We start from the raw sequence: 60,948 nt of genomic DNA, 5'->3' as shown, positions 1-60,948 counted from the left end.
ACAAGGGTTATCTTAGGGCCAACCCTTCTATTTTGGTTTGTTGCACCTGATCGTAGCTAATGACTCACATTTTATGCCTTGCATATGGTATTTTGACAGCATGAGCTAACATTTAATTATGTATTTATTATTTTTATTTTTTTGGCTGCTTATTTATTTGTCTATTATTAGCAAAGATGAAATGCTAATGTAGCTACAAAAACAATCTTTTAAGGAATTTAAATCAAAATTGTCCAAAAAAGGCCTCACTATGTTCATGTTGAATGCTAAATCAGTATACATGATCGCATATCCTTGGCAGAACTTATAATATCTAATATACCTAGCTATACTATAATTCGATTTTTTTTACTTTAGTGTACAAATATCTAAATGGTAAATATACAATACAAATTGGAAACACTTAGAGGAATCTCTATTATGTGCAATGGGTACTTGACCGTTCCATTACAGGGGCGTATACAGAGTTTGGAAAGGGGGAAAAAAGTCACAACAATACTGACTGTCCTTTACCAAATGTATATGCTATAAAGTATATAAAGATCCTTATTCATAGCTTCATAAGACCTTATTCATAGCTTCATAGTTAAGCTACACTGCCTCATGAACACTGTGATTGCTTTATTAGTGTGATTGACTGCTCTATTAGAGTATGTCGATCTTGCATGCAATTTTTTTGAAAGGGAGGGCATGTGCCCCCTGTACATTAGAGTATTTTGATCTGTAATATGCCTATGTTTTTCTTCAGTTTGACGATGGGGAGTGGGCACCTCCTACTTAGGGTCCACCACTGAGTTGCTTTAGTTGAAAATCATTTAACCAATATATATTTAATGTGTTAAAGTATATTATAAATGACTCTAATGTGTATTGTAGGGCCAGGGTGGGAAAGGAATGCATTTGCTCCCTGTGGACCTGAATCCACATGGGTTATGTATGTAGCTTCCTTGATGGTTGCAATTTTTCATTGCAGGGTATGCCATTTCAACCAGAGTTACATTATGTACAGGACAGCCTCCATGTTAGGATACAGGCGGAGATCACAACAGTTTACATACAGATGTGGCTGGTTGAATTGGTCAAGATGCAGGGGTACAAGGTATACATACTGTATTATACTATTATAGGTTAATGTACAATATGGTAGTACTGTATATTAGGGATCATGGAGATTTGGGTTTTTCTGGCCAAAACATCACCCAAAAACCAGCTTCACAATACCATCCTGGTGCCTTGGCAGTATTGGTTAGGTATAACCAAGCCCAAAATTCCCTTCAGTACAACCATAAATGCTTCAAAATTAAACTGAAAATAATTATTTCTACTAACTGACTAATTGCCTGATGTGTCTACACCATCAGTTTCTAATTGTTTCGTGTGTATTGTGTGTACCTCAAGTTTATGGTTCTCTATACTAGTTAAAGCACTTCCTAGGCTTATGCTATATGCTATACATCAAATATAGCATTCAAAGAGTGGTCCAAAGATGAAATATAGCACTCTGCTTTGCCCCGTGCTATATTTGTCTTTGTCTCTCACCCATCCTTTTACTTGCTATATTTGACATATAATACTCGCGGCAGTGCTTTAACTCTTACATATGAGGCGTAGTGCACTTATATACACCCCTCTCAATGATAAACTATTCGGCTTCACCTCTGGAATTGAATTCAGATTCGGGGGCAATATACTGGAGTGAGCCATATACATATTATGACTCTTAATTAACATGCCCTCTAGCAACCCATATACTCATATATGCACACAAATGAAGGAACTTGCATTTAATTTGTATAGTTTTGCATGGTAGACATGTTCCTTTTACAATTCACCTTGCTCATGATGGACAATCAATTGTGGGACTTAGTAAACATATCTCCATATATCTCCAGGAATATCCGTTCATATCAACAAACATAGGAGCAGCATTATCTGCTGCAACCATTATCAAAGTCATAAGGTTTGTCTGTAAAATAAATCCAGTGTATGGGTGGACTCTTACTGACTAGCATGATTGATCATCTAGTGTGGAGAGGGCTATTAGCCTACACTGATTAGTCGTGCTAGTGTGGGCAGGGCCGCCCAGAGAAATTAAGGGGCCCAGGGCATAAAGTTAAAGTGGGGCCCCCAGGGGCAAGGAGGTTTCCATTCTGAATCACAACTTCAACCAAGCTGTTGTAAGTTGAAGACCAAAAATAAATAAATAAATCTCGTTACATGCTGACAATGACAATAGCTGCCCCTCACCAACCACATCTCCTTATTTATAAGCTTGCTAAACTACTCTGAAGAATACTGTGACTGCTCTATTAGAGTATCTAGATCTGACTGCTCTATTAGAGTATATCGATCTTTTAAACAGGTATTCAAGGGGCCCTTCATGGGGCCTCCTGGGGCCCCTTTCAGGCTGGGGCCGGGGCAAAATACTCCAGTTCCCCCCCTGTGGGCGGCCCTGAGTGTGGGTGATTGTTTGCTGTCTGTGGGCTATTAGCCTGCAATGATCATGACACATTAATATGTCATGTGATCTCCCAGGCGTGCAATATTCCCTGTATACAACCAATGATTCCTTTGAAGTTTCAAGTGATTATGCAAGAAAATTAGGGGATCAAAACGTAGTGAAACAAGGGCATAGCTAAAATGTAGTGAAACAAGAGGGGTTGCCTATACCTGCGGATATACTAATGGACATTTAATTCCTCTACTTTAGTCTATAGCTGTGACCTGAATTGGAGATTAAATGTACATGTCCACTAGTATATATGCAGGTATAGGCAATCTCTCTTGTTTTGCAACTCTTTTTGATCCCTAATTCAACTTTAAATTCCTACTTTTTGTTATACTTGTTTGCTTACTTTTTCTGTAGCATAATTATGGCTAATAAACTAGCGCATATCACATCAACAGAAAGAATGGTATAAGATATGCCATAAAATTAATTGTGTGTCTGAATGTGTGCCCCAGCAATTGATTGCCGCAAAAAAAGGTGAAGTTTGGTTTCAGCTATGTTTCACCACAAGTTCATAATATTATGAACTCTTGGTTTCACCCATTTCACAGCTTTACACAAAAAGAAGAGTGAGAGAAGCACCTGCAACTAATCCAGCCATTCATTCCCATTACAAATGTATATAGGTAACCCATCACTCAAACTACCACAACTGACTCAGCTCAAAGAAATGGGACACAATGAAGGACAAAAGTAAGTAAGTCTTTGATGCATACGTACATTGTACGTACTGTGGTATGTACCAAAAGAAACTAGTTGGGCTAAAGTGAAATTTAGCAATGACTGAGTGAAAGGATCAAGCCCATCATAGCCTTACCCATTATTCAGTTATGCTTGACTGAAGACATCATCAGTTAATCAGTGAAAATTATACTGAATATAAAAAATTAAAAATTTCATAAAAATAGCAATGTACTGGAAGTCAGGTCATACTGAAGGAACTTTGAGCTTGATGGACAGTTTTGGGGTGATATTTTGTCCAGAATCTTTGTGATCCCTAATATACAGTACTATTTTACTGTATGATTAATATTGATGTGTGTATTATATAGCACTTTGGACTTTCTCATAGATATCAAACTGTTCACTGTACAGTACATGCAAGTGTAAGGAATTTAACTACATAGGCTTCTGTGTTGCTAACTTGAATCAGAATCCATATTAGTAGCATAGTTATTTTAATTACAGCCCTATATGCACCAGACACATCCCAATTGTATTAATTATTGGTCAAGCTCCACATGTGGCTGTACTGTGGGGATTGAATGTGTGCTTAAGCAGAGATGGGGGTAATACAGTTGTAATGTGTTATGTAGTAATATTACTTGTGCAGTAATGAGTAATATAATACGTTACATGCATGGCAAAGTAGCGAGCAATACAAAATGCATATCTATATCTGGAATTGCAACATGTTACTTCCTTTCACTGCGCATTGTATATATCCACCACATGATTGGTTGTATTTTGGGCCCTGACAGCATTGGAGATGGCCTTACAGGTGAGTGATAGTGTATGGAAAGTGCACTTGAGGCCAAGATACTTATGTTTTTGAGGCTAAATTACAGCAGAAAAATACATGTTTTACTCATGTCACTTGTAGTAGTAGGCTGGGAGCCTGTATTTAGAAGGTTGGACTTAGTTTAATGAAAGCTTGTAATGATTATATAAATGTAATACACAATAATATTACTAGTTGCAACCCTCAGGTATCATGTAATATGTAACTTGTTTCTTATTTTCTGGGGTTAATATGTAACTGTAATGCATTACATTGCATAGAAGTAATAAGTAATATGTAACAATATACATTTTTAGAGTAATGACTACTGGCCAATTCTAGCCTTAAACCACATATTTGACATATACAGTACACACTGTTTCAATACCCCTCATTGATTGTCTTACCACATGTAATTTTTATCTCATTGCATGCACTTTATCCAATAAGATGAGGGAGTACTTTTAAACAGAGGTGTAGCTAGCTTTTAGGATTTCCCATGTACTAGGTCTGACTGTCCCCATGCAAGCTCCTTAGCAAGAAATGCAAGCACATCTCTGTGGGCTCTTTGTTACACATTTGCTTTTAACTGTTGAAAAGTGCATATGTGTACCTAGCTAGCTACTATACTGCTGTTTGTGCAGCTTATTAGACTAAGCTATTAGTGTAATGTTACTGCGTGAACAATATAGAAACTAAAACTAAACAATGCATGACAAACATATCACAGCTCCAGCCCTGTGCAGTATCTACTCTTTTCTACAGCTCTTTAGGCATACTCTTCATCAGTAATCATGAGATAACTTCAATAAAAACAATGATCCTCCTGAGCTTCCTGCGCAACTGGTAGAACAACCACCACATTAGCTTCTCCCACACTATCTGTGCCTTGGAAATGGCTTTTGTTCTTTTTCATCTGTCCACGTTAGACGTCTAATAAAACAATCCAGTATGCTGTTATCCACTCAACAGTTTCACCAAATTGTAGGACACAATTGACCCTTGACTGCTCAAATTTCAAAATATGATCATGTGATGCTGGGAATTATATAGAAGTTTACTAATTGATGAAGTAAACTCAAGTATAGTTGCAGCTACTCTTTGAAAGTACCACAAGACTCTATAAAGAGAGAAAGTATGTAGTTTGGTGGGGTGGGTGCCGCATTAGTTACCAGACTCACTGCCTGGGCACCAGCAATGATTGCTCAGGCCTGTGCCCTGGTGTAACCACACCCCTGACCTTAAAATTTTAATTGGAATACACATTTGACTCAGCTAACCTTTGTGCAGAACACATACTTGATTTCTCGTAATTGCTTCAGACAAAGTTCACATTGCATTCATGCATGGTTGTCTGTCCACAAGTATGCAAGAAAATAAGGTTGCTTATACTGTAACTACTGGATATGTAAATTTATTCTCCATTCTTTGTCTAATTGCTGGAGTAAATTTTCAAAAATGCCTCTGGAGACTTTATAACTACTTCTTGTCATTTGTACTTCTATTGTTATTGGTACATGTTTACTGACAACAACATGAAGCACTGTTTGAAAAATTCTAGCACCTCTAGATTATACATAGGTTCCATAATGTTTGGGCAATCATCGCATTTCATTTGTAATCTGTAATATTTTCAAATTTCTTTGCTAATTTAAATGATTCTTTGAACAGATACAGGAGAGTTTCCGTTTATCAGTCTACAATCATTTCAGAAATTCAATATATGCAGATATCAGCTTGCTGCAGTGGATATGTCGGATCTCCTCCAAACTGCATAGGTCAGTATATGTCATGTCTAGTTGAATTACCAATTCATTGTAATTCCTGTACAGCCTACTGCCCTGATGGATTAACTACAGAACAATGTAGTAATGGTAAGAACGCACAAAGAGCACACACACTGACACTGTAGTAATATGCTCACCAAGCACATTAGAGGACTATTCCATATCAATCAATAGATCAAACAAATGACCAACTACTAAATTAAATGACTGACTGACTGACTGACTGACTGACTGACTGACTGACTGACTGACTGACTGACTGACTGACTGACTGACTGACTGACTGACTGATGTTTTGTTTTATAATTATATATACAGTAATTTTGATGGAAGGACTTTAATCACACAACAAGCAATCACACCATATGAAACAATAACATTACAACACATGCATAATTACTCATGTGCCCTACTACACATAGAAAGTAATAAAATTATTTTCAACATCAACTTACTATAATTGATACACACGTGTATATGTGACCCGATTTTGGAAAATCAGTCTTAATGTCACATTTGACAACCCAAATATTTATGACCAAATTAAATATTCCAAGCAATTAATCAGATTTACAATGGTTACAATTGTTAGTCAGTACCTTGAATTACTATGAATTCTGAGAAATAACGTAACAGGTGCCAAACTGTCTTTACAGTAACACAGTGAATTGTTAATTTCTAATTATTTCATGTGTGACATTAAGACTGATTTTCCAAACTTGGGTCACATATTCAGATTATGTAGATGTACAGTATGACTTAGTGTATTTGTGTCTGTAGTCACGTGCGATGGCATGAACAAACAAACTGCTTTACATACAAATAAATCAATATGTGATGTATTATGCAGCCCTACTTAACTGTAATAATGACTTTTTTCCAACAGCCACTTGTGTGTTTCTTACTGATCCTAATAATGGAACAATCAATTGTTCACTGGGAGATGACGAAGTTCCTTCCTATGAAGACACTTGTAGTTTCACATGTAACACTGGTTATGAGTTAAGAACTGGTAATGGCAATAGAACCTGTCAAAATAATGGAAGCTGGAGTGGTGATAAAACAGAATGTGTGAGAGGTATGATACATATTATTGAGCTAAGTGTGTATCATTGACTATATTATTTTGTGTGACTAGTTCGTTGTCCACCACTTGCTCTTAACAATGGAACAATCACTTGTTCACTGGGAGATGATGGGGTTCCTTCCTATGAAGACACTTGTAGTTTCACATGTTTTACTGGTTTTGAGCTAACTGGTAGTGACAGTAGTACCTGTCAGAGTGATGGAAGTTGGAGTGGTACTGAGACAATGTGTCAAAGAGGTAAATTGTGCTCAACTGTGCATGTATATGCATCTAGATTATCTACAAATAATACAAGCTTAGAACTAATTTTTAGCAACTGATATAAAACAAACTCATACCAGTAATTCAATATTGTCCTTTCCAAATTATGATTGGTGTGATTGCAATTCTCTTTGTGAAAATTAATTAGCAGAGTTTAAGGTATAGCGCACATGGTATAATTGATTAAATATACTTTCAACTATTGTATCATTATATGTATGTAAGGTAAGTGTGGGTAATTCCGGACAGTGGCAAATTCCGGACACTTGGATCATGTTCAACAATGGTAGAATCCCTAGGCCTATAATTTGGTATGCTTTTGCAGTGTCCTATGGCCTATCCACAAACCAAAATTGAGGCGAATCTGTTATTCCATTGTGAAGTTTGACACGAATTTGTAGCGTAATCACGGGTAGTTTTGTTTTAAAGCTTTGGAAATGTTAGGCAGCTCAAGCGAGGGTGTCTATTTTACGGACTGGACCGGACCGTCGGACAGGAAGTTCCTGCTTAGCAAGCTAGGTGTTTAGCTAGCAGGTCTATTTTACGGACCAGACCGGAAGAGGTGTATAATTTAGGTATGCATTTACATAGATTGATGCTTTCAGATCGTGCGTGCTTTTTGAATTCCGTGTGCAAGGCTCTAAAGGCTGAAGCTTGTGAGAGCTGATGTTTTCATGGGTTTTCAGGCCCCATCATAGCTATAGTGGTGTTCAGTAGCTATCTCAGCATAATGTAGTGTGCCATTGTTTCGAAGTGGACAAGAATGGTTGATTGGTTGCAGGGTTGTTCAGTGGAGGAGGATCAGGATGAGGATTTGCCCAAAGATGTTGCTGAGGGAGATGACAGTCAGCCTTGTGCTGATATGAGTGAACAAAGTTGGACAGAAGTATCATCTGGCTTCTGCAGGGACAACACAGTGTCTGATGATAACTTTCCTTCTGCAGTTCCTGTCACCAATAATAGGTTTTCATCGCTCTCTGTTGAATATGCTTCCTTGAACCCTGAAGATGCGGTTCCTCAAGATGTTGGTATTAAAGATTCACACATTCAGTTCACTTTTGCATCATCTCAAGGAGCTGTTACGACAGAGAACATTGGGCCAACTGATATTGAGTTGCTTGAGGAGGCCATTGCTGCTGTTGCAGAGCAGAAGTTTTCACATTTGGTAACTTCGGCACCCCCAGATACTGTGAACTCTCCTTTAGTTGTTGCTGATGTGATTACTTCTGAAACTCTGTGTGATGGGCAACCACATGATTTGAGACACTCTAGTTATCGAGCTCATTACCTGTTAGAATAGCCCCTTTATCATCCGCCTACAGTTAGTAGTAGACCTTTAACACTTTCCAGACCAGATCTATCTGTTTACGAACTGACTTCTGACTTTAATACTACACACTATTCCAATGATTACCATCCATTCATCTCTTCATTCAATCCACTGGTACCTACCAGTTCCCACTTTTCCCATATTCATTCTTCCCCACTATGCCCAGTGTCCCCCTTCCAACTTGACTGTATGTTTAGTATAATTATTGTTATAGCTCACAAGTGTATGTTTTAAGTGGACAAAAGTGAAGATTTAGCTGTACACGAAGTCGTATAAGATGGTTAATTTAAAGCTTCAGTGCAAGTGATTCAGAGACAAAGATTGCAGATTAGCCATGTGTGTGACTTCCCTGGGGAGGCATATTTTTTTAGCCTATAAGAGTGTAGTCCACAAAAGTAAACTTCCACTGTAGCTATTTGTTGCTAGTTGTTGCCTAGTTATAGCTAGGTGTCACTGAGCTGCTGAGCAGTCTGAACAAGAAATTTTTTGGAAGGATAGTTAGCTATTGCTGCATGCTGGAGCCAAAACATTGTTTCAGTGTAACCAACAGCAGACTGATTCAGCATTGATCAAATTAATTAACACTTTTTCTTCTGATATAGATCAAGGAAAATTGGCCAGTCAAAATAGCAATGGCCTTTTTTATAATACTCGCAATTGTGTTTTACGTACGTATAGTTATATACAGCATGCTGCACTATAGAAACCTGCTGTAATTTTTTCATAGTTTACACTGCATAGCTAGCTATACTGTAACATTTTCATGTGATATTGAATATGTTGGTTTGTATAATTATACACAGAGGACTGGAAATCTGACCGTGTGGCATTGCATACTGGTATCAAAATGGAACAAAAGAGCTTTCTGGCAGAGGTTCACAATGCGTGCGTGTGACACCAGATGGAAAGGACATGTGTGCAAGTCTTTTAAATGCTTGACTTGTTAAATAGTACCTAAGTCTGATTCATGCACAATACCACAGTGTAAATATAGCAGTCCAGTTTCCACATGAAACTTATAGATCAGGGTGTTATAATCACTCAAAAAGTTCAAATCACACAATGGTTACAAAAAACACAAAAGTACATCCCCACTTTGAACGAGACACAACAGCATGAAACTACAGCAATTCTTACAAAACTGAAACTAAGTTCTATTAAGTACATCAAGGTGCATGTGATTTGGTGTAATTACAATTAATATCAATTGTGATGTTCTTACAGTCAATTATAATCAACCCAACACAACGCATCTACAACAAGCTGTACAGCAATCAAGCATGAAAAGATTAAGGTGTACAAGCAAGTGCTAGCACGTGATACAAGAACTAATAGTGTGATGTAATACATAATGGTGTATGCATCAATTACTACAATAATAATGTGCGTGCATTATTACAAGTCATTAGCTACATCTCCTCCTCCTTTAATTGATGGAGCAATTATAATTAAATAGTAAATAATTCTGATACCTTTTATAGGTTTGGTACAATTATGTCTTGGGTTACGACGTGGCAGAAGGGAGGGAACAGTCTCTGTTATTGGGTCTTCCCCAGATGATCCAAATGGCTCAATGACAGTGGCTTCTCGATGGCATCTTAAATGGTTTTGATGTCTCCTCCATATCATGTCCCCATCTAACAAGCAAACTTTAAATGACAATGGGCCACTCATGATTGGGTGTAATTACAATTAATAATAATAATGTATGTGCATTATTATACAAGTCATAATACTCAGCTGGGTTTCTGATTAAGCACGCAGTATTATCAATGCCAGCCAGTTTACCCTGTGCAATCAGCCAAGATGTTTTTAATGGACTCACAATGAACTATACATACTCAGCAGTCAGTGCTACAGTTATATCCAAAAATTTAATGCTACATGATGGTGACAGACATCACTGGCTAACTGTCAGTAACCTGACCAGGAATTACATACGCTTATGTTATATAGCATGTAGCTAGCTCTCATGTTTGAGCTCAAATGGCTTGTTTGTAACAGACAGAGTCCATGCATATATCCTAATTTTTTTAGGCGTGCATGCATACACAAGAATCTTGATGACTGTGGCACATAAATTATTAGCATTACTTATTCTGTTGCTTTGTGCCTTGGTTGACAACCTGGATCTTTACTTTATGACTAGATGTGGGAATTTATTGAAATGTCTTCAAAATCAGCACTATATAGTTTTCAGTGCTTCCTATAGTAAAGGAAAACTTCTATAAGAAGAGGGAATTTAAAGTCTGACAGCAAAATAGCGTGATTCTACATTCCAAGGCAACCAGATATCAGTGATCTGATGAAAAGTGTTACCCTCGGGCCTCGGTGGTAGCTACTATGGCAACAAAGATGCTTGGAACAGATATGTTCCTTGGTCAGTATTGCTTACAAACTCAGGCTGTGCTTCAATTCATTATCTAAAGAGTCTACATATGGTTGATTGTTTGGTTGTATGAAAAGCTTTCAAGCTGTATACATGTACAGACTGATTTTTTTTTTTAATTTATTGATTAAGGCTTTACAGCACAGGTGCTGAAGGTCTGTAGGACATAATTTGTTGAATAGCCACTATTTACAATCAGTTCTATCACCTGAACAGCATGCTCGACACTATATTAGCTAAACTTTTGCTGCTGCCAGGTAGCTAGCCAAGGGAATTAGCTAGCAAGATTGCCAAGATAATCGTCGTCTCTGATATATGAACGAGCAAGCTTCACCCGTGAACAGTTGCTATCGAGGTTGCTATTTACTGTAAGCTAAGTTACTGTAGTTAAAATGGCTTTTGTAGGGCGTACGCCCAGCACGAGAGTGACCAGACCGGAAATACGAAGCTACAATCATCTGGGCACGAAAGAGCTGGCAAAATGCTCGTGGGCTGGCACACAGACTATTTCTAGTCTGGTCCGTAAAATATACCTGAACATATTAAACACTTGGCTTGCTAAACAGGAACTTCTGGTCTGTAAAATAGACACCCCATTCAAGCTCAGAATTAAAGATTCATAAGAAGATCATACCCTCAGCTAATTGCATAGCAAAATCATAAGAATCCATGCAGCACAGGCAGAGTGGCAATCGATTTTTAAGCAGCTGTTCTATTAAAATACAAAGCGGAAAATATTCACAAATTACATAAACTTTTTAAAATACTCAGTGCTGCTGCCTCCCAAAAGGTATGAACTTTCTACTTGATTTATAAGCTGCAGATGAGTGGTACTTTAGTCTCTATACTTTTAAAGAGGATTGGTAACGTGTGAAAGCCACTACTTGTTTGTTATTTGAAGTGACTGGAATTAGCCGCATGTTGCATTTTTGCATGCTGTTAAATTTCGGCTCATACCTCCTCAGCAGTTGATTGTTGCATCCAAACGAAATTAATTTGTACTGCAGATGCACCATAAGATAGGCTTTAAAATGATTCCTAGAGTTTATGCTAACTCATTGTTAGTGCAGTGTTAGAGCGATTTTATCAAATAGTGTCTGGAAATACCCTCATTTACCTTACATATTATTGTAGCTAATATGTGCAGAAAGCAATGTGCCTGTTTGTACCACTGAGTCACATTTGCATAGACTAAGTAGTTATGTGCAGCATTTCTAGTATACTTAAATTATTACAAAATGTATACCAGTATGTACAGGTGCTGCTATATTACTAGCTACACTTTTTAATAGAATAGTCACTTCTTCAGCATAATAAGTTAAAGCACTATTGTGTGGGCTTTTTGATTACTTTCATAAAATTGCATATCCACAAGTCTGTTGTGCACATATTACATGTAGTATGTGGATATTATGTCTATTATTATAATATTATTATGATAAAATTATACATTACCACATTACTTGTCATTCCTCCTTTATGCTTAACTCCAACACTAGGGATCATCCATGTAGATGATAAAATGTGATGATAATGTCAAAATTAATTAGCATAATATTATATAAATATAATTAATACAGAAGTTGGGCGCTAGACTCAGAGGTACCAAGTTGTAATAAATGGAGTCCTAGCAAGACATAAAACTTACATTACATACAGAAGCAATAACAAAAAACATACAAGACAGAGACGCAAATACAATGCAAAGATCAGTCCAACAGATGATGCCCCATGATATCGACAATCTAGCGTGGAAAATTATATAATTATTAATTATCTCACACTTCCATATAAACTTTAATTCAGAAGTCAATGGGTATAATTATATCTCCTTTGCAGCAAAGTTTTGGAGGTGAATTCTGTAGGTTACTTTTATATATGCATAGGCGGTGGAAAGGGTTGGGTGGTGGGTAGGAGTCTGTGGAGGGGGGATAAGTCGACCCTCAGAATGATATCTCATCTTGGAGTGAGGCTGAAAACCATCAAAAAGATCTAGACACCCTAACAGAGCAGCTGAAATGCTTTATAAAAAATGTGCGTGAAAACAACAACAAAAATTGTCAATAGCTGAACAGCAGGAATTGAACCACTGACCCCTTACTTGAGAGTTGGTACACTTGTCTGTGGGTACACATGTACACCATTGTATTGGCTACTGTGTATTGGCTACTGTGTATTGGCTACTGTGTAATTTAATAACAGTCACAGGTGGAGTAATGCAGTGGCGGATCTAGGAATTTTCAGAGGGGTTTCAGGTTCAGGAAGTTTTCAATACCAGAGAAGTGTATTTATATATATATAGTCCAGTTGGGGTGAATGGTAACTCAGTCTTGATAGCTCAGTGGCCTATAGCTACATAGATCTATAGTTTAACAGTAAAAATCACTGTTTCACAGTTGAATCTTACTAATTGAGGCCTTCGCAGAAAGTTTTGAAGCAAAACAGCACTTGCACTCATTAAAACAATGATTATTTTTAGAGGCGCTTACACACTTAAATCCTGTACTGGCATTTTCAGTGATTTCAAAGGCAAAAGTGTGAAGTTTAGCCAGTAGAAAAAGTCCGAATGTAATACACTATTAACTATTGGTGATTTTATCACTCATATGGATCATAACTAATTTGGGGCACGTGCGTTATTTTCAGAGGGGAAACCATTGCAACGCCCCTATATCTGCGTTACAAATAGCTGTCAACAGTGTCAAGGTATACCCCAAGTATGTAGGTTTTAAATAAGCTCTAGTTAGGGTTTAGGTAATTTGGTAAACCTGAGGCCCTGTAGGTAGGCCCTTCATTTTGGCTAACCTAAAAATTGCATTTCCTTGTCAAACTAAATCCAATTAAATCCAATGAGTGAACAATTCATAAATAAATATCTTCTGTAAAAGGTCCTGCATGTACTTTAGTGCCTGTTTTCTCATTTTTACTTAATATATATATTACTGTCTAGCATACTTATTTCATTTATACACTATAGTTCCATGTCCAACACTTACTAATCCTAATAATGGAACACTTAATTGTTCACTGGGAGATGATGAAGTTCCATCCTATGAGGATACTTGTAGTTTCACATGTGATACTGGTTATGAGCTAACTGGTGAGTTCAATGTAACATGTGAAAGTGATGGCAACTGGACAGGCAGTGTGGCTACTTGCATCCAACGAAGAGGTTTGTTGCTAAATAATATGCAGTTATTTTATGTTGATGTTAACTAGTCAACTGTACAATACTTGCTGATCTGCAAAATGGAGAAATCAACTGTACAATGAATGAAGAAGATCCTACTTGCAACTTCACATGTAACATTGGTTATGAGCTAACCGCTGGTAATGCCAAAAGGACTTGTCAGATTGACGGAAGCTGGAGCGGTACTGATGCTGTTTGTACAGTAGGTGAGTTAATAATAGGTGCATCTTCTTTGATAGTAACAATTGCATTGAAGGTGCGTGTTAGATGAAAGTATGTATTTTTGATATAGTTCAGTGTCCTCAGCTAATGAATGGAGAACTGCATTGTCCAAATGGAACTAGTACAGCAGTGTTTGAGGATACTTGTACATTTTCCTGCAGTGCAGGTTATGAATTGCAAGGATCTAATAATGGGACTTGTTTAGCTGATAAAAGTTGGAGTGAAGGAGATCCAAAATGTGTAGTATTAAACTGCTCTACATCACCACCTCTTGATAACTCACAGCTACAGTTACCATGTGACACACAGTACCAGTCAACATGTACTACTGTTTGTGTTGTTGGCTACACCGGAGGAGGAGGATCCTACACATGTGTTGTGACTGATGAGGGTACTAATAGTGTAGGATGGAATGGATCAACAACTTGTGAGAGAGGTGAGAGAATTTCTGATATTCAACCCATATTCAATCTCTTCTCAACAGTTGAATGTCCAAAATTGGTCAAGCCGATGAATGGAATGATGTTGTGCTCACCCATAAATCCTCCACAATTTTTCTATGGTTATACTTGTGATTTCACATGCGATGATGGTTACAATCTCATTGGTAGTGAAAGTAGAACTTGTCAGAGTAATGGGAATTGGAGTGGCACTGTGACCAACTGCACAGAAGGTATTGTAGTATGACATGTTAGTCATTTTCAAATTACATAGCTTCACAATCTAACAAGATGACAAGAGAATAACATTAGTGGCATAAAGAGGGTTAGAAGCACATTCTAACGAAAAATTTATTTAATGGCATGCCTAGCATCGTTCTTCCTTTTGATGCAGTATGCATTGGTTCATTAGTCATAACTATATTAATAAAACTATAATTATAAACAAACAAGTAGAAGGGAAAATGAGGAATATTCAGTCTGATTAGGGATCATAGCCATCAGTAGTGAAACAAGGGAGGTCTGTAAATTATACTAGTGGACATTAATCCCTAACTTCATGGGTATAGTTTTATGGCATGATTACTTGTAGTGCTCTTGTTGTATGATTATTCTTTGTGACTATCAAGTGACTAATAACTGACCAGTCTGTGATAACATGCTAAAGACTTAGAGAGGTATAATGGGTAGTGAATAAAATTCCCAAACAAGCTTATTTACGAACTGTATGCTATTAGATGCTGACTGCTCTATTGAAATAGTTGAAAATACTAGTTTTATCTTTTTAATTATAACTCTTCTCATGGACACCTTTATAATTTGACCAGATGTCATTCTAAAAGCTTAGATCTCCCTTATTGAACCAAAGAAGGCTACACACCCTGTCATCATGCTTCATTTTTAGCTATTTTCAGCCCGTTACGGTAGTTCAATAAGAAAATAAGATTTAGGCAAGCCTGGATTTCACAGAACCCCAGGTAACTTTCTTCATTCTCTTTTTAAGCATTTGTGCTGCTCTTTCCACCAACCCATTTGTTGATAAATGATACGGGGCAGAGTTAACATCTTTTAATACTGAAACTCTTCGCCTACTACCATTGTTAGTAACAATGGTTTCTAGTAAGCAAATAATGAAGGGAGCAGAAGTTGATGGTGTGGAAACAGATAATGCTTTTATCTACTTGGAGTGCACTTGGAGTGAGCATTGATTATGTACCGATTCTGAAATGTACCAACATAATCAATTTGGAGTCTATTCCAAGGTGTCTTGATGGACAGCACCATGCAAGGGTTAAGTGGAGCAGGAGGTGGATTGAAGTTGACACTCATCACATGATCAAACCATAATGTGACCATATCCTTCCTAAATTATGATTAGTGTAATTGCATTATAATAATAGAAATTATTGTGCCGTCATATTCTTAAAATAGCAATGTGCCTGACAGGCACGTTGTACCACTGAGTCACATTTACACAGGTGCATTTCTAGCATACTTAGATTATAACAAAATGTTTACCAGTATGTAGCTCATATGTAACTACATTGTTTAATAGAATAGTCGCTTCTTCAACATAATAAGTTTAAAGCACTGTATGATAAGCTTTTCAATTATCATTCTCTTGTGATTAACAGTGCAAAACCCCAAGTCTGTTACAGGGATGTAGGAAGATATTTAACTTATGGGTGCCCAGTGGTAAAGCCGAAGCCCAAAAAGAAAAGTCTCGAGTGTGACTGCTTTAATAGAGTCATTGACTGCTCTATTAGAATACCTCGATCTTTTCAGTAATATATAGTACAGTGTGCTGACGCCCGTTAATTACACCACTGGAAATATTTATGGGTGCTCAAGCACCCATGCTTCCTACGCCCCTGTGTTACATGCAGTATGTGGAAGTTATGCCCATTCTCATTATGAGAATATTACACATTACCACATTGCTTGTCATTCCTCCCTTTGTCTTTATATAATTACTCTAACACTATACTTGCTATTTAACCCCATTTCATCAGTGTAGATGATAAAATGAGATGACAATATCACAAGATTTTAGACAACATATATGTATAAATTATAGGAGTTAAAGAAGCCTAGACTCAGGGGTACCAAGTTGTAATAAATGGAGCCCTGGAAAAGCATAAAAGTTACAAAACGACAACAAAATATACAACACAAAAATGCAAATACAACACAAAGATTAGACTCTATTTAGGCTGTTTTTGGTGGGTAATAAATCTCATATACTCCACCTTGTTTTCTAATATACTCCACGCCTTCAGGCACAATAATAACATATGCTCAAAATCTAGGTTTGTCCAATCGCTATGCATTGTTCACGTGCAGCGATTTAACGAGCGCGATTATTTTGTCACATGAGGACACATAGTTGCCATGGCGCTAGTATTGCAAGAAAAACCAGCCGTTTTTGCTGAGCCTACAGCAGAAACAACCGTGGATGAGGTAATTTATCTGAGTGTAATGTGAAATAGAGTCTAAAGCAGTTATACGGGCACAATGTCTATGAAATTGATAAACCCGAAGGCCCGGGCTGTAGCACACAAGCAAAGCAAGGGCGCTACAGCCCGGGCCTTCGGGTTTATAAATTTCATAGACTCCACATTGTGCCCATATAACTATTATTTAGTCCCATGATATTGACATGGAAAATCATTTCACAGATCCATATTTTGATAAAATTTTAATGCAAAACTCACAGTCCAATGGGTATAGTAGATCATTTCAGAATCTGAGATTTTGTAAGTAAAAATCTCCATAAACTTCCCAATGGAGCCCTAACACAAAATATCTTTTAATTTATGGTTACTCTGTCATTTGAGCTCTTATGGAGATGAAAAACTTTACATTGTCAAAATGCTAAATATTGTACTGTGAAAATCTCATGTGCATTACTTCTAATTCTGCTGAAATCACTCTCAGATTCGACCTTAATAGTCTAATTCTCAAAACTTTCCTGGGGACATGCCCCAGACCCCCTATAGGTTGGCATGTTTTGTATGCCAATACACTAAGACATGTCGCTCCCTAGTTACACCCCAGTGAAGTCCCCCTTAAAAAGGTGTCTCCTCCACCCCTGATTCAATTGTGCCATTTTTTCTTTAAAATGTGTGGAATTCCTGGAGAAAAATGGTAGTAAAGCACTATGCATGCCTCCGTAGCTGATTCCAACTCAACAAACTTAGTGACTTGTGCATCTTAGCATTATCTTGATAATGGCATAGTGTAGAATACGGCGCTGTACTGATGTATCACTGTGACAAACTAGAAGCCATATGGTAATGGTCTACCGTATATGTACAATATTTTAAAGAAATGTAATTTTCGTGGATTGACAAATTTTGGTTTAGTATAGGACCTTGCATGATAATCGTTAATTTTTAAGGAGGAAACGTTCACGGACAGCTAAGCAAACGTGCCAAAAATTATGTCCCTCTACATATATGGTATATGGAATGTTGAGATTTACATAATGGAATTAAACTAAGTATATATATATATATATATATATTATGTATTATGAACCTATACTGCAGACGCTATACAGCTACATGAGTTGGCTTTCTTTAGTATTATTATTCTGTAACCAATCAGTGTTCATTAATTAATCTTCATTCAGTTTGCTGTCACCTTTTACTCTTTCAGATGTTACAGTTTCATTTTTCTTTTCTTCATTTGCCCCTCCTTGTTGTGTTCCATGCTACAATGAAATAAAATCCATATCTTTTAATAATTCTCAGTTAGTTACTAAAAATCTCTAATATTTTTTAAATTTGTAACAGTTCTGTGTAAATCAACAACTTATGGATGAGCTCAACCTCAGCAGACACAGCTTAACTATTGGCCTTACATATTCTTTAGTGCCAACTTTAACTGATTTAAATCCATGTATACTTCAAGTACTCTTGCAAGTGGCCAGTGTGCACAAGGACAATCGGATGAAATCATCAAAACCACATCTCAGATTTTCAAGTTGCTTCTGCCACTTTTTCTTAAATTAGGTACCCATTCCTGTAACCAATGATGCCAAAAGTGTCTAGTAAACTCTTACCCATTGCTTCTTTGGATTGTAAACTGTAGCTTCTAGTGCAAAAGTTCCCCCAATTTGACCATGAAGAAAGTGATTTGGAGTAAGTGGCACATCATCATTTGGATTGACTGACCGGTATGTAAGTGGCTTAGAGTTTATTGAAGCTTCTGCTCCCATGAAGGCAGTCATTAACTCTTCATCAGTAACACTTGCTTTACTCAGTATAGCCATTATAGCTCGCTTTGCAGTCTTTATCACTGCTTCAAATGCGTCACCAAAATGTGGAGTATAAGGAGGGTTGAAATTCCATTTTATCCCTTTGTTGATCATCTGAGATATCAACTCGTATCTTTCACCATTTTTTCTGCCATTTCTTGCAATTCTTTATTAGCAGCAACAAAGTTTTTACCATTATCTGATAATATCTCCTCTGGTAATCCTCGTCTATAAAAGGCATTCATAAATGAATTGGCATCTAGGCCATGGTAAACATGTAAATAAACATAAGTAACAATCTTCTCTCCTTCTTCCTCTACCCTGTATGGTAACAAATGGTCCACATAATCAACTGCAATTCTAGTAAAGGCTCTCATTGATGTTGTTAATCTATGTAAAGGTGAGGATGCCATGACTTGTTGAGTATTCTTTGCTTTCCTTCTTTTACATACTGTACAATCTTTCTCCCATCCAATAGTCTCTTCTCTGGCTGAAAACACCCAATATTTCAACAATGATCAGTACCTACAGTATGTTTTCCCAATTCATGATGATGATTTACTATTGATCCAATTCTTTCGTGCAGGATAACTGGGTGTCGTACATGGTAAGGTGCAGTAAAAACTCAGCATATTAAAGTCATCCATCTACCCTAATAACACAGTCTTCATCTAATTTTAGACACAAACTGAGCAACTTGCTATTACTGGGTTCCTTTAGTAAGGGCCAAGTATTCTTCAAAGTATACATCATGTTGCATTGTCCTTAGAATTAGTTTTGTTACATCTGTGATCTCTTCTATGTGTAAATCTCCATCCAGTAATCTATCATCTTTTGTCCTATTTCAGTTAGTAACAAATCTTAAAACCCAAGCATCACTCTGATATACATGTATCTTATCCAATCTGAATACTATTTTGGTGACAATCACCAAGTATCACCTTCAGCTTCCCTGGAACTGACCATAGTCACACAATTACAAGACTGTACCTTTCTGAAGCCACTCAACATCAAATGTTTCTCCTTACTTTGTCAGTAGCATACACAGGGTTCTGTTCAATTACACATTTTGGACAGAAATCTTCACTGTCATGTAGAAATCAAGGACCATCCCACCATAGATCTAATTTTGCCAACTCTAACAATTTTACTCCTCTTTTCAAATGATCTGTAGGGTTCAATTTTGTTGATACATGTTTCCATTGAATTGAACAAGTAAACATCTGGATTTTTCCAACTCTGTTGGAAACAGAAAAAACAGAAAGCAAGTCTTAGTATGGCATCATCTAAAAGAGCATCGACCTTCAATCTCTTGTTCCCATTCTTCACATAAACAGGTATTGTTCTCAAGGCAACACCTCCTATAATAGTTTCTGTAACAAAATGATGAATCCTGCTGTACAACTTTTGCTTTGATTTGTTCACTGTCCCCCTCCCTTGATGAATCAACCCTTTGTTCTGTTTTATCTTGTTTATTACTTTGTGCTACAGGTTCTTTTAGGTAATCTTTTGTTTAGGTTTAATAAACAACTTTGCTTTTCACCACTTGGTGAATAAATTTGGTCTTAATGTAACAATCTGTGGTGAAATTCCTTCCAGCCACCTAGACCACATACCCTGGTATGAGTACAATATTGACCCAAATGATCTCTTCCCAAACAACAAAAACACAATTTGAATTTTTTGCACACTCCCACCTCTTTGGTAAATCCAGCTTCTTGAATTCTTCACAGTCCCAAATACCATGTGACTTACTATAGATCTCACAAGACCTCTGATTCCAGCTTGTGACTTAAAACTTGGTCTATCAAAAGGTTCGTGGAAACACTTTTATAACTCTTGTATCAAACTTTCCACACATTCCAGCACTTAATCCTTGAACTCTTTCCAAGGTTCTGGTATGAAATTCAGGTTTCTGAACCACATATTCTTGCAAAACTTCTGAATCAACACATTCCATTTCATGGTTCTTGAATAATCATCGGTGGTAATTAGCCAACATAGTGGCAGTAATTTTTGCTGTAATTTCGTGTATAGCATACCATCTCTCAGCTCTGTTGTACGATTTGCCTCTTTCAAATTTAATGTAGCTACATCCGGTAGCTCTATATCTTTAGGACTTCCTGAGAGTATCGGTTTAAAAATATCTATTTCTTCCAAATATAGTACTACCTGATGTTGTTGTCCACCAAACTGCCGTCCTATTATACTCCCTCCATTGCAGCCTAATATGCTGCTACAGAATGTCCCAAATTCTCAATCACTTTAAGTGCCTCTCCTGCAGGGCTTTGTCACAACTGTAATAACTCTGGTGTGGCCACACAAGCTATAAAGGCTGCCCTCCAGTTCTGATAGTTTCTGTTATCCTCAGAAACACTGGTATCGTCACCCTCTTTAATTGCTTCCACATGTCTTGACTAATTAATGTTGACCTCATCACATTCTGTAACTGTCCAATATTCTCTGATAATGGCAAAGTTGTTTATCAATTTGATGCTCCAAAACCTGTATGCTGTCTGTCTACTGTGTTAAGGGCATATGGATTAAGTGGAATGGAATGGTGGAATGGAATGGTATAATGGACTGGAATAGTGGAATGGAACAGTAATTAGGTGATTTCACGTAGTGGTCAAATCTTTATAGAGACTACCTTCTAACAAAGACCACCTCTCTATAAAGACCGTTTAACTTTAATTTTTAGATTGCTGCTATCTTGTTGTTTCCCCATAAGATGGTCTTATTAATCAGCTGTGTGCCACATGCCTAGGAAAGTTAGAGTGATATCTGATTTTTAATACAGCAATACCCCATGCAAAAACAGCTTGGGTGTACAAAAAATGACATGTAACTGACTACCAAAGGAGAATATCTGGTGAGGCCAAGCAATGAATGATAATACCGGCAACTAACTATACAATGGAACCTGAGTTATCCAAACCCCTTGGGACCAGAGGTGGTCCATATATCTGAAAAGTCTGTTTCTCTGAAACTGTGTATATAAATAACATTAAAATAGCATAATCAATTTTTTTTTTTAAATATTAGTATTTTCAACTACCCTAATAGAACAGTCACTACTCTAATAGAGCAGTCATTTCCGTAATTCGGTTAACTGAGAATCTGGATAAGTGGGGTCTGGATAACTGAGGTTCCACTGTAATTTATAAAAATTTTGATCCTTCATCATTGACTCATGTAGTCTTGCTGCATTCTGAATTAATTCCCTGTAACTCTAATTGGCTAGTAATTTGGGAACATTTTTCTTCCTCTACAATGACTATTAAAAAGGTACCTATTATTTACTAGCCAATAACAGTTAAAGGGTAGGAATGTAATCAGATTCCTCAAGTCAATGAAATTTTATATAGATTTTTGTAAATTTCTAGTATTAACATTCATTTCTTGGCTTCACCAGATATTAGCTCCTTTAGTTGTTTAGTTTTGTGGACATATCTTTTTTGTACAGTTGCATGAGGGTATTGTTGTATTATATGTAAATTACTCACACTGGCTTATCTATGCACAACATGTGGTGCACAATTCATTGATTAGACTGTACTTTACGCTATAAAGCAACAATAATTTAGACATTAAAGTAAAATGGTCATATAAAGAGGTGGTCTTTTTTAGAAGGTGATCTATACTATAAAGAGTTGACCACTAAGTGGAATTAACTAATTACTGTTCCATTCCACCATTCCATTCCACTACTTCACTAACACCGTCTGTTACTGCTGCTGACTAATATACTATTGTCACATTCTTATCAATATTCTCTCTTTAACTGTTCTGACTGGTGCACTGGCCTATAACTAGACAAAAGATCGTTCTTGTTACTCACCAATTCATGCTGTGTTGCTCTCTCAGGAGATTGTGAAGCTCGAATATGCTGTGTTTCAGATACATGTGGATATGATAGGCTAAATGAGTCTCTTCCATCATCCTCACAAACTTACTATAGATGTTGATATGACAGGCTGAATGAGTCTCTTCCAGCATCCTCACAAACTTACTATAGAACCCCCTACCAAATATATAGTAATATCAAAGAGGTGAATAATTTATGTGTTCACTCCCAATGGTTTTGTACTGGAACAAACATGTTTTCATGTCGTAAACATATTTGCATGCCTGAATTGTCCAAACTAATATTTTTAAAGCTTCATAACTCACTTGTTTTTGCCCATATCAAAGCACTTTTTTGGTTAACAGTTCTGGCATTTAAAGGGCTTCACAATGCTACTAAATGTTTGGGCAGCTGGCCCAGGTAAAAAGAAACAAGGGTTCAGGTGAACATGAATGGACTATATAAGTATTCGACTTGCTAAGCTTATTGTGTACTTCTTGTGCCTGATTCTGCACATCTGTATAGTCTATTTCTATCTTCTCGATTTTCTGTCCAAGTCTTTCACTGCTCTTATAGTCCTTCTCTTTTCTAAACCTATCTAAACCCATCTATCTAACAGCTTTTATATAGCTTCCATGGCTTCCCCCCGAGCCATGTCTAAAGTTACACAAGTTTCCCGTATGGCATCCAGTGTTATCTCTCTTTGTTGTATAAGAACCAACAAAGAATACCTTCCTTAGTAAATGCTGTTTTTCCATAGCCTTTAAGTGTTGTTTCAATTCAGTTACATTCTCCACAATTAACTCACTGGGGTCTCTTTATCCTATCTCTCAACATCTTCTGTCAATGGTAAGTCATCTCTTTGCTGCTCTATAGACATCTCAAACAACCCTCCTCTGCTACCAGAAATTCTATATGACCCTGAGATCACACAACTGTCTATACTAAGCCTTTCCCCAATTCTATATGGTTCTGAAACCATACAACTGTCTCTATACTGAGCCACTATCTATACCACGTTACTAACAGATTGTTTATCAATCAATTCTTTAAGCAAATCAGCACATACAGCAAAGCAACAGCAACTTAGCCAAAACGTGCACCAGTAACAAAAAATATATTTATACTACAGCACTATGGTCAGTTTTAGACTGTTCTTTATTAGTCTCCATTTAGTTTGTTGTAGAATATTTTTTATTTTTCTCTTCTTCAGCTACTGATGATCAGTGTGAGGTGTATCACTTTCAGTCTCCCTTCCACCCTGGTGATTCCTGTCAGGAGCTCTACGATATGAATCCTGACACTCATGACAAACCAGGATATTATTGGGTACTAGATGGTCCAAGGAAAGTCTTCTGTGGGATGATTTATACTGGATCATCTTGTGAAGACATCTACAACAATAATCCTGAAACTGGTGACAAGTCAGGATATTATCGTATTAATGACACACAATGGACATATTGTGATATGATGGCTATATAAGTAATGATAGTAGTGTAGTGTATATATATAGTGTTTCAATTCATTGTTGAAATAAGGTATTGTTTATGACTATTTGTTTTGCTGGTAATGCTGGTGTGAGGGGAGGATGGAGAGAAATCGTTAATCTGGATATCAGTATGGGAGATAATTGTCCTACTGGATGACGTAAAGACACTTACTCTGGTGTTAGTTTCTGTCGTGTGGTTGGTGACTCTGAGGGTATTTGCTCTTCTGCCAACTTCTCCACTAATAGGAAATTTTCTATGTGTAGAGCAACACTCTGACAGTACAATGATGCTAGAATAAGCCCAATTCATGGAACAATGTACAAAAATGGATCCAGTGTTTTGAGGCAATGCTGTATTATATTATCTAATCCAAAACAGCTAGACTGTAAAAAAAGAGTGCGGCCCTCAAAAAGGCTATGGTGAAAAAAGATGTGAAATCCAATGTGGCGGCCAAGAAATGGCTGTGATGGTAGGTTAATGGTAAAAAATTTAATAACTACAATTCAGGTGAATTTGGTGCTGCTTGGTCTTGGCACAAAATTCACCTGAATTGTCATTATTAAAATTTTTGCCATTAACCTACCATCACAGCCATTTCTTGGCCGCCACCTTGGGTTTCACATCTTTTTTCACCATAGCCTTTTTGAGGGCCGCACTCTTTTTTTATAGCTTAGCTGTTTTGGATTAGATTTCACTTCTTTTTGTATTCGTATACCCCAAAGCCGGCCTATGGCCAGCTTTGGGGCTTTTTAACCTATCATTTTTTCTTTACCACAGGAAGAAGAAAAGATGAAGCAGGGTGATTTCTTTGTAGCTGAACTTTCTACAAGGTGATCCTTCTAGCTGATCTCTCTACCAGATGGCTTGTTTGTAGCTGAACTCTTTACAGGGTGATTTGTTTGTAGCTGAACTCTCTACAAGGTAACTTCTTTTAGATGATCTTTTTACAGGGAGATTTGTTTGTAGCTGAATTCTCTACAGGGCGGTTTGTTTGCAGCTGAACTATCTACATGGTAGTTTCTTTGTAGCTGAACTCTCTACAATGTAACTTCTTCTAGCTGAACTCTCTACAGGGTGCATGACTTATTCCTAGCTGAACTCTCTACAGGTGATTTGTTTGCAGCTGAACTCTCTTACATGGTGGTTTCTTTGTAGCTGAACTCTCTACAAGGTGACTTCTTCTAGCTGATCTTTCTACAGGATGACTTGTTTCTAACTGAACTCTCTACAGTGTGATCTGTTCATACCGGAACTTTCTACTGGGTGATTTGTTTGCAGCTGAACTCTCTGCATGATTGTTTCTTTGTAACTGAACTCTCTACAAGGTAACTTCTTCTAGCTGATCTCTCTACAGGGCAATTTGTTTGTAGCTGAATTCTCTACAGGGTGATTTGTTTGAGCTGAACTCTCTACATGATAGTTTCTTTGTAGCTGAACTCTCTATTAGATACCTTCTTCTAGCTGATCTGACTACAGGGTGACTTGTTTGTAGCTGAATTCCCTACAGAATAACTTGCAATGTAATATAATAGAGTAAATTATAAATGCAGCTGAATGCTTTATTAGGGTGACTGTTCTATTAGAGTATCTCGATCTCGCATTTGCTACACGTAGTTGCCTTTCGAATCATAATTCAGTGGTTTGTACTCCGATTCTTCTGTACTACTGCAAGAACTTTCTATGATGATGATTCCAGCTTCATACTGATTTTCAGCTCGTTACTCTAAGCAGTTTGCCTGGTAGACACGAAAACTAATAGTTTTTTTATTCATAAAAATCGATCGCGTAATTTTGACACAGGTTGGGTTTTGTGTCATATCTCCATGGTCTTTATCCCGATTCCTTTCAAACTACAAAAGGGCACTCCTACGATGGTTGCTCCATCTACATATCAATTTTCAACTGATGCCTCCGATGGGGTTTACCCTGTAGGCGTGACAGACCTTCGACCTTATTTTACGCAAATAATCGGTAATAACTCCGTGAATGTTCATCAGATTCCTACCAAAGTTGGTACGGAGATCCGCCTTAATGAGCCCTTTAAGTGTGCCAAATTTCAGCCCGATCCGAGCACGTATTCGTGTTTTATGGCGGATTTTGCGAAGTGTGCGAATTGAAGAAGATGAAGTGAAGAAGAAAAAAAACGAAGAAATTAAAACGAAAGTTTGTTCACTCGTATCTCGGAAATGGCTGGAGGGATTTTCTTCAAATTTGGTGTGTAGACTCCCCTAACTGGCCGGCACGTCGCTAGCAAATTTGGTTTCAATCGGATTAGGGATCACAGAGCTACATAGGTGTGAAAATTGCGTTTTCTTTCTTCCTGTTAATATACTCACCGGTGGCGCGCCGGCTTCTTGGGCCGCACGACACACTACCGTGTGTCTTGATTAATTTATGACACATGACAGATATCTCCAATTCAGTCCAGATTTGGAAAGTACAACGAATAGCAAACTACAGTATATCAGAAGGAAATGTGTGTGTGTTTGCATTAAGCATGCTCCGAGCATTATGCTTTAGAGCAGTTATATAACTAAACTGAAATATAGTGTAATCAGGCAATAAATTCCTGCATGTAGCTAGGGCAGGTACCAGTGCTAGTATTATGTACAAGATACCAACAATTATACCATGCAGGTAGTTTTGGTATGTTCTATTTAATTATAATGTTTTCATATGCAAGTCCTGTAACTTACAAATGCCAAGTGCTTGGGTGGTTAATGATAGTTTCAAGTAACTGTACAACTATAGACAAGTAATAAATTTCAACTTACACTGATTATGCATGCATGTGAACAATTAATGGGGTGAAGGTATGCATATGAAATGTTTAACCCTTGGTTTCCCAGCACCTTTTTCCATACATTTTTTGTACATCCTGGTAACCTTATTTTTCTGAGTAGATGGAGAGTTCTTTCTTTAAACTACTGGTTTTTATTTGGTTAGTAACCTCTATGCACAGGTTAGAAATGGAAATTTCCTTAAAAGGATCTTGTTTATGTCTTCAGGCAATATAATGGCTATTTGTATTCCTATTCTGTCATGCGGTAGCGAACAGCTCATAAAGACATCACAGAATATGCTTTTCTGTTTCAATTTTTTCTATAGGTAGCTGAATGTTGTGGCTATTCACTGAAATACCAAAGTAGTAAAATCTATTGAAAATATTGAATGTTTAAATACACTACAATCCTAATTAGATTATTTTATGATCACACCCATGCTCTCAACTGATCACTGGGGTGTAGAGAAGTAGTGCAGAAAATTTCATGATGATAGCTAAATGTATGAATGAGATATAAAGCAAGTAGTGTAAATGTTGTACAATACTTGGGAAACCAGGGGTTAATCTCATATTATGTTACAGTAGGACCTCCATTATCCGAATACCTGTGTGCCAGTTGAATCACAAAAGTGTTCAGACTTATATACAGAGGTAACAGAGCTCTGTTGAACTACTCTAATAGAACATACACCTGTGACAAAATGCTCTAATAGAACAGTCACCGCTACCGTTCGGATAATCAAGGTCCTATTGTTAGGGACCCGCCGATTATGCTGGCATAATTTTGAGCATAATAGGTACCTAAAAGCATTGAGCATAATGCCAGCATAATAGGTTAAATATTTGTACGATAGTGTAAATTCTTGCTGGATAAATGACAATTGCAAAATAAGATCGATATACTCTAATAGAGCAGTCAGTAACTCTAATAGAACAATCATAAAACTGACTGTTCTATTAGAGTATATCGATCTTTTCTCTTACATGCAGGCATGCAGCAAGAATTTATTATTTGTGTTCCAGCCACTCATTTTTTCTTTCTATACGGTGTTAAACTAGTAGCAAAGCATATGAACTAAGGCATGAACATTGAGCATAATCGAGCATAATAGGTAAATATTGAGCATTAATTAGCATAATAGGTGAATTTTTGAGCAGTGCAACATAGCATAATAGGTAAAATTATGAGCATAATCGGCGGGTCCCTACCTATTGTATAAGATCATTTTATGCCCATTTCCTGTATGTAGCTTCCTTGCAATGTCTACGTACATTCAGGTTGTGGCATACAGCATCAAATGCATTGGACAAGTAAAATAGCTTATTACTAACTATGCGAATAAGATTATATTACTACATGTCTTGGTGGTGTAAAAGGGGTCAGATAATCAAGGGAGCACTGTATATATATACCCTAATAATTACAGCATTGTTACTCTGCTTTTAAATACATCTTAATTCCTCACACTTCGTATATAATAGCCTTTTTCAGCCAATCTTTTCTTGCATTGGATATGACAATGGAAACACTTTAAAAGATCCTCTATGTGAAAATACTGTACAATTTAAACTTTGACCCAGCCTCCACATAAAGTACAATTTAACTTTCTTACAAAGAACAGATTCTGATGCCCCTATACACACCTATAATCAACACAATCTTACCTTTCAAATGGACAACCTATACTTATAAGAGTAAATTTTCATCTAGTCCTAAAGTGTCATTAACCACTTTACAACTGTCAGAGTATATTCTCTAATCAATAATGTATAGTGTGTATCATGTGCCCACTTCAGTCCCACACAACAGATATATTAACAACTATACTTACTTATGTATTAGCTTAAAATTTACAACAGTATGTAATTACAAAACAGAACAAAAAAGGAAAGAAAGCATACTTCTGTAAAACATTTTATTGTATTCTTTTTCCATTTATGTGTTAATTTTTTATTTTTTTTTTAGTTTTCACTTTTAAATTTTTTGTAATTTTTTTTTGTCCTTTTTATTATTTTTATTTTTTATTTTTTGTTTGTTTTTTATTGTGCTTTATAAAACTACTGGTACTAAATAACAAGCACATTTTATGACTTTTTTTAATTTTAGAAGTTTTTATTTTTTTGTGTTTCACATAGATTTGGTGTTTGTTGGCTTTCTTTCCTTGGCCTCCTCAGTTCATGCATAAAATTGTTTGATAGTTTATAGAAAGACTCTCTCTATAGCTTCTACACTTGTTCATCTTTAATATACAGCTCTCCTCTTCTGGAGACTTCACTTGTAGGTCGATCAGTTGCTGTCTTAGGATCTCCAGTTTCCTCGATTTAATCCGTGCACATTTGTTATTGATCTTGTTGATGTTTCTCCAATAGTTAATACTGGATAAATACATACCACAAGCCCTCTCCTCATCAAATGACCTGGCCATCCTGATGGTAATAGATGGTCCAGTAGGCTGTCTTGTCCTGTTGTGCTGTGAGAAGAGAACAAATGTAACATTAAGACAAGTGTTTCTGTGTAGCTATAATTGAAGGGGACAACAGCAAAAGGGGGACAAGTGCCGTTTGAAATTCAGGTTACCACATAGTAGGCATCAAACAGAACTTTGGGACATAATTAAATTATTGTAATATTTGCTAAAAATTAATTTGAAACTGCCATGAACTATTAAATTCTGCTGTCTACTCAGTGACAATGTTGTTCATGTGGCTAAAACAAGCCATTCTAATTTTTAGAAAATGGAAAATCTAAAATGGCACATGTCCCATTTTTCAACTGGCCCCATCAATTGTAAAAACAATAGACCAGATTAAAAATATATAGCTTTCTTACAATTTGGATATTTAGAAAGAGTGTGTGTGTGTGAGTACTGTAGTATGTGTGCATGCGTGCAACAGTATGTGTGTGAGTGTGTTCCTGTGGTTGACAGTCCCACCGTCAGGGGCATTTGACACGACATCATTACTACTGTGGTCTGTGTGAAGACAACAGCTTGTCACTGGTCACTACCTAGGGCCCCACTACCGCTGAACAACTTCAGTGAGCGGCATCAAGAGGTCAAGAGGTGCGTGCGTGTGTGTGTGTGTGTGTGTGTGTGTGTGTGTGTGTGTACTGAAGTGTGTGTAATGGTTTGCAGGTGTGAGGGCTTTTGAAAAGTATTTTGACTCTGGGCCAATGGAGTGCCATATTGCCTTATCAAGCACCCTGGTATGTGCATACTGTAGTGTAGCATGTGTGCGTGCGTGCGTGCGTGTGTGTGATTAATGACCTAGCCATAAAATCAGTGAGTACCTGGTGTTACTTTGGGTTCCATGACCTCTCCGTGAAACCTGCATGGACGGGTGTCCTACATAATCCCCCTACCCCAAAAGGTTTGCTGGAAAGCAATAGCTGTGTTTTTCATGACAGCTGGAGGTTTTGCTTTGGCTATTTTACATTGTGGGTGTCTAATATATTAACTTTTATCCCAAGCCCCTTCTTAGTCTAATTCTTTTAGTTACAGGTATACTAGACACAACTTTACAAAAAGTTGGATTGCCACGTATAATAATTCCAAACATATAGAGTAGACAGTGCCTATGTATACAGAGAAATTCACTTTTTATTCAATGTCAAAAGTGCATTGTAAAAAATGGTTTTATCATTTTAGTTACTATCATTGCATAATTTCTTGCTTGGACATGAAAAATTGTCCAAATAACAAATTACATAACGGTAAGATTGGTTAAAATTACCATATTCATAGTGAAGCTGAAGTATTTGGATAAATACTATTGAAGCTGTGTGGAACTGTGGCAATAATTATAGAATCATTGCAATTCTGAGGCACTCTTTAAGTACAGTAATAGAACATTCATTTAGCATTATAGTCGGTTTGTGTTCACCTGAGCCCACACCAAATATAGTTACAGATTACAGTGGAACCTCTCTATTACGGACATTTTGGGAACCAGAATTTTTAGCCACTTTTTGTTATAATATAGAGGTTTTCCTCTATCACAGGTAAAAAATGTATTAACCAGACCTGTTGGGACCAAAACTTTTGTCTTTATTATGGAGGTTTTTTCTATTGTGTCCTTAATTCGGGAAGTTTGTTAAGAGAGGTTTCACTGTAGTAACAATTACCATTTGCATAAAAGCATTGAGCTCATCACAACATTCCTACAGGAATAATACATATAATAGTGTAAGTAGTTTATGTATCATGTCTCCATACCTGATAGCTATCAGCTCTTGTCAAATGGGTGGAGGTGACGTCTGATTGTAGTGTTGCATCACTAACATTAAAAGTGATGAAGACAGTTTAAAGCACATTATTTATGTACCTCTCAACCTGGAGCTGTACATCACATGATGTTGAAGTAACAAGCTATTTGCAAAATACAAAGCATAAGGAATACAGTATTATGTAGAATAGTAAATTTATTATTATGTACCTGATAGCTATCAGTACTCTCAGAGGAAGAGGAGGTGACTTGTTCCAATGAAGGTAACGAAGTATCACTATAACATTAAAAGTGATAATGTCTATCTAAAGTACATTGTTCATCTACCTCTCAACCTGTTGTCCACCACTAGGTGTTGAAGTGGCAGGCTGTAGGATGGAAAGACATGTATACTACTGTATACATATACGTAGTTGTAGTCATGTTTATATAATAGGAGAAGGTTAAGGTTTTCAGAGTACTATTGGTAGTATAAGCTAGGTTGTGTACTATGGAAGGCAGGACCATCCAGAGAAATTAAGGGGCCCAGGGCAAAGAGTTAAAGTGGGGCCCCAAGGGCAAGGAGGATTCCACTCTGAATCACAACTTCAGCCTAGCTTTAAGTCAAAGACCAAAAAAAAGGTCATTACATGCTGACAATAATAATAGCTGTCCCTCACCTACTACTATATCTCCTTATTTATAACTACATATGTAGCTTGCTACACTGATCCTCTGAAGAATGTGGTAACTGCTGTATTAGAGTATCTAGATCTTGACTGCTCTATTAGAGTATATATATATATCGATCTTTTTAACAGGTATTCAATTAAGGAGCCCCTTTCAGGCTTGGCCTGGGGCAAAATGCCCAGTTGCCCCCTCCTTCCGTGGGCAGCCCTGATGGAAGGTAGTGTGCAGTTATAGTCCAAAATGATTAAGACTAAGTACATTTACTCACAGTGTTACATTCTTGAATTGGTGGTCCCTCAATGTTGTTATCAACAGAAATGGAGTCATTGGAGCAATCACAAGGATCACTATAAAATTAAGTAGTTCTCACTGTTGACATAGAGGATTAATACCTGTCAAACTGATGTTCGTTTAGTGAGACATTAACCACTGCTGACACTGGGAGCTATGCAAGGTATATGAACAACTATACCAACTACTTTTTATATTGTATACCTCAGTTAATGGGTCATCAGTTTCAGGGTACTGGTGTTGGTCAATAATAGTTGATGAGGTACATTCTACAATACCAGCAGGTCCTTGTGCATTGGATATACTTGGTTGATTGTTAATGTCACCACTCAGCAGTACACTTGGAAAGAAAGAACAACTACAGTATAATATTTAAAGCAAAACGTAACATGCATCAAATTGGTACCGTACACACAAAAGAACACAGTAAATGTTTAAAATCAAATGATTAAGTGTAGTGTGCATGTGTTATACATGAACACTAAATCACTAACCATGAATCGGTGTTGCCTTCAATAGTAGATATGATCTCCATTTCCACATGCTCACTTGGTCCATCAACTATGTAAGATAATAACATCACTATAAGCATTTGCTTTTCATGACAGATAGCAGAAATGCTGCTAACTGTTAATCAAGAAATTTTAAGACTAAAATTCAATGGCATTGAGATATTCTAAAGACTGGCTTCCATAGAGTTGTAAACCACCTACATTATTACCTCCGATTTTATCACTGGGCAGGGCCATATAAAATTATAATTATGAAAAGTGTGCTGTACTGTAACTCACTGGGAATTACAACAACTGTGCCAGAGCCACTATAAGAATGGGGAGAGGTTCAACCTTTCCAGCATTGCAGACAGAACAATTTGTTAATGGATGCAGATGAATAGCTGCTATGAACATACAGCAATCAATATAATACTGTATCTCAAGTTACAGATGGACGCTAGTCACAAACACTGGTATATGCTTCTGGCTCAGACAACAATACAGGTGTTTGTGCGGCTATGTGGAAACCAGCCTCAATAGAACATTCTTGGATTTTAAAGCAGTCACGCTATCTTTGACTTTAATAGAACAGTCATGTTTGTCTCATACACGTATGCCATCAATACGACTGGGTATAGAATAGAGCATTGTGAATAAGTTTCTTGCAAAGGAAAATGATACAGTACTGTCAGGCTAATTTTAATGTACTACATGGAAACGCATACATCAGATACACAAACCATATATTGCAAAGCCTCTGGCATCTATTTGAAACACAGCTATTGCTACCCAGACAACAAGTACCTGGATGCCTGTGCACCACTCAGGAATTCAAATCTTGTACAGGAGGATGTCCAGAGAGAAGTCATAGAATCTGAAAACTTCCCCTGAGGTAATCCCAACACTGCTTGGCAAGGAGAAGACAGTTGGACATTTGCCTTCCCAGTTATCACCATGTGGCCATCAATGTTGCAATAATAAACTTGCACACAAACACACACATGCATACACACACGCTTGGCAAGGAGAAGACAGTTGGACATTTGCCTTCCCAGTTATCCCCATGTGGCCATCAATGTTGCAATAATAAACTTGCACACAAACACACACATGCATACACACATGTATGCGCACATACACACACTTGCATATGCACACACACTTGCATATGCACACATGCACACACACTTGTGTATGCACACATGCACACACACACACAAACAAATACACACACACACACACACACACACCAAGACATATGTAGTAATTGTGATAAAGGGTTTCCACAACAACTAAGTGACTGACTGACTGTGGAGCAGTTTACATTGCCTGGCTACTTTATTAGAGTATCTCAATCGTACAACAAACTAATTGGCTAGAACAATGCTACAGGTGCTGTCATCATAAGGTAAAGGTTTAAAATCCTATTTCATGATAAGATTCCAGATTCTGGAAACCCAAAGCCATTGTTTCAAATACAGTGTAGCATGCACGCACAGCCACGCATGCACGTACACACACTACACACATGCACACACCACACACACGCTACACACCACACACACGCTACACACTCACGCACACACATGCACAGTTGCACACATACGAACACACACTACTCGCACTATTATATATGCATGTATTATAATAGCTTAGCAATACACCACATAAATGTACTTTAAATGGCACAAAAATAAGAGCCTCCAGGTATTGCTACAATGAGAATCCAGCTTATTTATAATTTGGTCACTATATATAGGCTCTCTCAGCTTTTGTACACTGTTAAAAATGAAGAGTAACCACCACTCTAAAGAGTCCCCAGAGTAGAGAGGATTTAACACCCCTGGAGAGTAACCAATACTCTAAAGAAAGTAATTATTACTTGTAAGAGTAAGTGACACCTCCTTCAGAGTATATGTTACTCCTTCAAAGTAATGGTTACTCACCAGGGGGTGTTAAATCCTCTCTACCTTGGGAACTCTTTAGAGTGGTGGTTACTCTTTACTTTTAACAGAGTAGTTAGCTATAACACACACGCACATACACACACATGCATGTACATATACCACACACAATACACAGACCACAGGCATACCCAGTAATTTTGATTAAAAGTTTATGTAACAGCTAAGTGACTGTAATATTAGAGTATTGTAAATTTCTTGAATACTTTATTAGAGTATATCGATTTTTCACCAAACTTATTGTTTAAGTTCAATATCTCAATGTTTCAAGTAGTATATAAAGTCCAAAGGGAATTTCCTCTGGATTTCCTAAAACCCCTCAGGACACCAGAATTCCAGATGCGCACACATGTACACACAAACCACACATGCACACCAAGGGCAGCTCCAGGAAGTTTGGTGACAGGTTTCCAAATTTTCTATTGCATGCACACTTAAATCTAGGGGCAGGAAATTATACATGTCTTCTGAAATTGAATTTGGTAACAATTCACCAAAAAATGTTTGTTAGGAATTGATCGATATAGGCTGCTTATGCTTGCTTATGCTGGTATATAGTATCAGGAACAGGCTAAAGAATTAAGAGGTAGAACTACAGTATGTGAAATTTGAAGTATGCAACAGACATGCCATTTTTGGGGGTCTGTGGGCATGCCCCCAGGAAATGTCAGCTCTTATAAATACTCTGATATATGACTTTTACTGCGTTGGTACAGGTAAACTATTAAAATAAAAATGTGACTGCTCTATTAGAGTATTTCGATCTGAACCTTTGATACCTTGGTAAATCAATTTTAATTGCCTGGATATGCTTGATCAGTTTCTGGAAACCTCAGAAACCCCCTGGATCCACCCCTGCATACACACACACACACTTACTGTATGTATAATAGGCCAAGCAAAGTTGATTATTAGTTTCCCGTTTCAACTATTTTCTAAACTGATGCGGGTGGGCGGCCATTATTCATTATGGCTACAAGCTTGACAAAAACACTAAAATAAACCCAGTAATACAATAATGAAAAATTTATGACTATTTGAAAATCCATGAAGTGGAAATAACTATAATGAAAAAATTGTGGCACTTCCATTAAGGCATGCGGGAGGAAATGGCCGGGAAACTAGTAATCAACTTTGCTTGGCCATATATCCCACTGCTATACAACTTTAAATAGCACAAAAGGTAAGAGTTTCTTCAACGCTGGACAGGTATTGCTATAATGAAATCCATATTTTGGTCACTAGCAGTGTTGGGAGTAACGCGTTACATAATATTATTACTTTTGTGGTAACTAAGTAATATAACAAAATACGCTATAAAAATGGGTAATATAACTCAAGTCACTTTACTTACAAATGTAACGCGTTACCTAAGTAATATAGTTACTGTAACAAGTCTAATATTACGTAATATTATAACTACAAGTAATGAAGTTACTAATCTCGCTGAGTAATGCCTAGCCACAACGAAGTAACGAAGCCTACTGAATGAAGCTTATTCACCAATTTCTTACTTATAACCAAGATTTGGACATTGTCCAACAACGCAATAATGTCACGTGATAAAGTGGTAGTTTCACACGTGACAGCTTAAAGCTGTGGACACAAAGTAATATAATATGTAATATTATTATAGTTACTTTATTTTATGAGTAATATGTAACTGTAACTAAATAGTTCAGTTGCAAGTAATATGTAACTAGTTACTTTTACAAAGTAACTTTCCCAACCTGACTGGTCACTAGCTATATATAGGCAATGGACCATCATGTACTCTCTGACTATGCAAGTTATAACTACATAACAGAACGGTCAGATGAAAAATGTAACCACAGATTTTCATATGGCTAGTGGACTTTAGTAGTGATATGTACGTACCTTCAAATTCAACTGTAACTTCCTGTACAGCCTCCAATGACGCTACGAATACAATGTCGTCAGCGTCGACGATCCACTCCTTCTCGGAACGCTTCCTCTTAACTAAACAAGTAATAAGTTTATAACACAAATTAACACATTGTAAACAACTTAACTAAGTATAACTAGTGTTTACATGTAGTTATATTAAAGGACGCGTACGATTAGCAATGTGATCAATATCGATACTCAATAATGTTATGAGTTAGCTATAAAATCATACCAGGGAAGCATGGTAGCCGCTTGGCTATCCTCCTGCACATACGTCGCAACATGATATTATATCGAAGATATAAAATCACTTAACACATTCAGCATACTATAACACGCGCGTTTTAGCGTTCAGAACACGTGATCGTTGCCATGGCAAATGGATTATTAAAATGGCCGCTGTTCAGAAGACGATACGTATAGTTTTGAAAAGAGTCAGTGAAAAACGAGTAAGTTAGGTGACCCGTATTGCTATCTAATGTATATACGTATAACTGTAGTATTATGAATAATGCAAATGTTGACTACTTTTAATAAATATTTAGAGTATCTTTATAAACTGAGCCAGAGATAAAATCACTCGAACACTGCACTCACAACGAGTTAAGACAAAGTCTAGGAATCGTTTTAAAGCCTATCTTATGGTGCATCTGCAGTACAAATTTCGTTTCGATACAATCAACTGCTGAGGAGTTATGAGCCGAAATTGAACAGCGTGTAAAAATGCAACATGCGGCGAATTCCGGACACTTTGAATAATAAGCAAGTAGAGACATTTATTTATTTATTATTGCTTTATGGCAAGAAGCCAAAGGTCTGCAGGCAACCAGTTCCTACAGCCCAGTACATGCATGCAGGGGCGGATCCAGGGGGGTTCAAAGGATTCCATGGAACCCTCCCTTTTGAAAGAGCCTCTCTTACTCGAGATGCTCTGATAGAGCAGTCACAGTATTCTTAAGGGGAGCAGTGTAGCAGGCTATGTCTAGAGTTATAAATAAGAAAATATAGTTGGTGAGAGTATCTATGGTGAGGGGCAGCTATTGTCAGCAGGTGATGAATTTAATTATATTCTTTTTTTGGTCTTCGACTTACAGCTAGGCTGAAGTTGCAATTCCAGAGTGGAACCCCCCTTTAAAAAGTCTGGATCCGCCCCTGGCATGTACAGTAAAAAGGTTGCCAATCCTCTTTAAAAAGTTTATGTAATTCGTGAATATTTTCCTTGTATTTCACCAAACAGCTGCTGAAAAATCGACTGCCACTCCGCCTGTGCTGCTTGGATTCTTACAATTTTTGGTATGCAATTAACCAAGGGTATGATCTTTCTATAAAACTTTGAAAATCGAAAATATGAACTTGGGCTGCCTAAGTTTTTGAACAAAATTACCTTTGATTGCACTACAAATTCATGTCAAACTTCGAGGTGGAATAACGGATTCGCTTCAATTTTGGTTTTTAGATAGGCCATAGGACACTGCATTAGCATACCAAAGTATGGGCCCAGGGATTCTACCATTGTTGAGAATGATCTAAATGTCCAGAATTAGCCACTGTCCAGAATTGCCTGCACTTACCTTATCATAAACTATTCTACTAGAAGTTAGTACAGCTACAGTGTATTGCAGTAACATGTTTTTATATTCCACAAACTGGAAAATTCACATATGAAGTTGCAAAGCTTTTATTCTCTTGTTTTACAGTGTTAACAAGATAAACATTCTTGTGTGCCAGCAAGAAGACAATTTAAAAGAAGGACTACTATGATTTTTTACCGGTAATTATACATTATTGTAACAAAATAAATGTGTGTACCTGCACTTGTCCTGGCTTTGAGCTTAACTATCAATCACACTGCAACTGAAGATCACAAGTTATACAATGCAATTTATACTACTAGTACAATATCATATCATTATTGACATAAGTTAGAGGTTAAAGGACAAGCAAGTGGCAATATATAGTAGAGTGGCAAAGCACATAAATATGGTGATTTTGTATACTTTGTGAGGAAAGTATCAAATTTGGCACATAGACTGTGTTTCCAATGGCTATAGTGCTGTCTCATATTTGACCTTTGATTACCTTTATGGCCATTTGTACATTAAATATTCATCATTTTTGTCTTTATCTCCCTGAGGCATTATTTTATACCATTAAAACACAGCTTCAAATGAAAGGTTTTGTTAAAAGAAACAGCTTGGTCTTTTTTTGAAGTCAGTAGGTACTTTCATTTGATCATTTGTAATAGCCATGAAATTCTATAAAGTTACCTATTGGTAATTTACACCCAAGGGCGGAATTTGATGGCTAATAAAAATGTTCATAACTTCAGAGCAGAGTGACCTATTGACTTCATGGGCATAGACTGAAGTAGAAATTTTCAGGTGTAGACAACCTCCCTTGTTTCACTACTTTTTTTTATTTCTATGATGCCTAATCAAACTAATTTTCCTTATACTTGTGTGGTCAATAGATTGCTGATGTCAGAAAGATGTAATTTGTTGGGTTGGAATTGGTTACTTTGCCATGCAGGTTATGATGTGTATCAAGACACACAGTAGTGTGTCATGTGGCCCAAGAAATCGGCACACCACACTGTGAGTATATTGGGAGGAAAGGAGATAACACGATTTTTATCCAGCTGCCTCCACTTAAAACATTATAGACATTAATGGAATCCATCCACCAGATCTCCAATTTAACATTCCTGGCTATACTCAAACAAAGTAGCCAGCACGGTTGCCATAGATCCACTCTATATAAAGGTCATTATTTCAGTATGCCCCAAAAAAGTAGTTCATGCGTGTAACTCACATGTGTATATAGTGACTACTTAATCACCCATCATCACAGTTACAGACACCTCAACTCTCATGCATTACACACGAGACACACGCATCAGATTGTTGTCTCACACATGGTTTTCCATCTCACACATTGCAATTCCTGGAAAATTAAGCTCTCACGTAATTTAATTCCACTTCAGACCTCTTGGCAAAGCACTAAACAGTGTTTTGATAGCTAAAAATGGAATGGTGTAATTGAAAATAGCCAAAGAAAGTGGCAAATTTTGCAATTTTTACTTACTAAGAGGAGACCTCATGCATAAGTAAGCAAATCTCACTCATTTTAAACCTCAAGTCTCACTCCAAATACACTTTACAGGTTGAGGTCTCTGAACTAAGCAACTGAAAGTGAACAACAGCCATGGGACTTGACCTCCATTGTGTGATTTTATATTGATACAATCACGTGATTTGCTGCCATAGTGGTAAGTTAATGAAATCCTAGTGTGTATAACTGCGTCCTAGTACACAGTGCTATGAATATCATGCGCAACCACCAATGCATTCATACTTACTGGCAATGTATATATACTACAAGCGATGAGTTACATATATGATTCTTCTTTAAAGTAAGAACCAACTAGTTTTATATACTGAATTTGTATTTTTAGAGCTGGGACCCTAGTTTTAGAGCCTTGGGGGTCCCTTAGCCCTGGGGCCCTCTGTTGAATATCCATCTTTGCCTTGAGTGATCCCTGACTGAGGAATAAGATCTGAGCTGCTGCCTCAGTGATGTTAGTGTAGTGAAAAGTACAGCTCTCCTTAGTTATAAAGTGGAACCTGTGTTACGGTCACCTGGATTAAGCGGTCACCTTTGCATAACGGCCATGGTCACGAGGTCCCTAATATTTTCCCATACAAATGTATGCATTGTGGTCTACGTTAAGCGGTCACCTGTTTAATGCTTATAACGGCCAACCAAGAATTCGCCTATGAATCACTGTATACATAACTTTCTCCTTCGTATAGCAGTCTCTACCTTTTATGGTGGCTTGTTAAGCAAATTGCCTGACACCCCGGCACCATTTTAATTAATGTGCAATTATGTCATTTCCTGCCTTTCAATGAATGCTATATAATCTATCAGGCTTCATTGCTTAAACGTATTCATTAGCTATAAATACAAGCTCACCTTGCCAAGCACTTTGCCCTTTCAGTACTAAAATATTACTGCATTGCAGTTGGCGCGAGCCTCTTAATAATAATTACTCATTTATAACGGTCATAGCCACTAAAATGCTGCTGACCATCTTATGCAGGTTTTCTCTATAACAGCCACCTGTATATAAAGGACAGATATATCTGGTCCCAAGGTGACCATTATAGACAGGTTCCACTGTACTGTAATTCACACTGTGGCCCATGGGGAGGGAGAGGTCTATCATTATCCTACATTTGCTAGGTCTACCTTTCTTTGGAATTAGATGCAATGGGCTAATCTGAATACCCCCACTTGTGGAAACATCTGCAACTCAGCCTTTTTGCAGCTCTATATTAATACAAGTACACAGAATTTTCAACCAGAGTAGGGACCATAGCATATTGATAAAAAGTACTGAAACAAGCTGGAGTAGTGTTATATCCCTACTGTGCTCAAGGTACCATAGTGGATATGCACAGTAGGGATATAACACCTCTTATTGTTTTACTGTGATTTAATATCGTGCACTTCTTTTTGTTTTACTGTGATTTAATATCATGCGCTACTCCAGCTTGTTTCAGTACTTTTTATCAATATGCTATGGTCCCTACTTTAGTTAATAATTCCAAATTTTTCTGTGTACTTGTTTGTTAACTTTTTTTTGTAAAATTTACTTGGTGATTCGGAACCCACGCATAATGGTGCCGTGTGCCCCAATTATTGTCTGAAAAGTGAAGTATCCATTACGCTTCGTTCTCAGCTATTCCCAACCCGTTGCACAACATTTCGGATCAAGAGCTGTTTGAAAAGCACTTCTGCAATCCATGCATACCAAAATAAAAGAAATGGCACCACATGCCCCAGTTATATCAATTATTGTCTGAAAAGTGAAGTATCCATTATGTTTCGTTGTCGGCTATGTTCAACCCGTTACACAGCAGTACGAATCAAGAACTGTTTGAAAAGCACAGAGTAGCCACTACGAAAAAATACAGATGATTTCCATTTCGAAGGGAAGCTATCACGTGCTACCACCAAATCAACACTTTTTGCTGTCAGCAAAGATGAATGGGACACAAAGGTAAGTCCATGAAGAATGCATTGTACGTATTGCGGTATGCCCAAAGGCACCTCTTGGCCTGAAGCGACGTCAAAACAGTGAAAAAAATCAAGTCCGTAGCCTTAGCCATTATCAAGTTACGCTTGTCTGAAGGCATCAGTCAGTTAGTTACTTACTCAGTCAGTAGAAAATTCCATTAAATATATATATTTTTAAAATTCCATAGCAACTTATTGAAAGTGTTTTGCGTCGATCTGAAACCTTGTTTGGGCTTAGTTTTACCTAACCAATACTGCCTCATCGTCGTCTGGGAAAATTGAGGCTGTTTTTTGGGTGATATTATTTCGTGGGCCATGCGTACTCCTTTGTGATCCCTACTATACAGTTACTATCGTACTGTATGATACTGAAAAAGTACACCCGGGTGATGGGAAACAGATTGATAGTTGGCTCGGGCAGCAGAACATAAGTGGACAAGGTTAACGCTGAACCTCTATCCTGAATCCCTGTTGCAGACCCTGTGTAAAGAAAGACACAAAGTCGCAAACTCTCTGTCTGGATGGGTTTGCCAAACAACCTTTCCAAATTGTAGATTGACTAACAAAATTACCTTGGAATGCTCCAACAGTAGCCATGGTAAACCAGCTACTGAGTTGTCACAGGTAGGGACCCGCCGATTATGCTGGCATAATTATGAGCATAATAGGTGCCTGAAAGCATTGAGCATAATGCTAGCATAATAGGTAGAATATTTGTGCAATAGTATGAATTCTTGCTTATCAAAGTAGCTATTACAGAAAGATCGATATACTCTAATAGAACAGTCAGTAACTCTAATAGAACAATCAAATAATTGACTGTTCTATTAGAGTATATCAATCTTTTCTGTAATATGCATTTTGACAAGTAAGTTTGTGCTTCAACCACTTATTATTTATCCATAAACTAAGCAGAGCATGAGAACTGAGGCATAAATAATTGGGTACAATTTGAGCATAATAGGTAAGTATTGAGCATAAATTTAAGCATAATAGGTAAATTTTTGAGCAGTGCAGCATAGCATAATAGGTGAGCATAATCGGCGGGTCCCTAGTCACAGACATGTAGATTCTCATCTGTGGGATATACAGGTGGCTGCTAGTGACAGGTGACCCTACGGAGTAACACATGCTAATGTATATAATGTGGGTTAAACCACATGCACTGACAGTCAATGATGTATAGTGTTAACTAGTGCTGAAACGGATAACTTATTTGACTATTCGGTCGGTATGACACTATTCGATTTGTTAACACACTATTCGATTAATCGTTAGCACTTTGTACACTGTATTCAGATGGAAAAGTCAGCCTAGAAACTTAAGATTGTGAATGAAGTGATGTATTTACGTATGTTGTAAAAATTCTATTTTAGAAAAGATTGAAATAGCTCTTAGGCTTTACCTTGCTCTCTAACAAAAGGTTTTAGTACTTATTCAATAGAACAGTAAGCTTAAACAATAATTGAATATTCGATCACTTTGTTCTCAACTATTCAAATAGTAAAAATTGCTATTCGTTTCAGCACTAGTGTTAACGGTAATATACAATATACAGGGGTGGAGAACAGTACTCAAAAATGGAGGGGGGGGGGGGGGGGCAAGTCATGTGGGTTGGCTGTAAGTTACAAAGTGTTTTAAAATCATTAACTGTACCTTAGTGTGCTTTGCACTCTAGCAAAATACGGAATTTTACTATGATTTACAGAGAAATTCATGACTTCAAATATTCTAGATTCCAAGATTTCGAAGGTTCTTGGAAAGATTCCTTGATTCTTAGCAACATTCCAAGATTCCTAGCAAGATTCCTGACACGAGCAACAAGATTCTGAATCTTGTCATACCCCTCAGGAGTGAAACAGTAATAGATTGTTACACAAAAGTGCATCCTGTTAATTGGTTTTGTATTGTGTTCTAGTATTCCTTGTTTCCTTTTTGTTGCTGGTAGCTGCTGGCATTGTTTTGTTTGTTGTACAGATAGCTAATATTGTATGTTTTGAATTGTAGTTTTTTTTTTTTTAACCGATGCAGTCACTCTATAATATCATTAAAAATCATGCTTCCTTATCTGCATGACACACTTTATGAGGTGGCCACTAAATTAGTATTTACTTTTCGCATTTTTATTATGAGTTATCCTATCCTAATAGTACAAAACTTTCAATATATTACATAATAATATAAGTGACAGCCAGGTTCTACATAATGGGATACATTTGATTATCACATGTAGTGTAACACACTAACCATCATAAATATATGCTTGTCCATTCTTAAACACAAAAAACAATAGAAACTTCTCCACACTAAACCGCTATTAGGACTAGGGCTGAGCGATACTACCGCTTTATCGATATATCGCGATATTTTGAAAGTATCGATATAGCGATATTTTGTTATTAACTATCGTGATACCATGCCTGTACATTACTGTCATTAAAAATCCATTTGTTATAGTGTACTAGGCTAAGAATCCTTGTAAGTGATAAAGTCCACCCACCTGGTTTCCCCTGCAGAGAGGTGTGAACACCACAACATAACCTCAAAGCATGTGTTACAATAATTGTTAGTGTAAACAAGAATGATAGTGGCTAGTTTACTATCACCTATAAGGACTTCCTTGCGGAATGCTGAGCAATACAGTATGTAGCAGCACTTATTCATAAGTATATCGTGAACTATTCAGTATCGTGAATAATGGCTTCAGTATCGATCGTGATACTAAAATGGCAGTATCGCTCAGCCATAATTAGGACCTCATATTTTGAGACCATGCTGTTGTTATAAGAGATGTCCTGATTAACAATGGTCTCAATGAGTGTACATTGTGCAGCTTTATTAGCTTAAATTAAACTATGGTGGATCGATTATCGTTTAAATCTAAGAAGAGAAGATTGACCTACTGACAATGTACGTAACCAAACTAGTGTCCATATTTCATGACAAGTTTTAGTCTCCACTCTTTCACCATAGGTACTGTAATCCCTAGGTGTCATCTTAATCATCTTATTGCATCATGAGTAAAATTACTTGAAACTACTTAGCTTAGATAGCGGCCATGCATACAAGCCAATATATTGGCCTACATGGTTATAATGGTTAACAGAACTACAGTATGTTGTATCATACAGTACAGTAGTACTGTATATTAAGGATAATGGAGGTTTGAGTTTTTCTGGCCAAAGATATCACCGAAAAACCAGCTTCATACCATCCTGGTGCCTTGACAGCATTGGTTAGGTATATCCAAGTTCAAAAGTGCTTTCAGTACAACCCTAAATGTGTAGCTACAAAAATTTTTTAACAATTATTCAATAGAATTTTCTACTGACTGAATAACTTCCTGCCTGCATGTCTGATACCTTCAGACAAACATAACTCAATAACAGCTAAAGCTATGGGCTTGATTTTTTTCACTGTTCGACGTCGCTTCGTCCTAGATGTGCCTCTTGGCATACCGCAGTACATAAAATACATGCATCATGGACTTACCTTTGTCCTCCTTTGTGTCCCATTTATTTTTGCTGACAGCCCAAGGTGTCAATTCGCGGCACAGTTTCCCATTTGTAAACGGAGATCGTCCGTATTTTCCGTGATCTCTGGATTGATTACAGAGGTGCTTGTAATGCTGTTCTTCATTTGCAACAGGTTTAACATAGGTGAAAGTGAAGTGTAATGGCCACTTCACTTTCAATTCAGTATATAATTGATAGTTGAGGTGCACGAATCATCTGCATTTTTCATGGTGAGTGGATTAATTGCAGAGGTGCTTCTACTGTTTGTTTGTAGCACTGTGTAATTGGTTTAATTAAAAGCAAAGTGGAATGGCCACTTCACTTTTGAGTCAGTAATTGATAGCTGGGGCACGTATATTCAGATGAAACATTAACTCTGTCGCTATCCTTTCTTTTGATGCGGTATGTACGGGTTCACCAGTCATAACAATGTTACAAAAAAGTAAACAAACAAGTATAAGGAAAAATTAGGAATTTTAAGCTGGTAGGGAAACAAGTGAGGTCGCCTACACCTGCAGATATACTAGTGAACATAGGGATTAAATGTTCACTAGTATATCTGCAGGTGTAGGCGAGAGTGACACTGCTAAATCTTCTAGTGACTACCTCTCCATGTACTACACACAACTGTTTCCTAATTTTAAGTGTTTATTCTGTATTACAGGTTGCCATCTTTATTATGATTCAACTGCTATTAGCATACCAAACTACCAGCAGGTTAGTTTTCTGATGTTGTTGAGAATATCTTTACCACTAGTATATCACAAGGAAGAAGATGGATGGTGTTGGCACTACTAAAACTGTCTTATCATAAGAAGTGATCATGTGTGTGTTTATGTGTGTGCAGCAGGGGCAGAGAAAGTAGTTGATATGAGGGGGGGCTGGGCTGACCCAGACTTATGGAAATGATCTACATTGTCTCTGGTTTGGTAAGGTGAGACCAAAAAAAAAAAAAAAGGTCACAGACAGCTGACAATAGCTGTCCACCTCACCAGCTACGCATTTATAACTAATAAACTACATAAAATCCTTACATAGCTTGCTACACACTGCTCTAAGACTGTGACTGCTTTATTGGAGTGACTGCTCTATTGGAATATCTTGATCTTTATTGCAGTTTTCAGCCGCAGACTGAGGAGGGGCTTCAGCCCCGTAGCCCCCCCTTTCTGCTATGGTGTGCAGGGGCAGCGGAGAGACCTTCATTTAGGGGGGGCTGGGGTAGCTTGGTGATGCCATGGCGGCACATTGGCCTAGTTAGTCAAAGACCAAAAATCAATAAAAAGGTATATAACTACCTGTAGGTGCTGACAATAGCTGACTCCACCAACTATATCTCCTTGTTTAGAACTACAAACATAGCTTGCTACAATGCTCCTCTAAAAACTGTGACTGCTCTATTAGAGTATCTCGAATTATTGATGCTATTGAGCTAGGCTATCAATGAAAGCTATAGATAACTTTAGGGGGGCTAAGCCCCTCCATAATCTTTTTGACAGGGCTACAGCCCCCCTCTCCGCCACCCCTGTGTGGGTGTGTGTGTGAAGCAGCTAACAACACAGTCGTTACAGCATGGGCCTGGTAAAATCACGGATGCCAAATTTTGATGTCCACTGGTCAAAATAATTGGGATGATGTTCACAGTTATGTGTAGAGTGTCTGGGGAATTCCCATTCCGGACAGATGATCATGCTGAAATCTGCCATATTCTGCTCATACGTAGATGCTATAAACCATTACTAGAACTAGCTGATTATTACTTTGATAGCACACAGCTGGCTGAGTTGCCTTAAGATTTAAGATGCTGTAGGTACAAGTTAGTCAGTTCAGCTGGTTTGCCCTAGGGGAAAAACCCCACATGGTACAATCATATACATACAATTTGCTAAGTAATTACAATAATATGGTAAAGTAAGTAAATTCATAATTTAAAGTTTCAGTAAATTTTTCCAGTCTTTAACAGTTCTTGGATAACAACTATATACGTAGGTGTTAAGGATAGCAAGGGATGGAGAGTAGTGGTGCATATTGTAAAATAGTGTTAACCTTGATGACCATTCCACCATCCTGCAGTAGCCAGACTTTTATCTGAATAGGATCATTAGATGAAAGTGTACCTTAAGCTTTTGTGTGGTCAGTGTAATGTCTGGGTGTGCAAAGCATGTTGAAGCTAGTGGGTTCAGCTGGGGGCATGCTCCCCAAGGAATATTTTTGAAACAAAATACTAAAGTTGAATTTGGTGACATTTCAGTCACAAAAAATTTAGGTTGGACTTTTAAACTGAAATTGTGGGCATTTTTACTAAACTTGTGGAACTCTGTTAAAGAGGGGATTCTCCTGCCTACAGCCCTGCACTGTCAATTCACCTGTAGAAATAAATACATGCAATTAATTCAAAACTATGCATATTTATAGTCCATGCAAGAATTAAAGATGTATCATGCACATGAATATCAACCTAGTACAAATATTATTATGAACTGCTGGTAGTATGTGGTCAGATATTTTAGCAGCAGCACCAACAGAAGCCAGCATGCAACATGACAGCAGAAACCTGATGTTTACCAACAGAAACCCTGGCAACAGAAGCCACTCAACATTTTTACCATTACTAGGCCATTGTTGACTCTACTCAACACACACACAACACATCCTATTATATCACTTAGGTCATTTTCAATATATCATGAGCAACGTAACAATAGTGGGATTCATAATAGAGAACGCACACCAAGAAAAACAATTTGGAAAGCATTGTTCACCTCAAAATAATTGTCCAGTTGTTCTTTGCAATGAGTATAGATTCATTGGTGCTTATTGTACATTTGATAAATACTGTTTTGCTATACATACATAGGGAATGGGGCAAAATGTAACAATGCTTGTAAAATGGACTACAGTGGACTTCTAAGGGATATTTTGATCTCATTTTCAAACCAGGCCATCTTTTACTCCATGGATGCCATTCCATATGAGAAGGTGTAAAGATCTTGCATTTTCTAGCATGCATGCTTTAGTTGTTGATCACCAAACTGATGTGTTATGCTCAAAATAAGCCAGGAAGTTTAGCGTGTGCTTCATAAATAGTTTTTCCATGATTAGTGAATATGGGAGGGTTGTTAAAAGTAGTGTATATATATATATAGTGTTTATTGTCTAGAAACTTCAGTCATTTTCATAAACTTATGAGAATGCATGTAGAATTATCAACTTTGGTGGAGTTTATTTCATGGTCCTCTGCAAATTCTGGTATGTACACAACTGAAAATTTACAATTTACAAAAATTATGTACACTGAAGCAAACACGCATTGTTACACAGTTCAGTCAGTATTTTCTGGTTGCTTTCTTGTGTCGGCACTATTTAACATGTCGCTAAACTAGGGCCTTGTCGATACACCTTGACCATGGTTTTTCTAAGGGTGTCTTGTTAGTACTGTACTTGATATTAGCTACAGTTTTGTAAGCTACACTATTAATAGTGAGTAATGATAGACCTACAATTGTCAACATTTTATGTTGGCACTTGGGCACAGGAGGTGTTACACCCTAAAAACAACAGCTATGGTGAACAGTCAGTATGCGTGCTGCATTTGTGTGAAAAAAGCTGGTCTACAATACCAAAGGAACTACAAAGTTGTGTAGAATGTTGTAAGAGCTCACCATAAGAGTATTGCAACTTGGCAAACACATAATTTGCCTTGATTGTATGATTGAAGAAATATGTGGGGAAAAGTGGTCTTATTGCCTATGGCGGCAGGTTTGATTTTTCACCATGAACACAAAGCTACATGAATACACTATCAAATTGTTACTGTCAAAATCGGCTCAGCCAGGCTTGAGTGGTCTGCTTTTGCTGCATAGCTGCTTTCCCAAGCCCAGTGGACTTCCTTGTATTTTGAGGTCCATAATTTGGCCTAATTCATCCCTACACAGTTCTCTTTCTTTTTAAAAATAACCTCTATATTGGAACATGCCTGATACGATTAACCTTGAGTTAAAAGCTATCTAAAATGGCAGGAAACTTAGCTGTTGGGTACTTGTACAGTAGATGATCTGGAAGGTAAGAAATTGGTGTGAAACGTATGAAAATTTGGCACCAATAGCTTCAACCATTGGCGAGCTGCAACGCTCTAAATACTTCAGTGTAAACCGACATTTCTCAATACTTTTAAATAGGCAATAAGACCAGTTTTCCCATGAAACAGTCACATATAAAGATACAAGAAATATCCCTCTCTTATATATACCTGTCCCATCCTAAAGTAACATATGATGCATACATAAACTGTATATACAGGTGTGTGCACATATAATTTGAAAGCCTGCAGGATAGTACATGATGTATTTGTGCTGTGTGTTACATTTGGACACTGGCTTTAGTTAGTTTAGTGTGAAAAAGTACATGACATGCTTTAATGTTACCATGTATTGTTTTATGCAGCAAATACAAAACATATTCACAAAATACTTCTACTCACAAGTATACTTGGTAATCAATATAGTTACATGCCTGACAAATAATGTATCAATGAGGACTGGTGTTTGAATATGTAGAGCACAAGTTGAAGAAACATTGGCATCTTGATACCATCAACATATTTATTACAAATCTGTATGAATGCAGGGGTGTTACCTGCTGAAATTGTGGTAATTTCCAACTAATTTCCAGTGTGATATCTTACTGAACATAGGACTATTCTCTTGTCATCTTTTCTAACATACACTACTTAACATCTTAAGCAGCTAGGCTGTAGGACCATGCACTGAACCCTGTAGACCTTCAGCACTTGTGCTTTAATAAATAAATAAATTCCCCTTGTTCTGTAATAGTGTCGATTGCATGTGATCTTTAATCATGTGTTGACTGTGTACACAAATATCATCATGGAGATCAATACAAGTCATTTACTGTATACCATACATATACGTATATGCTGTGAATTGTTTCATGGTAATGTTGGTAAACTGTAGTTATACTGCTTTTATGTCCATTCTTCACTATACTGTACACAACTTGTACCTGAGTAGGTAGTAAATATTGAGTCATTATTTCCGTAGTCGGGTGGAGTTCCATTGCATGCCTCTGACAAATATGGATTATTGTAATTTAAGTAGTTACCTTTTTTTTTCCCTTTCTTTTTTCTGTAAGTAAAGCTTTTGTTTTCTGTTTTGTAAGTAGTTAAGTAATTAATTGTAATTAATGTTATGGCTGGCAGCACAGGTTGCTACCAGACCATCAGCATACACCCTTTTCTTTTTGTATCTCCTTCCTTGTGTCACTTCGCCCTTGTATATGCTGTAAAGTCTTGGAGCATAAATCAACGTTGAAACCGGGTCACTACCGCTGACCCGGATGACCCACTGACCCGGATAGCAATCCGGATGTGACCCGAATTGACCCGGATTAATTAAAGCCGAGACGTATTTCGGCTAGTCTCGAGCGAGCAAATGAGTCTACATTTTGAGCGTTCGATTCGTGTTGAGTAAATATTGCAACTTCAGCCTAGCTGTAGGTTGAAGACCAAAAAAAAAAAAAAAAAAAGGTCTTCACCTACTGACAATAGCTACCCCTCACCATAGATATCCTCAGTTTCGTGCTGCATACTGCACTTACTAGCAAATGGGCGTAGCTGAGCGTATGTTGGTAATGCGATAAGTGGGCGTGGCTCACGAAAGAGCTACGCGATAGAGTTTATAAGTTCCACGTCGTCAAACGAGCAATTTCGTTTCTCACGTGATCCAATCCGGGTCAGACCCGGATAAATTGTAAACTGGGTCAGACCCGGATGACCCGGAGAAAATGTGACCCGGATGACCCGACCCGGTTTCAACGCTGGCATAAATATTTCGAGGGGCCAAATTTTTCGAGGCTGAGCAAGATAAATATTTCGTTGGTATATAGCTAACCCCCAAAACCGCGAAATCAGCGAAAAATTTCCCCCTCGAAGTATTCGGTAGACAGTTGTAACTCGTCCGAGAGTCGTCCTTTCGTTATCCTTCGTCCGAGACTGCCATACGTCCTTGGTGGCACCATAGATAATATACGGCTATCTATGGTGGCACCCATTACAGTGCTCCGAATAAGAGGCGCTACTATGAGTAATAAGCATCAGAAAAATGAATCACCATAGACTCAGGTATGTCAACTTTAAATTAGTGTACGCATATCTGTGTGACATGCTTGCATGCCTGGTATGTAATGCGTACGGCTTCAGTATGAAGTGGTATGGCTACATTATCTGGTATGAAAAAAAATACGCACAAGCCGGCTTTTTACCAGTGTTGCTCATCGTGAAGTCAAGGAAAATAGCCGATACCACGAATGAATACTCTAAGAGGTCTCTTCCGATGCGGCCTGCTACTAGCAGTAGCAAGTGCTTTTGGTGTAATAGGTTTAATGGGCGTCGGTTACAACCGTACAATGGTAAGAATATAGCTACGTAGAGTACTCGGGGGATATGTTTTTTTTAATTATTATTATTATTAGTGCTTTATATACAGTATGAGACACTTAATTTGGAAGTATTGCTGTGACCTGAGTCTGGTATCTTGTACTACTTGTAGGTAAAGGTGCAATCATGTATAGTTACTATCCTAAATTTTCAAAAAAACTGAAAAAATGTACTAGCTAGCATGGAGTAGACTCTATGATGTATTCTTTGTAGCACATGCTAATTGGAATTATGAGACATGCACTCTGGCCTCCTATTATGAGACGCCATGTTCATATGTAAATTATTTTGGTACAGATTTTGATAATTGCTCTAAGAATGGTAGAAAAGCATGGGCAGACATGCAGTGAAAACGGTTTTGTGGACTGATGTTCCTTTTTAGTCTGGCATAGCCTAGCTGACCCTCACGAGGGTCTGGCTACACCAGACTAAATGTTTTTACAGTCTAAGTAGCGTAAGTGACTGATTATCGAACAAAGTTTATACTTTACTTCATTAATATCTCCAGGAAAGTAGTATCAACCTCGACTTTTCACTAGGAGGCAGTGCCTTTCTTGTAGAATACCTCACGTAAGTTTGAGTAATAGTATCCGATTAGTGTCCGTGTTATGAGTGGATTCCTGCATTCCGTAAAATATGAATTATCGAACACCGATACCTATTATTGAATGCCCATTAATTTGCGTTAATCAATTATCGAATGTTTTGCACCTTTTCTACTGTGGTGACTTCAGTGCACCCTACACACTCTTAATTATTATATCAATGTGTTATCTGAAGTACCATGACACTGTAACTGAAGTATAGTTTTGATACAAGCATGCACTTGTGAGTTACAACAGCGAATCATTTAGTGTATAATGCGTACAGTGAAAAATCAGCACATTACGACCAATAACACAGTCTTATCATCCTTGTTTACAACAACCCCTTCTGTACAGTCTTCATGGATACATCTTTTACTCAGGTAAATGACAAGCAGTCAGCCCAATTCCGCCGCCAAAGTCACGCTCGAGTTGTACTTCTTTCACGGCGATTCCTGTGTTCTTTTTCTTCATTTCTTCGTCAGTGGTGATGAGTACCAAGGCTGCTGTGATGTCCACACATAAACTCTAAAGGATGGAAAGCTCATTAAGAATAGGCTGCACTATTGGAATTCTCCATATAAACACCTTACGAGTATGCGAAATAAAATTGTAAACTTCCGAATACGTCACGTGATTTTTATGTTCGATAACAGATACCGTTCGATAATAGGTCACTTACGCTAAGCAGTCTATTGGCAAAACTGTTCCCATTAAATGATAAAAAATTTACACTTGTAAATTATCATCCAACCGGCTATGTGGTTGACTCATAATTACCATTTTGCAAGGTGACATTTCCCAAATCTGCAGGTGTAAATAATGAACCCATAATTGGTACTGTCTCGCAATACCCATGAAAATGGATTGTATATAATTACGTAATTAACACCAGTTAACGTTCAGTTTAGTTATCACATGCTGGTGCGGCTATATGTAGAGTACGTGCTAAGCACTAAGCCCTGCTGGTGTGTTCAGGTTTTACATTATTGTAATAGTATTTCATCCTCTCAGAGAATTTTCTTTGCTAGATCATGTAAAGAGTGGGTGGACTCAGCCAAGTTACTTACCCCTTGTTAATTATATTGTACATGTGATTGTCAAATTATTATTCTCATTAACTGTACTTTGTAGATGGTTTATTTCTGTAAGCACACCTTCCTTGCCATGCCCATGCAAGTCCCTTTTGTGATCCTGTTTGGTGGTATGTGTCCAAGTGCCATTTATTTATTTTGGGTTTTTTTGTATGTACACTTTCTGCATCATTTATCAATGATTCCTCACATCACCATTATATAGCCATCACATCACTTCATTGTTAGCCTGCAGTGGCACAACACAAAAATTGTACACTTTTCATAAAAGCATGAAGATTTCCACATAAGTAGTACTCCTCATGGCATAAATTTTTGATATAGTGCCATCGCAGATTTGACCTTTGGCAAACTTTATGGTCATTTTCGCCCAGAAATTTGATGATTTCTGTCTTAATCTCCCTAAGGCATTAATTAACTTGTTAAAACGTGGTACCAAAATATAGATCTTGTTGAACTAGACAACTTAGTTTTTATTTGAAGTTCATAGGTGATATCATTCCAAAGTTATGATCATTTATATTACCCATGAATTTTGAGATAATTTACCTCCCCATGGGTATAATTTATACCCTAAGGGCAGATAAACTCAAATAATTTTATAGCTACTAAAACCATTCATAACTTTAAGGCCAGCATTTATTAATTCCTTGTTTCCCATCACCCGCCCGCATACCACTTTGCTTTCCGCATTGGTAATTATTATTGTAATTAGTATTTAGAAATACGAAATATTTCTGTGTTCTTACGGTGATTTCTGCTATATGTTCGAGAATATTATTTGCCACGTGGCTATGTCGTTTAGTAAGACTATTATTGTTTACACAAGAAACTGTACAAATGTACATAAGCGTGCAAGTTACAATTGTATTAGGAAGGGTGATAGTTCCATGGACTATTGTGGATTTCCACGAAGAAAACGTGACATTCAGTGAGTTCTTTTCTTGTATAAAGGCTGGACAATACCATATTGAAGTAACAGAGGAATTAAAGAGAGCGAGGTTACTAAAAACGTTTGTAGGGAACAAGATAGACGCTCTGGAGATGTAAGGTATGTTATAGAGATGTATTTGAAACTGGCTGTAAATTATTACTTTTCAGTGTATTGTATTGTATTGTAGATAAACTAACTTGTGTTTTACCGCAGTTTTTTGTAAGTATCATTTTAAGGTTTGACAGTAGTTGTTAATTAAAAGTACAAAATAATAAAATTTTAGTTATTAATAATAATAACCGCCCGCCCTCACTAGTTGATTGGTTTCAAAGTGACGGGAAACAAGGAATCTTATTATGTTGGCCTAAAATGGAACTACGCATTAACTTCAATTAAAAACAAAGTTGTTTTCAGTTAAAAAGAAGTAGTGAATACTATGGCCAATACTGTACATTTTTAGTGACTGTCACTAAGAATTTCCAGTGACATTCACTATTTGCCACAGTATTCACTAGCTACTTATTTTTGACTGTGTACAAGACCTTTACTTTGGTACCATGTTTTAACACTTCAATCATGAAATTTCCTCAAGACAGAAATGGTTGATTTTCTGTGCAAAAGTGGCCATAGAGGTCACCAAAAGTCAAATCTGTGATGGCACCATGTTAATGATGTGATAGGACTGATGACATCACAAAACACAATTAATAAGGGGCTGTTACGTGAACTAATTTCATGTTGTTAAATATACCCCCTAGAAGTTATAAATTACTTGTATGTGGGATGAATTAATAAATTAACGTCTTCCCCCCTGAGTATTTAGCTACATTCTGCATTAGTTTGCAGATCCATAGTCTTATGGGAAGTGGGACTGCTCTGATTCAGCTTCCTCCATCAAAGGTTCGTTATTAGGTCTAGAGCCAGGGCTAGAACAAAGCTACCTCCTCTGGGAACTGCTAGAAGCTCCTTCACTAACTGGACTCTTTGAAATAGGTCTACCACGACTACGAATTAATTCTGACAGAGTTTTCTGGTAGTGAGACTGAGACATAAGTTAACTCTCTGCAGCTGCACAGTTCTTCAATTATTTTCTAACACGAATTACACGTGAGGTGTACGTAGCTTATTATCACTTTAAGCGCCTCTAATATTATCTATATAATAATTCTATAACTCTTTTCCGGCACTGCCCCGTCGTTCTTGGTCGGATTCCAATAGGATCGGTACCATTCAATTCTAAAATTTGAGGCGCATCTTTTGATCCGGGATTGGTGGCGATTCGTTGAACTACGGGAAATATCCTTTAAACCACCGTAGCTACCCGAAGAAGACACGAATGTGTCCAAAACTTTCTGGAGACCTTTATTATGTTACCAGTCTTCCCCATCCCAGCTTACACCAGACGTTTCTCTCCCCCTGTGGACCACAGAAATAGAAACGGAAAATCGAGGCAGTAAAATTTTTAAACAAAAACTCCTCCCTGGTTTTTCCCCCGATTAGCTTCAAACTCGCTAGACCAACTACCCATCCAAAACAATGTGTCATAAGGTGGCTTTCGTGTCTGTCATTACGTGCTAACCTTGGTTGCGAGATACTTCTCACTGTCAATGGCCATTATAAGTTTACGATACGCGTGTACGGCGTTCCAGTATACACGCGTTGCCAATAGAAAATCAGATGACGTATTGGTCTAAAAGCTTACAATGAAATAGGATCAATCACTTTTTCATGATTTAACCAATCACATCAGCAAATTTGATCATGTGATCTGGTGTGTATGCTATCATCCGGCCACTAATAAAGATTTTTTGTATCACACCCACCAGTATAAAAGGAGAGTTTCGTAGTGGGTGTGGCAAGTCTATGAGCTATGATCAGGCTACTTGACAGTCTACAGAGGGAAGACTCACCGGGAATACACACTCTGCACCCTGCTGTGCTGTCCACTACAAGGATGGACGTCCTGAGGCCCACATCACTGTGCACTGGATGAAGTATTTGCCGACTGCGACACGAATACAAGCAGATCAGTGACTACAGATAGACTTATTAAGGAGGATTACCAGCAACACCACTGCAAGGGAGAAGGAAACAGTCGTAATGGGTGTGGCAATTTAACGAGCTATGATCACTCCAATCAGGCTGCCTAACAGGAAGATTCGCCATTATGAGAGAGGAAGAACGGAAGATTACGTTCAACTACTCTAATTGTACATACATCTACCTTACCAGGCTACGAATCGTGGACAATATGTGACCGTATTTGCGAAAAGGAGTCTTCCGCACACATCTGATTTATCAACTTTGATGACTCATAACTTTTGAGTGGAAAAGGCTATTGACTTGAAATTTAGTCTAAAGTGAGCATCAACATAGCTTAGTGGATGGATAAAGTTTCAGGTTAATGTGTTTCTTGAGTGCTGAGTTATGGTCTTCTGAGTTCATAGAATTGGATGTGTGTGGAAGACCTTTTTGCAAATCTGGTCACATATCATGAAGTTGCTGTTGCAGTCTTCAATGTGCAGGGAGACACAGACACATTTTCGCTCCTTGGTAACTCCACAGGGAGAGCTGAAACTTCTAGAAGCTCTATTACTTTATCTCCCTTGAACTACCCTAATCGCGATATCTACCCTAATAGAACACACACAACCTCTCTACGAACAATCAATTTTCAATCAGTCAATCTCTCTAGATTAACCACTCTTCATATGAAGGATTCATCTTGGTAATGCACCTTGATTCGGAAAGCAACAAAATACAACTCTTCTCTATCCAAGTCCACACGGTTGTGTTGACCTTGCTCAGTACAGCTGATAAACTTGAATACCCATACTCAATACTGTAATGCATGCACACTTTGTCGTGCAATAAGTAAACATAGTACCATGACTAGGATGTAGAAATGGAGCTACAATTCAGTTACTCAAATTGACTACGTAAATATACAAAATGTATGCGACAAAAGCAAGTTGAATTAGAACATAGCTCGTTGTGGTGATGCATCAACTATTGGTAAATTGATCCTCATACCACACTCATACACTTTATGTTAGTTCATGCAACATCATCAAAATGAAGTTGAGTACATCCCTACTGCTCAAAACTAATCTTTTTCATGTATGTGCATGGTTGTATTGGGACACATCTTGATACACCACCTTCATGAGAACTGTGTTCTGCATGAGTACTGCACGGATGTGCAGAAATTCCCTAACTCCACCAACATTATAACTAGATGTTAGTGCCACACATAATTGAGGAAATTATGCATGCACATCAGTAGCTAGCGTAATCATGTCTTTGTTGGTATGTAATGATGTGATTACCCTTGATCATTAGTAATGTACAAATTCACACAATAGGACATAACAATAGTCTTAGTATCACGCGCATTTTGCGCGGGTACCACTAGTACTTATAATAATAATGCAAGTTATCTGTTAGGTATATTTAATAAGAAACGTCATTTGTGAATAGTATGTGTGCGGGCATGTGCATATGTGTGTGATAGACAGGTTTTGACATGCTCAATTGCAGTTCTGTAACAGTGTAACATGCTGACTTGGTTGACTCTTGTTTCTTTTGTTTTTAATGATGTCTATTCCCGTCCTTTTATATTTTTATAATTATTTTTACCCTATAATTTGAAATTGTACCATTATATATAATTGTTTGTATATGTATCGCAATAAGAAACTTTCATTTGCATAAACAAAAATCAAGCTAGTAACAGAAAATAGTGCGACATCATTATTGTGTATTATATAAAGCTAAAAACTCCAGATCTAGCTGATGGATTATCATGCACTGCTTGTTCATTCACAGGTGGTGATGAGCCAAGATGAAGCCTCGACTACAGCTTTACAAATGAGTCCAATTGAAAATTCAATTGCAAACATTCCATCAGTGATAGCTAATCAAGGTGCCGACTGGTTAACTATATTTCCTTCACATACTCTGCCCGTGACAGCTAACTCCAGTTGGGTGCGAGATCTTCGACAAGCAACTCGGCTGTCAGGACCACAAATTACACTTGTAGTATGTAGTGAAAAATACCTGGGTGCACTAGCCAACTGGCTTGTTTATGCTGTTTTACAAGCATCTTTACCAGTAAAGAATCTCTTGGTAATGTCACTTGATATTGCTACCCATCAAACATTAACAAATAAAGGTTTTCAGTCAGTTTATATTCCACGATATTCCATTATGCAACCTGATTTTAGATCTAGACATTTTTCTGCTGTATGGATAACAAGGTTGACAGTGATCAGATTACTAAACAGCTGGAAATACAATGTGTTAATTATGGACAGTGATGCCTTGATTCTGAAGGATATACAGTCACTGCTAGACTACTTTGACAACAGTGATATCATAGCATCAACTGGTTTCTATCCAGGTACTTTGCATAGAATGTGGAACACATCATTGTGTATGGGTGTAGCTTTATTTAAAGCCACCCCTGCCACAGGTAAGCCTACATACACGATATATACACCACCTAGCTGTACTATGCTATGCAGTACTAGAAACGAGAAACAAAAATCAGCCTACATTTTTTGAAGGTAGATTGGCTATCTGTTACTTAAAATTTTTACAGGATCTAATCCTCTGATTATATAGCCAAAAACTATAATTAGTTATGAAATGACCAATGTCATTTCTAGTACTGCAATAACAGAAATAATGTGTAGTTAATGCTTTTTTGATATGCAGAGTATTTCTGGCGTATGATGAAGATAAAGACTGAGACTACTGATGATCAGCTGGCTGTGAATTATGTATTCTATTATATGGAGATAAAGTTTAAGCCGTTAAATACTGAGGCATATCAATATTATCAAGGAATCACTAGTAACCCTGTATCACTGCAAGTTACACTGCTGCCAAATAGTGTGATTTGTCGTCACTGCACTGATGATTTAAAGGAAATCACCTATGTATGGCATCCTTATTTCCACAAGTCCGGGAATAATAAAAAAATCCAAATGACTAAAGACAACACCTGGAAGCTGCGGGATAACTGGAACGCAACTTTACAGAACAGTAAGACTGCTAATGAATGGCTCCTGTCAATCATCCAATAGTTGACCACCCGGTAGCCATTCAAATTCTAAATGTTCAACCAGTGTGTTCCCCAAGTATTGTACATACATACATACAGTTAATGTAGCTATATAAAGTAAATATAGACTAACTGGAGTCATTTTTGTATGTATAAAAATAATGTGTAACATATATTGCATGGTTGATACATTTTATGAAAACTGAAAAATTTAAGTACGGCACTCCAATGCATATATCGCATTTCTCACTTTTCTGTATATACAAATTTATATATGTCACAGTGGAGAGTTAAACATGAGATCACTATCTACTCTGTCTCTCTCTAACAGTGACAAATATAATGTTTTGTAGTTGACCCACCATAGTGTCCTACCATTTGTAGTTTTGAATGGACATGGTAGAGCATGGCAGGATACTTTAGCTGTAAACATGATTTTTAACAGTGAATTGGCATAGCTTGTATATGGAAACAGTGCATGGTCACTGTGTTGTGGGTTATATGGCTGGTGCTAATTGGCCAAGTACATTCATGGTCACCCCCCTTGGGATGTAACAATGTAGATCTTCTAACAACCAAAGGACAGATATTCTTTAGGCTCCTTTGATGGCTAGGACATTATGGTCTGACATTTATGCTATTTGGGGTAAGTAGAATTCGAGGTAAACGGGAACGGAAATGACTCACGGAAAACGCCTGATAAAGGTCAAATCATACAGGTTGGACAGGTCGAATTTTACAGCACAATGTCTCTTTGTGGCATTGTTTGAATCCTTTCACTAAAACAATCGAAACACTAATCAGTTGCATTAAAATACTCTAATAGAACAGTCAAAAAATGTTTTGTAAACTATCCCACCAGGGACCCACATTGACGGCCTGTGAATTGATGTGCTATAGCTGTCATAGATTAGGTATATAGACTAGCTAAGTCATCAACATTGAAAGCTAGCTACTACTTTGAAACCATAAAATTTTAAAATATTCAACTATTATTAAACATTAAAATAATACTGATATGAAAACTGAGATTCACAAAGTACTCTAGTTAACTGGAAGTGCCTATTATAGGCTTCGAAAACTGCACCTATATACTGCTTCCAGATAAGAAGTCATATGATTGGAGTATGTATGCAGCACTGGTATGCCTGTCAAGCTAAAGTGGCTCCAAGAGCCCCATGCATGACTGCTCATATAGTCCTTAGTCTCCTCATTGGAGCCATGCATTCTGCTGCCACATGCCCATCATGTGACATTTTCCTGAGGTTGCAGGTACAACTTCTCTCATCTATATGCAGGTACTGTCAGTTAATTAGAATCCTTTTGTAAACTTATAATTCTATGCTATAAGTATTGGTATAAATTTTATGGTTTCATGGGAGTATAGCTAACTTTCAATGTTGATGACTTAGCTAGTCTAAATGCCTAATCTATGACAGCTATAGCCCATCAATTCACAGGCCATCAATGTGGGTACCGGTAACAAAACATTTTTTGACTACTCTATTAGAGTATTTTTACTACAGCTGACTGCTCTATTAGAGTGTTTCAATCATTTAGCAGAAGAA

At 37.4% G+C, this 60,948-nt stretch overlaps 3 protein-coding genes across 5 annotated transcripts; 2 read left to right on the top strand and 1 right to left on the bottom strand.

The window, feature by feature from the left end:
• The first annotated feature begins 5,725 nt into the window (after positions 1 to 5,725).
• Positions 5,726 to 24,387, top strand: LOC136264431 (P-selectin-like). Its single transcript, XM_066059166.1, has 9 exons — positions 5,726 to 5,788; positions 5,843 to 5,884; positions 6,684 to 6,875; positions 6,936 to 7,121; positions 13,842 to 14,036; positions 14,084 to 14,260; positions 14,347 to 14,712; positions 14,761 to 14,949; positions 24,038 to 24,387. Exons 1-9 carry the CDS (start codon positions 5,734 to 5,736, stop codon positions 24,307 to 24,309), a joined length of 1,674 nt encoding a protein of 557 aa, XP_065915238.1. The 5' UTR covers positions 5,726 to 5,733; the 3' UTR covers positions 24,310 to 24,387.
• A 4,724-nt stretch (positions 24,388 to 29,111) lies between these two features.
• On the bottom strand, positions 29,112 to 38,556 carry LOC136264888 (uncharacterized). Its single transcript, XM_066059652.1, has 12 exons — positions 38,462 to 38,556; positions 36,623 to 36,724; positions 32,781 to 32,847; positions 32,491 to 32,626; positions 32,388 to 32,440; positions 32,264 to 32,342; positions 31,654 to 31,694; positions 31,537 to 31,603; positions 31,426 to 31,469; positions 31,317 to 31,377; positions 31,226 to 31,261; positions 29,112 to 29,573 (listed from the first exon to the last, which is right to left on the bottom strand). The coding sequence occupies exons 3-12, from the start codon at positions 32,819 to 32,821 to the stop codon at positions 29,274 to 29,276; spliced, it is 858 nt and encodes a 285-aa protein (XP_065915724.1). The 5' UTR covers positions 32,822 to 32,847; positions 36,623 to 36,724; positions 38,462 to 38,556; the 3' UTR covers positions 29,112 to 29,273.
• Positions 38,557 to 51,167: 12,611 nt separating this feature from the next.
• LOC136263427 (uncharacterized) lies at positions 51,168 to 59,580 on the top strand. 3 transcript variants are annotated; one of them, XM_066057937.1, is made up of 4 exons: positions 54,135 to 54,309; positions 54,361 to 54,429; positions 58,141 to 58,786; positions 59,032 to 59,580. In XM_066057937.1, exons 3-4 carry the CDS (start codon positions 58,147 to 58,149, stop codon positions 59,400 to 59,402), a joined length of 1,011 nt encoding a protein of 336 aa, XP_065914009.1. In that variant the 5' UTR covers positions 54,135 to 54,309; positions 54,361 to 54,429; positions 58,141 to 58,146; the 3' UTR covers positions 59,403 to 59,580. The 3 variants fall into 3 exon arrangements, with proteins under 3 accessions (XP_065914011.1, XP_065914008.1, XP_065914009.1); XM_066057939.1 differs by lacking the exons at positions 54,135 to 54,309; positions 54,361 to 54,429 and adding an exon at positions 51,168 to 51,385; XM_066057936.1 differs by lacking the exons at positions 54,135 to 54,309; positions 54,361 to 54,429 and adding an exon at positions 51,464 to 51,672.
• Positions 59,581 to 60,948: the final 1,368 nt, after the last annotated feature.

This window comes from Dysidea avara, chromosome 8 (assembly GCF_963678975.1).
Source record: "Dysidea avara chromosome 8, odDysAvar1.4, whole genome shotgun sequence".
In the NCBI taxonomy this organism is placed as follows: domain Eukaryota; kingdom Metazoa; phylum Porifera; class Demospongiae; order Dictyoceratida; family Dysideidae; genus Dysidea; species Dysidea avara.
The sequence above is the reverse complement of the archived record's forward strand: the minus strand, read 5'-3'. Positions and strand labels throughout refer to the sequence as shown.

Excerpts from the sequence above, each read along its gene's own strand:
- LOC136263427 (XM_066057936.1), top strand. The coding sequence starts at position 51,571 with ATGAATACTCTAAGAGGTCTCTTCCGATGCGGCCTGCTACTAGCAGTA. Across the intron at positions 51,673-58,140 it reads TCGGTTACAACCGTACAATG|GTGGTGATGAGCCAAGATGA; the intron begins GTAAGAATATAG and ends GTTCATTCACAG. Across the intron at positions 58,787-59,031 it reads TAAAGCCACCCCTGCCACAG|AGTATTTCTGGCGTATGATG; the intron begins GTAAGCCTACAT and ends TTTGATATGCAG.
- LOC136264431 (XM_066059166.1), top strand. The coding sequence starts at position 5,734 with ATGCAGATATCAGCTTGCTGCAGTGGATATGTCGGATCTCCTCCAAAC. Across the intron at positions 7,122-13,841 it reads TGAGACAATGTGTCAAAGAG|TTCCATGTCCAACACTTACT; the intron begins GTAAATTGTGCT and ends TATACACTATAG. Across the intron at positions 14,261-14,346 it reads TGATGCTGTTTGTACAGTAG|TTCAGTGTCCTCAGCTAATG; the intron begins GTGAGTTAATAA and ends TTTTTGATATAG.
- LOC136264888 (XM_066059652.1), bottom strand. The coding sequence starts at position 32,821 with ATGGAGATCATATCTACTATTGAAGGCAACACCGATTCATG. Across the intron at positions 32,441-32,490 it reads CTGATGACCCATTAACTGAG|CTCCCAGTGTCAGCAGTGGT; the intron begins GTATACAATATA and ends TACCTTGCATAG. Across the intron at positions 31,378-31,425 it reads GTACAGCTCCAGGTTGAGAG|TGATGCAACACTACAATCAG; the intron begins GTACATAAATAA and ends TTTTAATGTTAG.